Genomic DNA, 72,089 nt, shown 5'->3' with positions numbered 1-72,089 from the left:
TAATCATAGACATAGTCTGGCCTTCAGATATCTAAAGATATAAGCTCATTTTCCAGGTCTTTCAACCATTCTTTTTTTGAAAGCAAATTGGAGATGAGGAGACCTAGTTGCCCAATATTTGGAGGAACACATTACAGCCACATCTGTAAAATGTAAACAGAATATATTATTCTAAAATGTTGAATTGTAACTACTGGAGCTTTCTTCATATTTTAAGGCCATCTATTCTTATGGAAGGAACTGTGAAATCACAAATCAGACAAAGGGTGAGACTTAATCTGGAGAGATAAAATTTCCTGCTACGATAGCTTCTTACCACTTTGTTTCCACAACTGGCATGATTAACTAATCATGTTTTCCATGGCCTATGTGTCTGGTGACATGTTAGTTATTGTCGTTTCAAACAAAATGTTCTTTAAGAACTATTCCAATAACAATAACCATATAATGATACACAGGACAATTAGATAGATGATTTCAGGTTACACAGTGAAGGGCCTGTTGATGAGATTAATTATGTTGGATTAATGGGCTTTATATTCACATTACAGATCTTCATTACATAGAAAATTAATATAAAGTAACCCCCATCCCTGAATTAATGTTTATTAATTGAATAAGTGAGGAATTTTTAATAACATTGTTAGCAATTGTTTTTAGTGTTGATGAATTTTTGTGTTTTAGCAATATACTTCCTGCAAAAGGCTAGGGTGACAGTAAATGGCGAATTAACAGAAATAATTAATAAACAAAAAGGTACAAGACAAGGTTGCCCACTGTCACCTCTACTTTTCATTTTATCATTAGAGGTATTGAACAATCAAATAAGAGAAGATACAAGTAGAAAGGGAGCTGTGATAAAAAAAAAGAACAGTACAAACTTAGAGCATTTGCTGATGACCTAATTTTTATATTAGAACAACCAATGGACTCTATAGACTGTCTCATAAACAAGATTAAACAATTTGGTTGTTGGGCAGGATTAAAGATTAATTATTATAAAACAAAATTTCTGACCAAGAACATGACAGCAGAACAAATTCAGGCTTTTCAGCAAAAATCAGGATTTCTTCATGAAAAAAAAATCAAATATTTAAGTGTGGTGATTTCAAATAGATGTAGCAATCTAAAAGCAGACAACTATGATAAACTACATAAAGAAATTCAAAAGGACTTGGAAAAATGGCATGATCTGAACCTATCTTTAATGGGAAGAATAGCTTTGATAAAAATGAATGTTTTACCAAGACTACTATTTCTCTTTCAAACTATTCCAATATTCCTAAACAGTGGATTTTTTCAAGAGCTAAATAAAATGGTCGTTAAATATGTGTGGCAAGGCAAAAAACCCAGAATTAAATTAAAGACCTTGCAGGATTCCAAATTAAGAGCAGGTATGGGTCTCCCAGACTGGCAATTGTACTATAAAGCATCTGTACTGTTGTGGATAAGAGATTGGATGTTGTTGAAAGACAACATGTTGTTAGGACATGATTTGACTATGGGATGGCATGCTTATTTGTGGTATCAAAGACTTGAAGGCCACTCTTACTTCAAGAATCATTGGTTTCGGAAATCTTTATATCATACCTGGTCATGGTTAAAGCCTAAAATCTACTCAAAAGTTCCAAGATGGGTTTTGCCAGTAGAAGCATTTACTCTCCCAAATCTTTTAAAAGCAAACCAGAATTACAGGTATGAGGATTTGTTGGGAAAAGAAAATCAACTGTAAACTAAAGAAGAACTAGAAAATATGGATATTAAAATGAACTGGTGGATGAGAATGCAAGTTGAATCCAGATATATTAAAGACAAGGCGATAGACTTCACTAGTGAACAATACTTATTTTATAAAATTCTTTTGGGACCACAAGAAAAGTTAATTTCCAAACTGTATGCATATCTACTTCAAATGAAGACACAAGATGAAGTTGTAAAGGATTGTATGGTCCAATGGGCGAAAAATTTTGGTTATAACATTACACTAGAACAGTGGGAAAGATTGTGGAAAATCAATGTTAAACTAACTAGGTCAGTGACTTTCAAAGAAAATCTCTATAAAATGTTTTATAGATGGTACTTGACCCCACAGAAACTGTGCAAGATTTATACTAACATGTCTAATAAAAGTTGGAAATGCACCAAACAAATTGGTACTTTTTACCATATGTGGGGGACGTATGAGATGGCGAATGGCTACTGGAAAATGGTACATGAAATGTTACAGAAGATTATGAAAATCCAGATACATTTCAAACCAGGACTTTTTAAAACATATATATATATTTCCAGAGGATTATTCTAAAGAAATGAGACACATTTTGGCACACTTTAACACTGCAGCTAGAATCCTTTTGGCGCAGAGATGGAAATGTCAGGAAATTCCTTCAAAAATGGACTTGGTGGGGAAAGTTTTGGAGATTGCAGAGCTTGACTTTCTATCCCAACTGATAGCTGGGAAATCTAAAGAAGAAGCGAGAAAAAACTGGATGAAATTTTGTGTTTGGTTGGACACTCAAGACTTTTAAGATTCTCTGGTGTGATCTGATTTCTTTTTCTTTTCTCCTGTGTTTATGTTATAACATTTATCTTTAAGCGAACTTTTAAATTTATTTTGGAAAAAAACCTGGCAAACTACTAGAATATAACTAAAGATCTATATCATACAACTTTAAAATGGAATATATATATATATATATATATATATATATATATATATATATATATATATATATATATATATATATATATATATATATATATATATAAAATTTAGATTAAAATAACAATAAGAACATAAGAGAAGCCATGTTGGATCAGGCCAACGGCCCATCCAGTCCAACACTCTGTGTCACACAGTGGCAAAAAATTTTATATACACACATACACTGTGCCTAATAGGCACTGATGGACCTGTGCTCCATATTTTTATCTAAACCCTTCTTGAAGGTGGCTATACTTGTGGCCGCCACCACCTCCTGTGGCAGTGAATTCCACATGTTAATCACCCTTTGGGTGAAGAAGTACTTCCTTTTATCCGTTTTAACCTGTCTGCTTAGCAATTTCATCGAATGCCCGCGAGTTCTTGTATTGTGAGAAAGGGAGAAAAGTACTTCTTTCTCCACTTTCTCCATCCCATGCATTATCTTGTAAACCTCTATCATGTCACCCCGCAGTCGACGTTTCTCCAAGCTAAAGAGTCCCAAGCGTTTCAGCCTTTCTTCATAGGGAAAGTGCTCCAGCCCTTTAATCATTCTAGTTGCCCTTCTCTGGACTTTCTCCAATGCTATAATATCCTTTTTAAGGTGCGGCGACCAGAACTGCACACAGTACTCCAAATGAGACCGCACCATCGATTTATACAGGGGCATTATGATACTGGCTGATTTGTTTTCAATTCCCTTCCTAATAATTCCCAGCATGGCGTTGGCCTTTTTTGTTGCAAACGCATCTGCCACGTTTATGCCCACTCACCCAGCCTCAAGAGATCCCTTTCGAGTTCTTCACAATCCTCCCTGGTTCTCACCACCCTGAACAATTTAGTGTCATCCGCAAACTTGGCCACTTCACTGCTCACTCCCAACTCTACATCATTTATGAACAAGTTAAAGAGGATGGGACCCAGTACCGAGCCCTGCGGCACCCCACTGCTTACCGTCCTCCACTGCGAAGACTGCCCATTTATACTCACTCTCTGCTTCCTATTACTCAGCCAGTTTTTGATCCACAAGAGGACCTGTCCTTTAACTCCATGACTCTCAAGCTTTCTAAGGAGCCTTTGATGAGGAACTTTATCAAAAGCTTTCTGGAAGTCAAGGTAAACAACATCTATTGGGTCTCCTTTGTCCACATCTTTGTTCACCCCCTCAAAGAAATGTAACAGGTTAGTGAGGCAAGATCTTCCCTTGCAGAACCCATGCTGAGTCTTCCTCAATAACCCGTGTTCATCAATGTGCCTACTCATTCTGTCCTTGATAATGGTTTCTACCAACTTTCCCGGTATCGAAGTCAGACTGACTGGCCTGTAATTTCCCGGGTCTCCTCTGGAACCTTTTTTAAAGATGGGGGTGACATTTGCTACCTTCCAGTCCTCAGGAACGGAGGAAGATTTCAATGAAAGATTACAGATTTTTGTTAGAAGATCCACAAGTTCAACTTTGAGTTCTTTCAGAACTCTCGGATGTATGCCATCTGGATCCGGTGACTTATTAGTTTTTAATTCGTCTATCAGTTGTACGACCTCCTCTTTTGTCACCTCAATCTGACTCAGGTCTTTCAATACCCCTTCCAAAATTAGTGGTTCTGGGGCGGGCAAAAAGTTCTCATCTTCCACAGTGAAGACGGAGGCAAAAAATTCATTTAGCTTCTCAGCCATTTCCCTATCCTCCTTCAGTAATCCTTTTACCCCATGGTCATCCAAGGGCCCCACTGCCTCCCTGGCTGGTTTCCTACTTCTAATATATTTGAAGAAATTTTTATTGTTGGTCTTTATGTTTTTTGCAATATGCTCCTCATAGTCCCTTTTTGCCTGCCTGATCACAGTCTTGCATTTGATTTGCCACAGCCTGTGTTCCCTTTTACTAATCTCACTTGGACTGGTTTTCCACCGCTTAAAGGAGTCCTTCTTACCTTTTACAGCTTCCATTACTTTGTTTGTTAACCATGCAGGCCTTTTCTTATGCCTGTTTGTGCCTTTCCTAACTTGTGGTATGTATTTTATCTGAGCTTCTAGGATTATAGTTTTAAATAGCATCCAAGCTTCCCCAAGGGTTTTGACCGTATGCACCTTTCCTTTCAGTTTCCTCCTCACATGCCTCCTCATCTCAGTGAGGATATAAGTGAGGAAATAAGAGAGAATATTTGTTAAGAAAATATGGTAGAACTATCCTTTTGACTTTGAAAAGTATTTTATAAAAACAAGACCAGAATGCATTGTACTTTTACCTTTCCCTTTCTTTCTGTTCCCTATTTTCTAAACTTTTCTGAAACTAATAAAAACTTTTGAAAATTGGTAAAATGGAACCTATTTGCAGGTTTCTAAAGCTGCTGGATATATACAGGTAGGTGGTGACTGTGGGGGGCGGGGCTTCCCCCGCTGACCAGCTGGCTGGGGGTGGGAAGCCTGTAAAACCAGGGGATCCCCCACTGGGACCTGGGAATTGGGAAGCCTACTCCTTGAAGATGAGGCCATTTGAAGGTATAGTGAGTTTATCCTCACTCCTGCAAAGGCCTCAGATTGGAAGTGGAAGGGGCTGAGTCTTCACCCCAATCCAGCTTCTCTTATTAGAATTCTCTCTTCATTTTCCTGCCTTTCTTTCTGAGCTATCTGTGTGGGGAAAGAAGTAGTGGTAACCATGTCCTCCTTGGTTCTGGGCTAGAGGAGTTTTAATAGCTTCTTATAGTCCCTGCAAGTCTTTCCACCTTCCTCTGGTTCATGGGGAACCAACCAATCCTGAGACTTGACTTCTATCCCTGGGGGAAGTTTCAAAATAGTTAGTGCAGGTTGGACAAGCTTGATTTTGTCAAGTCTGCTTCAACTCTGGTCAAGCTTGTGTTCAAACTTTGGTTCAGGAGAAATGTATCCTGGATAAAGCCATACTGTATGCCAATGCTGCTAGCATGAATGCTCCTCACCCCCCCCCCCTCCTGTCCTTTGTTGTGTAGTGCTTTGAAATGGGAATTTGGGAAAGAGATTACGGTGCCTTCTTAGACAGAGTGTCGGGGGAGTTTTGGGAGACTGGACGGCACTCAAAGCCAGAAAGGCCTGGGAACGAAATAGTAACATCAATGTGTGAATGTGCCCCGCATAAAGTGCCCCTCCCTAAAGCATCCTTTTGATGTATACCTTATATGCTTGCTCCTATTGTATACTCGCCAGTCTTTCATTCTTACAGCAGTCGAGAATCATGATAACAATAAACTAGAAACTTTGTATCAACAACGTCTCGTTATTGAATCAGCCGACTTGACAGATTTAAAGAAACTCCTTTGCCTTTCATTATTTGTCCTTTCAAAAAAGTTGTACCCTTCAATCCTAATATTCCAGTTCTGTCATCCTACCAAGTTTCAGTAATGCCTATTAGATCATAATCCCTTTCCTGTATTAGGACTATAATTTTTTATTCTTGTTTTGATTAACTCCATGGGCTGCATGTCTAGGGGAAAGAAGCACACATATACACACAATTTAATATTTAAATCTACATATATATATTAGATGATATAAATGAATTGTGGCAGTGAAGGATTGGAATAGTGTTTATTTTGAGACTACATATGAAGATCAACTCTATGCAGGTTTTTTTTTTGCCTTTAGTTAATTTTAAATCTATAGGCCAATGAAATAACTAACAGAGAATCAAGCAGAACAGCTGTTAATCCAAATAAAGCCTCAAACCTGCTGCTGTGTGGATTATTTTTACATGGAGTAGGAAGAAGCAGAACAATCAGGCTTCAGATTCTGTGGGAGCTCACAGGAGTGCAGCTTCTGAACCTTTCTGAGAGTTCCACCTCCTCCTTCTGAGTGTTCCACCTTCTTGTCCATTGAATAGTATGTGCAGCTGCATAACAATCCCTGGATGAGCTCCACCACCTATTTTTCTGCAAAATGACCCCTGAGAACAATAAACCATCATCTGTTACTAAACAGAGGGGGGCAATTACAAGCAGTATACAGAAGCAAAAAGCTCACAGCACAATACTGCAGATGGTATAAATACATTGAAAAATGTACAATAAAATGCTTATAAAAAGTTCTTGTCACACAATCGTTTTATACTGTACATAGACAGTTAATTTCAATGCTGACTCAAAACTGACACACCTTAGTGCAAAATGCAATAGACCTAAATCAGAGTCCACATAGGAGCTGTTAAAAGTAATAAAGAGCCAAGGCTTTTTTTGAGCAGGAACGCACAGGAATGCAGTTTTGGCTGGCTTGGTGTCAAGGGGTGTGGCCTAATATGCAAATGAGTTCCTGCTGTGTTTTTTTTCCAATAAAAAGCCCTGTGTTAAACAATGGTGATGTCAGGGGTGTGTGGCCTATTATGCAAATGAGTTCCTGCTGGGCCATGTTGCTCATGTGGATTCAAAAAGAACTTGGTCCAGAAGTCCCAATAGAAAAGAAGCACACTACGGCAGACCAGTAATCAAAGCCATTTCTCAAAGCTTCGTCAGGCATTTGCTTGCAATCAGGACCAGTGATGCAATCTTAGATTCACTTTGAGTCATGCAGAAAATGCTGGCATCTGGGAATGCTGACACAGCGTTGTGTTTTTGGATGGCAGATCCATACCACCAAAACATAGCAATAGCACAAATCTTTCTAATGACTTTTGGAAGATGAAACTGTAACATGCTCAATAGATACTTCCTGTTGATTGAAACAGGGAAATTGGAATGCTTGGATTTAAACCTATTTAGACAGTATACCAATTTAAATCAATTTAGACAGAACTGTAAATGATTGGGGAAGGCAATGGCAATGGCAAATCACCCCGTAAAAAGTCTGCCATGAAAATGTTGTGAAAGCAACGTCACCCAAGAAAGGAGAAACTAAGGCAGGGGCATATTCTGGGAGACATGGAGGGTCAATTTGGGAGGGGAGGCGAAATAGGAGAATGGAAAAGCATACTCTGCTTGACTTGACAAGAAGTGAGCATGAAGGTTATTGTACTGGAAGAAGGTTCTGGAGTGGAACCAAACTATTAAATGCAGAGGATCTGTGATTTCTGCATTGGAAAAGGGTTTGGATGCACAACTTGCTACAAAACTATGGCTTGAGATGACCTTCTTATGTGATTGGATTTACCTGAGTGCAAATAGGGGAAGCATTGTTATTGTTTGAATTTGGTGCAAAATTAGCATCTGTGATCGCATTGGACCAAAGATGCAGGATCTAGCTGCCCACTGGTGGAATCTGGGCTGCATACTGATTTTTGCAACTTTAGGATCAGAGACCTCTTGAGAGGAACAGCTCTGAGAGAGTTATGACTGAACCAGGGTAATACCAGCAGGTGCATGTGAGATCCAGTTTGGTGTAGTGGTTAAGTGTGCAGACTTCAGTCTGGGTATAATATAGTGGGTTCAATGCATGGCAGAAGCAAGGTGGTAGTAAATCATCAGTTCTTTATTGATTACATTACAGCATCTTGAGGCATACACATAAGACTGGCTAACTGGGCCCACAGGGTCAACTATATACACACTCGTATTCCCACGTTTGATTGGTCCATTCAAACCAGCAGAGGACCCGTGATTGGAACTGGGCAGCAGGGTTTTGGATCCTGCTGCCCATTGTTCCCAAGTCCCCAAGCTCTGGCCATTTGGCTCCAATGAGCCTGGCAGGAGCATGCTTTCTGTCCTCACTTGAGTCTGCATACATTATATTCCTCCCCTCCTAGTTCATGAGCCCTGACATACATAGTCTTTGAGGTACGCTGGCTTGTGGCACTCCCTTGTTGACTACCTATGTTCCAGAGTGGGTGGCGGTGTGGTGACCACTTCTGGCACGGTAGACGGAGGAGCCGGGGTTGCGGAAGCTTCTGTTGGCGGCTCCTGGATGCATCCTGCTCCGGCGGAAGGTCAGGGGTCAGAACCACAGCCCCAGCCAGTCTGGGGTTTGTTAGAGCCGGAAGCACCGGCGGGTCCTGCACCCTGCTGTCTTCCTCGCCCGCTCCCCCGGGCACCTCCCGTGACCTCAATTGGTCTATGTGAGCTGCATTGTGAACCCCCCCTTGGTGGTGACCTTGTACATGACTGACCCCAACACCCTGGAGATTCTAGCTGGAAGCCATTCTGGGCCACCCCCAAAGTTCTTTGTGTACACTAAGTCTCCAGTATCAAAACCCCTGGGCGCTCTGACCGTGTCGGGCATCTCTTGCAGGTCTGGGACCCGATCGGGGTGCATGCGGTTTAGGAGCATTGACAGCCACCAGTCCATGAGGAGCTTGGCTGGGCAGTGGCTGGTGCAGGGAATGGCATGCTGAGCTAGCAGGAATTCCGTGAGGCGGGCCTCCCAGTCCCCCTGGATGATGTGGCGGAGGGACTCTTTTGTGGATCTCACCAGAAGGGGCTTATGATTAGTGAGTACGGTGAAGGGCCGACTGTACAGATAGTCATGGAATTTTTTCACCCCGGCTACAATAGCCAACCCTTCCTTATCTATTTGCATGTAGCTGCGCTCCAGTTTCTGCAGTGTCCTCGAATAGTAAGCCACCGGAAACTCTCGGCCATCCAGCAGCACATGTGCTAAGACCGCCCCCACCCTGTAAGGAGACGCGTCACGGGCTAAGACCACAGGCAGTCGCTTGTTGAAGTGCGCCAGCAGGCTGTTTGAGGTCAGCAAGTCCTTCATTGCTTGGAATGTGGTGGCCTGCTGGCGGCCCCACACCCATGGGGCCCTTTTGTCCAGCAAACGGTGGAGGGGTTCCGCTACCGCCGCCTTGTGGGGAAGGAAGGTGTTGTAAAAGTTGAGGAGGGCCAAGAAAGCTTGTAGTTCCACTTTATTAGTGGGTGTGGGGGCGTCACAAATGGCCTCCACCTTTTCCTTCGAGGGGTGGATCTTGTTCACATCGACTGAGTACCCCAGGAAGTCAATCTTGGGCACCCCCAGCATACATTTCTCCCTCTTCACTTTTAGGCCCACTGAGTTGAAACGGAGTACTGAGCGGAGGCAGGAGGCGAACTCATCCTCCATGGCTGCAGAGATTAACACATTGTCGAAAAATGGCTGGACCCCCAGAATACCTTTCAAAAGAGAGTCCATTAAGTTCTGGAAGATCCCCGGGCCCACACTGACCCCAAACTGGAGGCGCTTGACTTTGAACGCGCCTCTATGTGTTATTGTCGTTTGCGCCTCGGACGTTGTGGCATCCACCGGAAGCTGTTGATAGGCCTGGGCCAAGTCCAATTTCCCCAAAATTTTTGCCCCTGCTAGGGAGGCCAGCATGTGGCTCACTACTAGCACAGGGTAGGCGTGGCCTTGCAGCACTTTGTTTATGGTACACTCATAATCCACGCAGAGGTGGACGCGGCCATCAGGCTTCACTGGCGTGACAATGGGCATTTCCCAGCATGCGTTAGCGACTGGCTCTAGCACTCCCTGCCCTACCAGGAGGTCTAGCTCCTTCTCTATCTTATATTTGAGGGCAAAGGGAACTCGCCTGCCTTCAGCCTTACGGGCTGGATGTTCGGGTTCAGTTGTAGGGACACTGGGGGGCCTGTGTAAGTTCCCAGGATCCCATCGAAAACTGCTGGGAACTCCCCACAGAAGCTTTGGAAGTCTCTGGGATGTATGGGGACCTGATTTAATCCCGTTACTTGGATCCCTAAAGGTCCAAACCATGTTCAGCCCAGCAAGCTGCAGAAGTCCCCTTCCACGACTATGAGGGGCAACCGTCCTGATAAGTTGCCTTACTTCACTAGGGTGACCATAATGTCTGAAGGCCAGCCAGGGACACTGGGGGGGGGGGGGGGGGTGCGCGCGCGCGAAGTGCGCGCGCCGCCGGAAACAGGAAGTGACGTCACTTCCGGTGACGTCACTTCCGGTGATGTCATGCCACCACCGGAAACAGGAAGTGGCATCACTTCCTGTGACATCATTTCCCCCGCGTCACCTGCCGGAAACAGGAAGTGACTCACAGCACTTCCTGTGACGTCCCCAAAAATCCCCCAAATATCACCGCCGGAAACAATTTTGTTCTCAAATCCTGTATATACTTCATCAGTATATGGGATAAGGCACTTTCTCAACTGTGCTGCATAATGCAGCCTATTTATTTTGTCCTGTTGGCTCTGTTGGCTCTATCTGCGCCACCTTCATCACTTTCGGGGTGTGGATCCCCCAGTGGAGTGGTCTCCCGACTCCCTCCGACGACTGTTTCTGATAGCCCTGCGCCCCCTCTTTCATTTGATATGTGTCCCGTGCGGGTGCCACCCTCCCGCCGGGAGATGCCGCAAAATGAGCCCCCTTGAGGCTTATGGCGGCAGGGCTCGGGGGAAGCGAGCTAGACTGCTGTTCTTTTGAGGGGTTATAGAGTGTTTCGAGCCCGTCCCTGTGGCATCGGTCCCATCGTTGTGGGACCAAGGGGGCCGGCGCAGCGGCACGCCGAAGCAGCCTGTCACTAATAACACCGGTCAAGATGCAGGACAGGAACCTGGAAGTGACCGACAGGCTGCTTCAGCGTGCCGCTGCGCCGGCCCCCTGGGCCCCACAATGATGGGACCGATGCCACAGGGACGGGCTCGAAACACTCTATAACCCCTCAAAAGAACAGCAGTCTAGCTCGCTTCCCCCGAGCCCTGCCGCCATAAGCCTCAAGGGGGCTCATTTTGCGGCATCTCCCGGCGGGAGGGTGGCACCCGCACGGGACACATATCAAATGAAAGAGGGGGCGCAGGGCTATCAGAAACAGCCGGCGGAGGGAGTCGGGAGACCACTCCACTGGGGGATCCACACCCCGAAAGTGATGAAGGTGGCGCAGATAGAGCCAACAGAGCCAACAGGACAAAATAAATAGGCTGCATTATGCAGCACAGTTGAGAAAGTGCCTTATCCCATATACTGATGAAGTAAATACAGGATCTGAGAACAAAATTGCACTAGAAGACACAATCAGTGCTTGGGTCCACCAAAGTCAGTATTGTCACATAAGAGAAGCCCTGTTGGATCAGGCCAGTGGCCCCTCCAGTCCAACACTCTGCGTCACATAATAACATAAGAGAAGCCCTGTTGGATCAGGCCAGTGGCCCATCCAGTCCAACACTCTGCATCACATAACAACATAAGAGAAGCCCTGTTGGATCAGGCCAGTGGCCCATCCAGTCCAACACTCTGCATCACATAACAACATAAGAGAAGCCCTGTTGGATCAGGCCAGTGGCCCATCCAGTCCAACACTCTGCGTCACATAACAACATAAGAGAAGCCCTGTTGGATCAGGCCAGTGGCCCATCCAGTCCAACACTCTGCATCACATAACAACATAAGAGAAGCCCTGTTGGATCAGGCCAGTGGCCCATCCAGTCCAACACTCTGCGTCACATAAGAACATAAGAGAAGCCCTGTTGGATCAGGCCAGTGGCCCATCCAGTCCAACACTCTGCGTCACATAAGAACATAAGAGAAGCCCTGTTGGATCAGGCCAGTGGCCCATCCAGTCCAACACTCTGCATCACATAACAACATAAGGAGGGAGGGAGGGAAGGAAGGAAGGAAGGGAGAAAGGGAGGAAGGGAAGAAGGGAAGAAAGGAAGAAGGGAGGGAGGGAAGGAAGGAAGGAAGGGAGGGAAGGAAGGAAGGGAGGGAAGGAAGGAAGGAAGGAAGGAAGGAAGGAAGGAAGGAAGGAAGGAAGGAAGGAAGGAAGGAAGGAAGGAAGGAAGGAAGGAAGGAAGGAAGGAAGGAAGGGGGAGGGAGGGAGGGAAGGAAGGAAGGAAGGGGGAGGGAAGGAAGGAAGGAAGGAAGGGGGGAGGGAGGGAAGGAAGGAAGGAAGGCAAGGGAGGGAGGGAAGGAAGGAAGAAAGGGAGGGAGGGAGGAGGGAGGGAAGGAAGGAAGGGAAGGGAGTGAGGGAAGGAAGGAAGAAAGGAAGAAAGGGAGGAGGGAGGGAGGGAAGGAAGGAAGGAAGGGAAGGGAGTGAGGGAAGGAAGGAAGGAAGGAAGGAAGAAAGGAAGGAAGGAAGGGAGGAGGGAGGGAAGAAAGGAAGGCCGCCCCCCGCCCCCCCCGCTTTCGGCCCCCTTACCTTAATCCAGGGCGGCGGATCCAGCGGCGGCGGCGGCGGGGAGTCTGGAGGGCCTCCAGGAGAGACTCTGGAGGGCCTCCAGGGACCAGCGGAGGTCGCGGGGAAGCCTTCGCTGGCCGGCGCTGGTCCCCGAAGGCCTTCCAGAGCCTCTGGAAGGCCTTCCGGGACCAGCGCCGGGTGCCCCGCGGCTTCCCCGCGGCCTCCGCTGGTCCCTGGAGGCCCTCCAGAGACTCTGGAGGGCCTCCAGGGACCAGCGGAGGCCGCGGGGAAGCCTTCGCTGGCCGGCGCTGGTCCCGGAAGGCCTTCCAGAGCCTCTGGAAGGCCTTCCGGGACCAGCGCCCGGTGCCCCGCGGCTTCCCCGCGGCCTCCGCTGGTCCCTGGAGGCCCTCCAGAGACTCTGGAGGGCCTCCAGGGACCAGCGGAGGCCGCGGGGAAGCCTTCGCTGGCCGGCGCTGGTCCCGGAAGGCCTTCCAGAGGCTCTGGAAGGCCTTCCGGGACCAGCGCCGGGTGCCCCGCGGCTTCCCCGCGGCCTCCGCTGGTCCCTGGAGGCCCTCCAGAGACTCTGGAGGGCCTCCAGGGACCAGCGGAGGCCGCGGGGAAGCCTTCGCTGGCCGGCGCTGGTCCCCGAAGGCCTTCCAGAGCCTCTGGAAGGCCTTCCGGGACCAGCGCCGGGTGCCCCGCGGCCTCCCCGCGGCCTCCGCTGGTCCCTGGAGGCCCTCCAGAGACTCTGGAGGGCCTCCAGGGACCAGCGGAGGCCGCGGGGAAGCCTTCGCTGGCCGGCGCTGGTCCCGGAAGGCCTTCCAGAGCCTCTGGAAGGCCTTCCGGGACCAGCGCCGGGTGCCCCGCGGCTTCCCCGCGGCCTCCGCTGGTCCCTGGAGGGCCTCCAGGGACCAGCGGAGGCCGCGGGGAAGCCTTCGCTGGCCGGCGCTGGTCCCCGAAGGCCTTCCAGAGCCTCTGGAAGGCCTTCCGGGACCAGCGCCGGGTGCCCCGCGGCCTCCCCGCGGCCTCCGCTGGTCCCTGGAGGCCCTCCAGAGACTCTGGAGGGCCTCCAGGGACCAGCGGAGGCCGCGGGGAAGCCTTCGCTGGCCGGCACTGGTCCCGGAAGGCCTTCCAGAGCCTCTGGAAGGCCTTCCGGGACCAGCGCCGGGTGCCCCGCGGCTTCCCCGCGGCCTCCGCTGGTCCCTGGAGGCCCTCCAGAGACTCTGGAGGGCCTCCAGGGACCAGCGGAGGCCGCGGGGAAGCCTTCGCTGGCCGGTGCTGGTCCCCGAAGGCCTTCCAGAGGCTCTGGAAGGCCTTCCGGGACCAGCGCCGGGTGCCCCGCGGCTTCCCCGCGGCCTCCGCTGGTCCCTGGAGGCCCTCCAGAGACTCTGGAGGGCCTCCAGGGACCAGCGGAGGCCGCGGGGAAGCCTTCGCTGGCCGGCGCTGGTCCCCGAAGGCCTTCCAGAGGCTCTGGAAGGCCTTCCGGGACCAGCGCCGGGTGCCCCGCGGCCTCTCCGCGGCCTCCGCTGGTCGCTGGAGGCCCTCCAGAGTCTCTGGAGGGCTTCCAGCGACCAGCGGAGGCCACGGCGAGGCCTCCACCACTGCCGCCGGGCCCCGCGCGCGGGCGGGGAAGGCGGGGAGTGAGGGTGGGAGCGTCCCTGCGCGTGCGCAGGGGCCCTGCGCAGGCGCAGGGACGCTCCCTCCCTCAATCCCCGCCTTCCCCGCCCGCGGCCCACCGGCTCCTGGGCTGCCTAAACCGGGACCTTTAATGGTCCCGGTATAGGCAGCCCGGGATCCGGGATTGGGTGGCCAGATCCGGGAATGTCCCGGGAGACCGGGACGGTCTGGCCACCCTATACTTCACCCTCGGAAGGCCCACTCCTTTAACTGCAATCTCCCTTTTCAGATAGTCCTGAACTATAAATGGGGATGGCTGCAGTGTGGCTCCCCCCCCGGGGCATAACCTTCAGAAAGCCCTAATAATAACAATAATAATAATAAATTTTAATTTATATCCCGCCCTCCCCACTGAAGCAGGCTCAGGGCGGCTTACAAGACATAGTACATCGTACAATGATACAACAATAAAATTCAAAGCAATTAGCAATTAAAATATAGTTACATATAAAACAACAATTAAGTTAATAATATAAAACCACAATATAACATAATATGGTTCTACAGTCTTGATGTGTGTATAAACATAGTTTTTATGGTGACGATGCAATGGTTCCACCTTAAAAGGCCAGCTGACAGAGGACGGTTTTGCAAACCCATAGGAACTGATTATGGTCTCGTTGGGCCTTTAACTCCTCTGGTAGCTGGTTCCACCATTGGGGTGCTGTTATTGAGAAGGCTTGCTCCCTTGTCACTTTCAGTTTGGCCTCCTTTGGCCCAGGGATTTTCAGCAGATTTTGTGAGCTAGATCTCAGTACTCTTTGGGGAATATTGGGAGAGAGACAGTCCCTAAGGTAGGCAGGTCCTCGGCCATATAGAGCTTTAAAGGTGATAGCCAGCACCTTGTAACGAACTCGGTACACAATTGGCAGCCAGTACAGTCCTCGCAGCCTAGGCTGTATATGTTCCCACCTAGGGAGTCCCATTAACAGCCTGGCTGCTGCGTTCTGCATTAGCTGCAGTTTCCAGGTTCAGCACAGGGGCAGCCCCATGTAGAGGGCATTACAGTAGTCTAACCTCGAGGTGACCGTTGCATGGATCACTGTTGCCAGGTCGCCATGCTCCAGGAAGGGAGCCAACTGCCTCGCTCGCCTAAGATGAAAAAAGGCGGATTTAGCAGTGGCTGCTATCTGGGCTTCCATTGTCAGAGAAGACTCCAGTAGCACCCCCAGGCTCTTGACCCTGCGCACTGCTTCCAGTGGTGCACCATCAAAAGCCGGTAGGGGGATTTCCCTTCCCAGACAGCCGCGGTCCAGGCAAAGGACCTCTGTATTCGCTGGATTTAACTTTAACCCACTCAACCTAAGCCAACCTGCCACAGCTTGCAATGCCAAGTCCAGATTTTCAGGGACACTGTCAGTCCCGCCGTCCATCAGTAGATAGAGCTGGGTGTCATAATCATACTGGTGACAACCCAGCCCATATCTCCGGGCAATCTAAGCAAGGGGGCACATGTAGATGTTAAATAACATCGGGGAGAGAACCGCCGCCTGAGGCACCCCACAGTTGAGGTGTCTCTGGGATAGTTCTCCCCCAATTGCCACCCTTTGTCCCCGACCTTCGAGGAAAGAGGAAAGCCACTGCACAGCTTTCCTTTTTCCTTGAAGGTTGGGGAAATGATAGTCTGTCTGGCCCCCAAATCCACTTCCATTTTGCATGGTTTTGCCCTCGATGTTTACAGTCACTTGCAATTTCCCAGGGAAGGGCAGGGGGAGTTGGCATACCTGCTCTTCCGAAGTGGCAATGTAGTAGAGGTCTTCTGCCATGGCGGCGTCCTGGTTTCTGCCTGGGTCCCGCCAGCTGGCACTTTTCGGGGTGGAGCGCTTGAGCCGGGAACGACAGACCTTTGTGAGATGGCCCATTTTCCTGCATTGGTGGCAGACTGTGTCTCGGAATCGGCAGGAACATTGCTTGTGAGGGTCCTGGCAGCTGGCGCACTCTTGAGCAGGTGCTGTCTTGGATGAATGGCTTGGTGGTTTCTTCTGTGCCACATGCCGTAGCTTGTGTGCGTCGTCTTCCCCGGAGTCCTCTGACTCAAATGAGGAGGCAGCAGCTTGATGCGCAGGGGCAGAGGCTTGCTCCTTCCTCGATTTCTCGTACACCGTAGCCTCCTTGATGGCCTTGGCTAGGTTGGTGTCATCCTTTTCCACCAACTTTTGCTTCAGTTTCTTGTTCCACAGGCTGAAGATGAACTGGTCCCTTAACGCTTCATCGAGGACTGGGAATTCACAGTGGAGCGACAACTGGCGGAGGGCAGTGCTGAACTCAGCCACCGACTCGTTCGGTTGTTGGTGGCACTCCGAGACCTCACAGTGGCGGGCCAGGATGATTGGTTGTGGGGCAAAGTGCATTGTGAGGGTCATGATGATCTCATTGAAGGTGGCCGCCTTGAGGGTCACAGGTGCCATTAGCCTTTGTGCCAACTCCAGGATGTCTATGCCGCAGGAGCTGAGCAGCAGCAACTTCTTTTTGCGCTCCATGACCTCGTTGTAGTCGATGTGGTTCTCCAGTTGCTCTAACCAGGTCTCCCTTCTCTTCGGGTGGCCCACATCGAAGGTTTGAATCAGTCCTAGAGTAGTGGCCATCTCGTCAGCGGCAGTGGGCTGAGCACGATGCTGGATCCGAGCAGTGATGCACGATGCGATGCTAGCTGGGCTGCTCACCAGGATCCCACCTTCGTTGCCACTATAATATAGTGGGTTCAATGCATGGCAGAGGCGAGATGGTAGTAAATCACCAGCTCTTTATTGATTACAGCATCTTGAGGCATACACATAAGACTGGCTAACTGGGCCCACAGGGTCAACTATATACACACCCGTGTTCCCATGCAAGTGTTTGATTGGTCCATTCAAACCAGCAGGGGGCCCATGATTGAAGCTGGGCAGCAGGGTTTTGGATCCTGCTGCCCATTGTTCCCAAGTCCCCAAGCTCTGGCCGTTTGGCTCCAATGAGCCTGGCAGGAACATGCTTTCAGTTCTCACTTGAGTCCGCATACATTACACTGGGAAAACCAGTGATTCCCCATTCCTCCACATGCACCTGCAGGTAGGACCTTGGGTCTGTCATAACTCTCTCAGAGCTGTTCCTCGCAAGAGCGGTTCTAGGAGAGCTCTCTCAGTTCCACCTACCTCACAGTATGTCTGCTGTGGAGAAAGGAGGGGAAGGGAAAGGAGTTTGTAAGCCACTGTGAGACTCTGAGTGAAGGTATAAATCCAATCTCTTCCCCCTCTCCCTCCTCCCCCCCTCCTTCCTTCATGCGGGGCTCCAAATCTGACCTGTCATTGGGCAGTTCAAACAATCTATCATAAAATACCTGAAGGAAATGAGCCTGATTGCAGATGATTGATTTAGGGTGGATGGCAGGCATGACTCAGGCTTCTGACTTCTGAAGGCCAAAGCCTCTCAGTTTTCAGAAGTGTTGTGAACAAGGGGTTAATATCACTTGAATGAATGACCCAACACTGTTCATGAGTACTGAAGCCAGCAGAAGTGATGCATTGCTCCTGCTGCAAGAATGAGGTTCAGCTACCTGAGATTTAAAGTCCAGCAGTTAGGGAAATGAGGGGAAAGGACCAACGGCAGAGAGAAAGGGCAAGGAGGCTGACAGCCAGCTCTGTGCTAGGAGGTAGAAGGATATGTTAAGATGGCACAAGCATGAGCACAACAGCGTCTACAGGAAGCACAACAGCCCCAGAAGAAACAATATGGCAAGAGGGCACATGCTTGGAAAATGTCAGAAGAAACATAAATCTTGGTATGGGCCCATGCATTGAGGAAGAAGAGCAGGGACCTCTCCCCACCATTGAAAGGAAAGAAATGACTGTTTATGAGGTACAGGTAGGTTATATGTGACTTCAAAGAAAGTTGCTCCATGTAAACCTGCTGAAGGAATGGAATGATGAGAAAACACTATGTTAACTGTGATGAAGTACCAGATGAAGTGGCCACCCTCCACTGGGATACTGGGGAGACCGGACTACTGGAGATTCTATCTGACTCATTGTTGGTCATGCAACAAAAATGATTGCTAGCCATGGGGTGTGATTTTTTCCCTTCTGAGTAGAACCCAAATGTTTGGGCATGCAATCCAGACCAAGCCTGGAAAAATAGTGTGAGAACCACTGTGGCCTTTGCACCAGAAACCATGGGAGGCAGTACAGCAAAAGAAAACAGCAGAGTTAAAGCTGGGGGTCATAGAGCTGTCAGTCAGTCCATGGAGGAGTCCCCTGGTACTTGCCCCTAAGCCCAATCATTCTGTTCATATGTGCCTGGACTTTAGAGAAGTCGATAAGGTGTCCCGGTTTGACACTGATCCAGTGCCAAGGGTTCCCCAAATGTTGACATGGCTAAGTGAAGCCCAATATTTAACAATACTGGATATGATCAAAAGGTACTAGAAGGTCCCTTTAAGGGTGCAGGATAGGGAGAAAATGGCCTTTGCAACCCCTTGGGACTTATATCACTTGGTACCCATGCTCTTTGGGCTCCATAGAGCAGCAGCAGAACAGTTGGTTTTTATATTCTGCTTTTCTCTAAGGAGTCTCAAAGCAGCTTACAAATGCCTTCCTCCCTCTCCCCATAACAGTTACCTTGTGAGATAGGTGGGGCTGAGAGAGTTCTGCGAGAACTGTGACTGACCCAAGGTCACCCAGCAAGCTTCATGTAGAATCAAACTCAATTCTCTCAAGAGTCTGTTGCTCTTAACCCATGCTGGGTCTCAGTGGTTGTGACCTATTAATGATTGGTGGACCACCTTCTGGGACCTTGGCAAGAATGAAGGAGGGGGAGCAGAGCAGCAGCGGAAGCAGAGGAAGAACTGGAGAACTGACGCCCCCCCCCCCGAAGCCGACAAGCCTGTTTCAGCATGAGCCAGATATGAGGGTGGGGGCATCTTCCAATGTGGCTTTGGCCCCCAGGACTACTTTGGGAGGGGAGGCTAATCTTCCAGAATCAGCCCGTTAGATCTCCCTACAAAGTCACCATTGCAGCTATCACTGAGATGACAGTCGGGGGTGGGAAGAGGCAGCCCTGGAGAGGCAATCACTTTCCCCACCCCAACAGAGACCTGAGCCAATCATGGCCAGATGGGCACAGTCAAGGGAGAAAGGGAGGGGAAAGGGAAGGGGAAGTGCGGAGCTGTGGGATTGGCCAGTCCAGCGGCCTCGCCCACTGTCAAAGACTTGTGCCAGTGGAAAGCAGGTGAGAGAAATCATGAGCCCCCCCTCCCCCAGCCATACACAGACAGGGGAAACATTGGGCAGGAGTTTGTAATCAGGGAAACCAGGCAAAATGTGTGTCCAGGAAAGAGGAGACAAAGCTGCGGCATGTCTAAGTCCCACAGGACAGATCTGCCCAGCATGGACACAGAGTCTTACTGTCCCCCCCCCCCTTGCGGGGAACCCTGTCCCCGTTGGCAGCAGGACACAGAATACAAGGTGCTGGCCAAATGTCTAGGGCATACCCTTCCCCCACACTCCCTTCTGCTGTGCCATGGGATAAGGGGGGGGAAAGACCCTCGGACTCCCCTGTCCACTCTCTCGCAGAGGTGGCTCATAGACTCTGCCCCTCCCCACCCACTAACAGAAGGAAAATTTCACACAGCTCACTTGGAAGGGTGTGGGGCAGAGGGAATGTGCAGCAGACACCACATATGTGAGACAAAGAGCAGCAAATCGCAACACTTTATTGGTCAGGAACTGGGTGCAACAGTTTCCTAGGAATACCTCGGACAGTCTTGCCAGGCATGAGGGGTGCAAGGCTTCACTCTGAGAGGAGGGTGGGAACAGCTGATGGAGAAAGGGGGGAGGAAGCACCCCACACGGCAGTCTCTCTGTTGCATTCCCACCTGAAAAACAGAAACAGAGATCAAGAGCACCCGAAGGGGCGGCAGATGCAGCATGTACACGTGTTGTGTTGAGGGAATCTCTTAAAGGGACAGTCCCTGATCCACCTTCCCACAGGCATTGAAGGAGCTGCCAGACCACTCCCTCCCCTGCCAGGGGTGGGAATGAGGAAGAGGACAGACAGAGGGGGAGGGCTCCAGCAACATGCTGGGGCAGCGGCAAGAGCCCTTGCCTGGGCTTGCAGCCTGGGTCCAGTGCCAGAGACACTGTCACTGTGAATGGTGGGGGGAGGTGAGTTTGGACCATGAACTCACACTTACCCATCAGGGCGTGACCGGCTCTGCACACCAAGCTTCAGGCACCTGTTTGGACTTGAAAAAAAGAGGTTAGCCACAGAAGAGAGTCCTCGTTCCACTCCTCGCAAGCCAAAGTGCACACCCTATACTGTCTAAGCAAATTCGCTGTGCAAGTTCCATCACCAAAGTGCCCCGCTCGCTCTAAGTCCGCATGGTAGAGAGCTCCCTGGCATATCCCCCTGCTGCATGGCTGGCCCTACCTAAAGGATGTGTGGGGCAGGACCGGCAGTGTTTGTAGGAGAGGAGGGGATGTGATTGGGTGCTGGACAGGGGGCTCGCCCCATCCAGAGTGTACGGGGATTGGTGCACCGTTTAGTCAGCTCCCTAAACATTTCTGAGGCTGCGCCAGGAGCATCGGGAACCTTTGTTTTGGGGGCACATGGGTTTCTATGGGATCTGCCATGATTTACCTTGCTGTAACTTTACGCCTCTCGTAGAGGGTGTGCCTGGACTGAGAGGTCTTAGGAAGCTGCCTAATGCCAGCCACGCCCCTAGGCCGACTCCCTCACATGCCGGCATACCTTCCTACGCCCCAGTTGTGCTGCTGACTAGGCGGAGCTGGGACAGATGCATGCTGCGGCATGCGCAGACTGGAGTAAGCCCCATTTGTGCCAGCGGTGAAGGGGTTAGAGTGGCGTACCTCCCATTCCTGCTGGCGTAGCGGTAGGTCTGCCTCCAAAGCACTTTCAGCCCCCCCCTCAGGATTGCACTCTTATTGGAGGAACTCTGGAGCCTGCAACCATTAGTTGAAAGTTGGGACGGTTAGTCCAACTTTGAAACTGCACTCTGTACTTTACATATGCAGATTACATCTTACACTTTTACACCTTGCATGAAATTTTTACTGCCCTACTGACCAAATTCTCCTTATTAGATTTTATATCTCTATTAACTGGTGCTAATTTGATTAATTAATTCTGCTGTTAAATTAATTGGTGGGTTTTTAATTAATTGGATGTATTATTCAATTATTGGTTAAGGGTGGGGTTCTATTAGTTTAGTTAGAAGAATTGGATTATATATTTGAAGCCTAAATTATCTTGTAATTATTAATCAGGATCTTGTAATAGAAACTAATTGTATTGAAGGAATTTAATTGGAAGGGTGGAATAGGTTGGTGTGTGTGTGTGATTTTCTAAATTGTTTTATTATTAATTAATTAGTAGTAGGGACTAATTAGGTTTTATTAGATTAGACCAAAGCAAGATAGGTTAGGAGCAACTGTAGGAAGAGTATTAGTATAGGTAATACAAGATATATAGGTGTAAGAAGACATCATCACTCCGGGATTGGTCTGTGGCTGTGGCAAAAACCAACTGGTGAATGTCTGACCAGGGGATCCCAGTGCTTCTGAGGTGGGGAAAGTATAGTGGTGGGAATGGGCAGAAGTTAAAAGGAAGGAGACTGAGATATGGAAATGCTTGCTCTCCTTCCAGACTACGTCCCATCCTGAAGGTGGTAGGTAGTGGGGTCAAGGAAATCTACTCACCTCCATCCCTGGTGCTGTGCAACACCAGGTCTATTAACAACAAGACCACAGTCCTATGGGATTACCTGCACGAGCAGGTTGCAGACCTGGCTTGCATGACCAAGACCTGGGTGAGAGACGGTGAGACAGTCGCCCTCTCTCAGATGACTCCCCCGGGTACTTGGTCCTGCACCAGTCACGGACTAGTGGGCAGGGGGGAGGGGTGGCACTACTCATATGGAAGGCTTACTCCTTTCGGGTGCTCCCACCCCCAAAGATCACTGGCATAGAATGTGCTGGCTTGCTGTGGGATGTGGGGAAGAGGTTGGCTATCTGGCTGGTGTACTGACCACCTAACACACCAGCTAGTGCCTTACCATCCCTGATGGTAGCAGGCTGGGCATTGGAATGCCCATGACTTTTAGTCCTGGGTGATTTCAACGTCCATGCCAGTTATGCAGACTCCTCAAGTGCAACGGATCTAGTGTCATCCATGGTGATACTGAGGCTCTCCCAATATGTAACAACCACTACCCACCAGACCAGGCTATGCTGGATTTGATCTTTGCGGCGGAGGTTATGATGGACCGGATTACTGCTGAGGCAGTGTCATGGTCAAACCACTATGCCCTGAAGGCCAGTATGGTTGTCTCATCTCAACCTTGTTTAGGTGGCGAGTGTATTTTTGCTCGCCTGTGGAGCCAGATGGATCCTTTGCGGTTTCAGATGGCACTGCGAGATCCTTGGCCCCCTGGTGACTCATTAGATGACTTAGCAGAGTTGTGGCATCAACAATTCTCCGCTGCCATCGATCAGATCACTCCCCGGCACCCTCTTCGCAGCCGCTCACAGCTTGCGCTGTGGTATACCTTGGAATTGTGGCTGATGAAACAGCAGCTTAGACAGCTAGAGAGGCATTGGCAGTGTACTTGTGACGAGGCAACAAGAACAACTTATAGGCTGTTTATGAAGACCTATAAGATGGCAGTTATGACCTCAAAGAAGGCTTACTTTGCGACCCAAATTGCATCTGCAAATTTTTGCCTGGCCCAATTATTTAGTTCTATTTGGACTCTTACAAATTTGCCACAGAGCAAACCAAATGATAGGGAATTGGAGAGTGAGGACTGACTGTGAGGCCTTTGCAAATTTGCCACAGAGCAAACCAAATGATAGGGAATTGGAGAGTGAGGACTGACTGTGAGGCCTTTGCAAATTTTTTCGTTGATAAGGTCTTGTCACTCCACTGCGACCTCCCCACCAATTTTGATACTGTAAGTGAACTTGAGGCCCCGAGCACGTCTTCTATTGCAATTGTGGATCCTTTCACTCCACTCAGTCTGTGGGAAGTCAACAAGGTCTTCTGCTCTGTGCGCCCTATCACCTGAGACCTGGACCTGTGCCCATCTTGACTGATATGAGCTTGCTGGACAGAATTATGGGCCCCAAAGCAGGAGATCATCAACAGGTCCTTGATGGAAGGGACCTTTCCCATACCCCTTAAAGAGGCAGTGGTTCGCCCTCTCCTTAAAAGAAACATCTTTGGACCCTGCTGAATTGGCCAACTATTGGCCGATGTCGAACTTGCCCTTCTTGGGCAAAGTTATCGAGAGGACAGTAGCAGCACAATTACAGGGGTTCTTGGATGATGCTTCTATGTTAGACCCATTTCAATCTGGCTTCCACCCGGGCCACAGGATGGAGACAGTGCTCATCACTGTCATGGATGATCTCTTGAGACATCTGGATTGGGGCAGTTCGGCAGTGCTGTTGCTATTAGATCTGTAGGCTGTATTTAATACCGTCGACCACCAGCTACCGTCTTGCTGCTTCGCTGACACGGGGATTCAGGGGTCTGCCCTTCAATGGCTTACCTCTTTTCTCCAAGGCCAGGGACAAAGGAAGGCAATAGGAGAGCAATCATCCTGGAGGCACCCACTTATATGTGGTGTGCCTCAGGGGGCGGTTCTCTCCCCGATGTTATTTAACATCTATATCCACCCCCTTGCCCAGATTGTCTGGAGATATGGGCTGCAGTGTCATCAATATGCAGATGACACCCAGCTCTATCTATTGATGGGAGGCCAGTCTGGCTGCGCCCCGGAAAATCTGGACCTGGCGCTGCAAGCTGTGGTGAAATGGCTCAGGCAGAGTCAACTGAAACTGAATCCATCAAAGACGGAGGTCTTGTGCCTAGGTTGCAGTGGTTTAGGAAGAGAGATCCCTTTGCTGACCTTTGATGGGGCGCCTTTAGTGCCAGCTTCAAGGATTAAGAGCTTTAGGGGTGCTCCTGGAGCCTCAACTGACAATGGAGGCCCAGGTAGCAGCCACTGCCAAATCTGCATCTCAGGTGGATAAGGCAGTTGGTTCCATACCTGGAGCGCGGCAACCTGGCAACAGTGATCCATGCAACAGTCACCTCAAGATTAGACTACTGTAACACATAGGGCTGCCCCTGACACAAACCTGGAAGCTGAAACTGGCGCAAAAAGCAGCAGCCAGGTTGTTATTGGAGCTACCATTATGGGAGCACATTCAACCTGCGCTGGTGATGCTGCACCAGTTGCCTATAGCATTCTGGGTTCGCTTCAAGATGCTGGTTATGACCTTTAAAGCCCTATATGGTCAGGGACCTGCTTACTTCCGGGATGGCCTTTCCCCGTATGAGCCCCAGAGAGCACTAAGATCAAGTACTCAAAATCTTCTTGTGATCCCAGGGCCAAAAGATGCTCAGCTGGCTATCACCAGTACAAGAGCTTTTTTGGTAGCAGCCCCTGCCCTCTGTAACGCTCTCCCCGAAAATATCAGGGCCCTGTGGGACTTGCCACAATTCTGCAGGGCCTGCAAAACAGAATTGTTTAAATTAGCTTTTAACAACTAATGGGGAATGCGACCACTATACCACAGCATTGAACAACATTACCGTATGCAGCTTCAAATACGAATTAATAATACTGATGCCATCTTGATTTTTAGGACTGAAACTGTATTGTATTGTATGTATATAATGAATTTTAATGATTTTATTGTAATTTATTTTAATAGTATGTATCTTAATGTTGTGAGTCACCCTGAGCCCGACATGGGATTGCGGGATATAAATATAATAAAATAAATAAATAATAAATAAATGTGCTGTAGCCTATATTGATGACATGATCATATTCAGACACTCTCAGGCTGACCATCTCCAGCATTTTTAAGCAGTCCCCAAAGTCACAGAGAATGCAGGCCTGCATCTGAATGCCCAAAATGTGTAATGGCCAGACCACACATTCAATATCTAGGACAACAGGTTTTTTGGAGAGAGGTGAGCCCGGCCCCTGTATGGGGAAAAGTGGAGGCATTGGAATGGCTACTCATCCTGCAAACCAAGAAACAAGTCAAGCAGCTTTTGGGGTTGGATGGCTACTATAGCCAGTTCACCCTTCACTAACTGCTCTGTTGTTGGATCTCCTAATGAAAGGGGTCTAAGAAGACTAACAACACACTTGATGGGACCCCCAGTATTAAAGGGACCAGATTTCACAAGATCCTTCAAAGTCTACACCAATGCTTTGGGGGTGGGCTTTGAGGCTACATTGGCTCAAGAACAGGATAGACTGGAACATCCAGTCTTGTTCCTAAGTTAAAAGTTATTTCCATGAGAGCAGGCTTACTCAACACAGGAGAAAGAAACATTAGCAATCCAGTGAGTAGTGGCATCCCTCTGCTATTATTTACTATGCAACTCCTTCACATTAATAACAGAGCATGCAGCCCTTCATTGGATGAAGGATTGGGGACAAAATAACAAAAATGTCCAGCACTGAGTGCTGGCTTTGCAACCCTATGCCTTTACAGTACAACAGTGAGAAGAGCAACAACACTCCAACACAATCTTCTTCTCATAATGCCATCCTCAGGTGACAGGTGTAAGAGGAACTTTAAAGGAAGGGGTGTGGGGCAAGCCAGAAGAAGTGACACACCATTGCTGCTGTGAGAACAAGGCTCAGTCATCCAACAGCAGGATTTAAAGTCTGACAGTTGGGGAAATGAAGTGGGAAGAGCAGCAGCAGCAGCAGAGAGAAAGGCTGAGGAGGATGATAGCTACCATGGAGCCAGGGAGGCTCCAGAAGCTCCAATAGATATAGAGACAAAGAAAAGTCACAGAGCTCAGCCAAGGGAGGGGGCAGGAGGCTGTGAGAAACCAAAAATGCTGACAGAATCATTTTTAGTCCCCAAATCCCAAAAGCTGGGAAGAAGTTACCAGAAGAAGAGAGGGTAAGCCAATGCAATGCATTTGGGCAGCAATCAAACTCCACCCTTGAAGAAACCAGAAAAGAAACTCCACCCTTGAAGAAACCAGGAAATAAATGGCTAGGGGAACTTGACAACAGTGTGGAGGATGAATATGGAATGAGGGAAGGAACTTTTCACTTTGGGAAGGCACAGAGCTATAAGACGAGGCATAGGCCTAGTCTTTATGAACTATTTAGGTGCCTTTATATAATGCAATGGGCCAGGGAAGATTTTGGGAGGGCAGCCCTAATTATTAAGTGTAAAGAGGGCCCTGGTCTGTGGTCATGGCAAGGAGTGTCACAGCAGTTTAACATTTTTTTTAATTTGTTGTTGTTCAGTCACACAGTTGAATCCAACTCTTTGTGACCTCATGGACAAAGTCACGCCAGGCCCTCCTGTCCTCCACCATCCTCCGAAGTCTGCTCAAATTTGTGTCAGTTATATCAGTAACACTGTCCAGCCATCTCACGTTTTGCCATCCCCTTTTTCTTTTGCCTTCTGTCTTTCCCAGCATCAGGATCTTCTCAAGTGAGTGCTCCCTTTTCATTTGGTGGCCAAAGTATTTGAGCTTCGGCTTCAGCATCTGACTTTCCAGAGAACAGTCAGGGTTGATTTCCCTTAGGACTGACTGATTTGATCTTCTTGCAGTTCAAGGGACTCTCAAGATTCTTCTCCAGCACCCCAGCTCAAAAGCATCTATTCTTCTGCACTTGGCCTTCCTTATGGTCCAACTCTCACAGCCATACATTACTACTGGGAATACCATTGCTTTGACTATACAAACTTTTGTTGGCAGGGTGATATCTCTACTGTTTATTATACTGCCTAGGTTTGCCATAGCTGTTCTCCCAAGGAGCAAACGTCTTTTATTTTTATTTTTTTATTAAAGAAGTCTAAAAGCATCTCAGATGTTGGGACTTTCAAGTTTAGTCCTTGGGATGTCTAAAGGAATTCCTCACAGTCTTATTGATGATGTGCCAAAGCACAGGACATTTTATTACAGCAGGTTCTGCTTTGAGACAATCTGCCAAGCTAATAAATAATAAACCAGCTCTGGAAATAGGAACTCTTGCTGTGTTGTTTTTGACCTAACAAATGGGAGGAGAGGTGCAGGTAGGTTCTTTCTAGTTCCACCCTGTAAACCTCCTCCAAAACAAAACAAGTGAAGCAAATGCATTTATTTTTTTCACTTAGTTATCTATTTTTATTCTTGTATAATTTCAGCTATCTGTTCTGTTCATACTTCCTGTCCATAGCAGTGTATTGGCTTATGGAGAGTCAAAAAGCCTAAAAGATACTAACTCCATTGATTTGTGAATGGGCATCTATGAGTTGTGCTGAATGGGTTCCCTAGCACACTCACATGGCTCCTGGCAATGTTCTGTGTTGCTGCATAAGCAGGAGCAGTAACTGCAGCATTTAGGGCCAGGGCAGCATTTAGGGCTGGGGTGCCAAGCTGCAGAGGGCTCCAGGTTGAGTTGCAGGGGGTCATCTCAGAGGATGACTGTCAATTTACCATGGCTAAACAAGGAACAATTAATTTACACATCTTCCTAACCTGGCAGAATGGATGGAAAATCAGATCTCTTTTGACAGTATTTTCATCGGAATTTCTAGGGCTAGTATTGCTGCTTCCTTGAATAACATTTCATGGATTTTCTGGTCCCCCAAGAGCAACTGAGGCCAATGCCATGAATTATCCATTTACTATAAGATAATCAGAGTAAGAGACTGAAAATGAGGGAAGCCAACTAACGCTCTCATGACTGAAGCCAAGTTGCTTATCCTGCACTCCAAGCAGCTTATCTAGTAGTTCACTATTTCATCACCAAGAAAAGCCTATATTATTCTAGGATGAGCAATTCTTATACTCTTTCCTGCAGCACAGTCCACATGTGCAAGCACCCAAACTCTGTTGTGGCACATGTTGTGTATTTGGAACAAGGGCTATCATGCACTTGCCAGGAATGGCCATGTTTTCCTTGGCCCAGGTGCCTGCTCATGGCGAACAAATCAGTGTAATGGTTCTGCTATGAACTGAAGTGGAAGTTTTCTTTCTTACTGTAAATTTGATCAAGTGATGTGAGCACCAGCATGCAAAAGTTCAGCTTTTGCTTGCACTGAACAATCAGATGCCCTAAGCCAGAGGTGAAGGCCAGATCTGAGATAAATGAGACCTTGTCAGGCTGGGCCATTGTGCCATAAAATGTAATGCCAGATAGCAGATGTTGTGTCTTGCAATTTGGTCCCTAAATTCACAACACAGTGCACATGTGCGTGCACAGAGGTGACCAGTGGGAGACTGCAGGTCGCCGGACGTAAGGACGAAAATACACTCCGCCTATGAAGATCTGTGGCGAGAAGTTTAACTGGCCAGGATTGGACCTGGCCAGGTAAGAGGGTTGTTCCGGGAGATGTATATAATCGGGGACCTGGCCCCACCATGTTCTCTTTGTGATGTACTTGCCAATAAAGCATGTTGCCTTCTACAAGTCTAGTAACTCAGTACATTACACAGGCAACGAGGATGGGATTCTAGCCAGGTGGTTTCCCCCATCAGGAAATCGCTGACCTGGCCGGAGACAAAGAAGGCATGCAGCCCAGAGAGGCAGAAGAGCCCACCGCCACCATGGCAACCCTGAGTGGGATGACGGGCCACATCACAGAATTCAACCCCAACAAACCCGAAAGGTGGGAGACCTATGCAGAGCGTGTCGACTGCTACCTATGGACGAACGTGATTATGGATGACAGCCGGAAGAGAGACGTGCTCCTGAGTGTTTGTGGGGCTGCCACATTCGAGAACACCAAAGGTCTCTCTGCCCCTGTGAAGGTCACCGCGAAAATGTACGAGGAAGTAGTCAAACTCCAGACCGGGCATTTCTCGCCCCAGCCATCCATCATCACCTGCCGATTCCTGTTCCACAAGAGAGATCAAGGGGCAGGAGAGACAGCCACCATCTACCTGGCCGCTCTCCACAAAATCGCAGAAAACTGCAGCTTCAACAAGCTGGAGGAAGCCCTGAGGGATCAATTTGTTTGGGGCCTCCGGGACGAAAGGCTACAGCAAAAGCTTTTCCCAAAGGATGAGCTGACCCTCCAACTTGCCTTCAATGAAGCCACGGCATTCGAAAGAACTGCCAAGGCTCACTCCAGCCCTTGAGCGGAACCCGTCCACCATGAGGAGATGGTGTCGGGCGACCACGAGGAGGAAGAGGCACACCAGCTCTGCCGCCTACCAGGAAATGGGCCATAATCTTCCACTGGCCGGGAGATACAGAGAGGCCCACCAGCACAAAGTGCGCCAGCTGTGGAGACCCAAACAAGCAATGGGACTGCCCCATTGCAACGCTGATTGTAAGAACTGCGGAAAAGTGGGCCACATCGCTTGCGCTTGCAGGGCCAAGACCAACCACAGGCACCAGTCCACACACTACGACTCGACTGATGCTCACATGACCGCATCGACCAGCATCCAGGTAATGAATTTGCCCCTAGACACCCCGATAAGGTCGAGGTGTCAGTCCAAATCGAGGGTGCTCCCTGCATAATGGAGCTGGACTCGGGATCCTCCATCTCCATAATCTCAGAGGAGTCCCTAAGAAAACTCTGCCCCCACAGCCGGCCCTGGTTGCGGCCTGCTGATTTCATACTGCAAGACTTCCAGAAAAACCCCGTACGGATTATGGGATGGGCTACTGTGAGGGTAGAGTTCAAGAACTTTAAGGGTGCACTGGACATACTTGTGGTGAAGCGCCAGCTCACCACATTACTGGGACTGACCTGGTTTAGACCTCTGGGCATAGAAATAGTCAGGGTGCAGCAGATACAAATGCACAGTTTTGAACATGAGTGCCAGGAATTCCCAGAGGTATTTGTTGGGTCCCTGGGGTGCTACAAGGGGCTTCCCATCACCTTACAGCTTGACCCCCAAGTGAGAACTATAAGGCTGAAGGCCAGGCGAGTTCCATTCGCTCTAAAACCAAAAATCGAAGCAGAGCTGGACCACCTCATGGCCCAGGGAGTGCTAGAGCCAGTATCCTACGCGGCATGGGAGACCCCCATAGTCACTCCCGTGAAGCCAAATGGGGACGTGCGCATATGCGCAGACAATAAATGCACAATAAATAAAGCACTCCAGGACAACCCATACCCCATCCCAGTGGTCAGCCATGTTCTTGTATCCTTAGCCGGCTCTAAGGGTTTTGGAAATCTGGACCTGGCCCAAGCATACCAGCAGCTCCCAGTGGATGCCGAGACAGCTGAGGCTCAAACAATACTGATGCATAGGGGAGCTTTCAGGGTGCGGATATTGCAATTTGGGGTTAGTGTGGCTCCGGGACTCTTTCAGAGCATAATGGACTCCCACCTTAAAGGGATTCCCGGAGTACAACCTTTTTTTGATGACGTTTTGATCGCTGCCCCAGATGCCAAGGAGTTCAGCTGCCATCGGCGAGAGGTACTCCGCCGCTTTCAGATGGCGGGACTTAAAGTGAAGCAGGAGAAGTGCTCTCTCGGAGTGCCAAGGGTGGAGTTTTTGGGGTTCGCAGTGGATGCCGCAGGAATACACCCGACGGCAGACAAGACCAGGGCAATAGTCCACGCCCCAGCCCCCATGTGTAAGGTGGAGCTGCAAAGTTTCATGGGACTTGTGGAGAAACGCCATCTTAGGTAATGTTGGTGCTTGGTTGGAGGGGAACATGAAACTACTAAAGCAGGCTTTGTGGCCTAGCCTTCCCTTCATCCCCCCCCTCCCTTCCAGAGTTAAACCAGCACCTTTAGGGGGAAAGCCTCCTAGAGGGGCAGGAAGTTCTTTAGCCTTCCCCTCATTCCCTCCTCCCTTCTGGAGTTAAACCAGCAACTCTAGGGGGGAAAGCCTCCTAGAGGGGCAGGAAGTTCTTTTGTTTTTTTAATTTGAGTTAGGCGGGAAAAGGCCAGTCCTCAGCTGGCGCTCAAGGAGAGAGGTTGCCAGTCTGTGGGCTCCTGCCTGGGGGAGAGGCGGGGTGGACCCCAGGTAGTCATTCACAAGGTAGGACAAGTTTACACCAGGGACGAGAGGATGCGTTTATGTCTACCTTTATTTGTCCCTCTGGTTGCTGTTCAGGTGCTGTGCTAAACTTTTACATGTAACTGTTTTTGTTTTTATTTTTTTTTCTTTCTCTTCTTATTAAACATTTTTACTGTTTTGAATGTTGGCAGTCAAACTCTGTACCCCATAGATCCCCAACTGCTTTAGACCACGCTGCTTTATGAAGGGGGCCCCGGGGAAGGGGGAAGGCATGCAGTTGGATAAGGTGCCAATCCTCCAGGGGTTCCCCGAAGAAGTGCTGTGGTCTCTGTGATACCCAAGTACAGGGTGGCAGAGGACCTTGAGGCCTGGCCTCATAGCTGGAGAGGGGGATTGGGAGTCCTGTTCCTCTCAATCTGAACCCCTAGGCTGAGCAGGTGGTGGCAGCGAGCTCAAGTGGCCGGAGGAGAAATAGCTCCCTCCAGGAGTTGGCGACTGAATAGGGAGTTGACGGGACCGGGTCTGAAGGCAGAATTGGGCCAGTTCCGTCACAGGACTCTTGAACTTTTATCATTCCTTCTTGCCCTACAAAGCTGCCCTCGCAGAACCCCTACATAGGCTCCTCAATAAACACGCCCCGTGGGCCTGGGGGAAAAAGCAGGCCACCGCTTTTCAGGCGGTCAAGGACATCCTGGTTTCCAATGCGGTGCTCCACCATTTTTATGAGTCCCTTCCAGTGATTCTAGCCTGCAACACTTCCCCGTATGGGGTGGGTGCTGTCCTGGGGCGCCAACTTCCAGACAGGAGAGAAGTCCCCGTGGCCTATTACTCTTGGACTCTGACCCCCGCAGAGCAAAACTATGCCCAAATAGACAGGCGTTGGCAATCGTGGCGGGCGTGTACAAATTCAATGACTACATCTACGGCAAGCATTTCATGATTGCCATAGACCACAAGCCGCTGCTGGGCCTCCTCGCCCCGGACCGCCAGACACCGCAAATCCTGTCACAGCGCATCCTTAGGTGGAACCAGTTCCTCAACTTGTACACATATAAGCTAGTCCACCACCCCAGTAAAGCAATGGGACATGCAGACGCCCTCAGCCACCTTCCGCAGCCCTCGATAGACCCCAACTCAGCCCCTGCCCATTATGAGATGCTACTGGAGACTCTAGCAGAGAGGCCTCTCCATGCCGCTGAGGTAGCTCGGGCCACGGGCAGAGACCACATCCTTGCATGCGTTTTCAACTGGGTGGGAAGGGGGTGAACCACAGGCAAACTGGATGCTGATTTCAGGCCATTTGCATCCCACCGGGAAGAACTGTCCATACATAAAGGGTGCATTCTCTGCGGTAGCAGGGTGGTGGTTCCCCCCCACTTTGGAAGCAGTGCTCGAAGCCTTGCACGAGACACACCTGGGGATAGTGCGTATGAAGGCCCTGGCATGTAGTTATGTATGGTGGCCGGGGATGGACAAAGAGATAGAGCGGTGGGTTAGAAGGTGCCTACCCTGCCAAGAGTCCTGGCCAGATCCGCTCAGAGCCCCCGTCCACCGCTGGGAGCCCAATCATGTGCCGTGGTCCCAGCTACACCTAGACTTCGTGGGGTCATACTAGGGCCAAATATTCCTTATCCTGCTGGACGCCTACACAAAGTGGTTGGAGGTGATTCCCGTAGCTTCAACCTCCACCACAGCTGCAGTCAGAGCCCTACGAAGGATCTTTTGCACCCACGGGATCCCCGAGACCTTAGTCACGGACAACGGGACCGCTTTTACCTCCCGGGACTCCCAGGAGTTCCTGAATAGGTACCTCATCCAGCACATACGGTCCGCTCCCTTCCATCCAGCCACCAACGGCCAAGCAGAGCACATGGTGCGCACCACCAAGGAGCCCCTGGGTCGCATGGTACAGGGGGATTGGGACCACTGCCTGGCAGCCTTCCTATTTGGGAACTGAATCACCCCCAACCTGGTCACCGGTATAAGCCCTGAAGAGCTGCTTATGGGGAGGAAGTTGACCACTAGGCTAGATAGGTTGCATCCAGACTGGGCCTCAGACCTCCGCAGCTCCCCTGAGACAAGGGAAGCCGCTAGGGGGTTCTTTCCAGGGGATCCGGTCTGCGCAAAGAACTTTGCAAGTGGGCAGGAGTGGTTACCAGCCCAGGTGTTGCGTGTCACCGGGTCCTGCTCTTACAAAGAATCGTTAGAGGGGGGCCAGATCCTTAGGAGGCACATTGATCAGCTGTGCTGCCGCACCTTGCTGGAAGAGCAAGCAGAGACCAGGGGAGCAGGTAGTGCGGTAATAGTGGCAGTGCCACCAGAAGCCACCCAGCCAGTACTGGCCATGCTGGCTCTGCGGGCAGAGGAGTCTAGCAGCGACTGGAGCAACCCCTCCCCCCATAGGGGTGCAAGGAGAGGCCCTGGAGCAGCTGCAGGCACCGGACAGCACTCTTTTGGCTTCACCCCACAATGAGGAACCAGCAGCTCCCACAGCCACGGCAGCTGCTCCAGTTCCCCAGATAAAGCCTAGGAGGTCGAGTAGGGAACGAAGGGTACCAACTTACTTGAAAGTCTATGTTTCTTGAACTAGGGGGGAGGAGTGTTGTGTCTTGCAATTCAGTCCCTGAATTCACAACACTGCGTGTGTGCATGCATGCAGAGGTGACCAGTGGGAGTCCGCTGGTCACTGGATGTAAGGACGTAAATACTGGATGTAAGGACGTAAATAAGGCCTTTGAAGATCTGTGGCAGGAAGTTTAAATGGCCAGGATTGGACCTGGCCAGTTAAGAGGGTTGTTCCTGGAGATGTATATAAACGGGGACCTGGCCTCGCTGTGTTCTCTTTGTTATGTACTCGCCAATAAAGCATGTTGCCTTCTACAAGTCTAGTAACTCAGTACATTACAAAAACAAAACTAAACATTACAATTTTTAAAGTGTTGGATCCCCAGGACCAAAAATGGAAGAGCCTAAATGAGTTCAAAATGGTGCCACGGGATGGGGGGGACCCCCACCATTTTCCTCACATGAAAACTACACTGGGGATGCGTTATTTACTCAGACCATTTTTGCACTAACCTTGCTCCAACATTGCTCCACACCAGGATTCTGTTTCTCTTCAGAGCAAGCTAGCAATTTTGCATCAGCTGCTCTGCACCTCCATTTAGTGCTGAGGGAACCTGTGATTTGCCATGTGGCAACGTAAACCTGTTTTTTCAGGTTTACGCCGCTGCGCGGCAAATTACAAGTTGCCCAAGTGCAAAAAGACCACGTCGAGCAACTGGTGCAAAATCACTAGCTTGTTCCAGAGAGAAACAGAAGCCTGGCGTGGAGTAATGTTGGAGCAAGGTTAGTGCAAAAACAGTCCCAGTTTTGCTACCCAGCACAGAGTATCTGTGCACATGGAGCAACAAAACTGGGTAAAAACGTCCCCCAACGTAGCACCATTCCAAGCTCATTTGGGCTCTCTCTCTTTTAAAGAAGCTGTTCCATGTATCTGTTGTGGAGCTGTGGAGAACAAGAGCTGGGTCTAGGACACTGGACCTAACTCCTTAACAACTGCAACATTTAGTTTGCCATGGAAACAGAAGAATCTTGCTCATCATGATTGCCATTGCTCCAGTGATGAAGTGGATTTACAGGAATATCTTCTATTGAATCATCTAAAGTTGCTCTAATATCCCTCTTTTCAATGCATAACACTTTCTATATGTCCTTGATGAATTTTATTTTGTTATGGTTCCACAGTTCAGATGTCTGAGATTTTACTGTGTGTGCTCAAATCTGATTTTCTAAAATTTTTGCAACCCTTTGCAGTCTGATGCAAATTTTAAACTATTTCCTTTCCCTGGTCATTAATGCATGCTAAAGCAGGATATTTTTCCTTTCCTTTCCTTAAAGCACATGACCATGGCCTTCTATATTATTCTTTCTGGCTCTAACAAAAGGAGATAGAATAAACTGAATCTGTTTATTGTGGGGGAGGAATCAGTTGGACAAACACTAAAAGCTGAGGTTTCCATTGTGAGACCATTTGTTACTTTTTAGAGATTTATTTGGGGTTGTGTTTTTTATTTTCTTCTGCATTGTCCCAGATTATGTAGTACTTGCATTGTGTGTTTCCTGCAAATCATTGTGTTACTTTACTTCCTCAGCCATTTGATGCTCAGCGAACAACCACCTTTCATTCAGTTCTTTGGGTTGTTTCCAAACCTTTGCAACGTGCCAGGAACTTCAACTGTGCTTGTATGAAATTGCAAAACAGTCTTTAGTATGGAGCAAAGAGGAAATACACAGAAAAATCCCATCCCTAACTGTGTTGCTAGAGTGTGTCAGAATAGCTCGATTTGCATAGCTATGGTGAGCTCAGCCCTCACATTACTGTGTTTGATAATTTACTGGGACTATTACCTAGGAAGGAGGCGTGCTCAAATACCTTGGGACCTCAAATTTCACATTTGGTCAGCCTGCCTTCTTCTGAGGGAGCACATTCCCATGCCTCTGCTCTCAGTGAAGAACCCAGGGTGCTGATCAGAAAAGTGACAGGGCAGTCATGAATGCTCTTATGGCTGTTACTTTTTCCCTTTTGGTTGCTCTGGAACCTGTGAACTGCCAGACAGGTAACACATTTTATTTGACTACTTTGTGAGCTTGATACTGATTAGCAGTAGATTTTCTATCTGGATTTAGTAAATGGCACTTTTTTCTTTTACATTCTATATCTAGACACTTTCCTAGGTTATGTTCAGGGTTTTTTTTTAATTTTAATTTTTAATGCTAAAATTAACACTATATAGAACTAACACTGATATGATGTTGCTTAATGCTAGAAGTGATTATTTACAAATATGTTTCATAACTCCTTTTAATGGCCTCAGGCCTGCCTGTTCCTTCCTTTGTTGAGCAGATATCTACATTTTTAAAAGTCTGATGGCATATTTCCATCTAATCACAGGTGTTCATTAATATTTGGCTCTTTATTTGTCTGAATTTATACATACTTGTGTAGTTTATGTGTACACACACACACATATATGGCTTCCCTGCTTTTGGAAAATATGCAGATCTTCTTCCTTCAACACTGAACTTCCTCCAGCCATCTTCCAGACCTAAAATATTATATCCAGGTGTTCTGGAGTGCAAACCAACACTATGTCCTTTCATGGGGTTCAATTATTCCAAAACCATTGCCATTGAACTCACTTACTTTGATGAAGTGACCACAGGATTGTACCCCTAATGTGTATTTTAATTTTACTAATTAGCAATCAGTGATTGTTTATGGCAGGACGAAATGAGACTATGGCAACAAGTTCCACTTACAAATCTGGGACAATTGGACGATTTCATTCTATTCTCTTTAACTGTAGCAATGTAAGAAATAGTCTGAAGCTGATTATAAGCACAATCCTATTTCTGGTGAGTGGTGCAAAGTCCATCAGAAACATTAATTGAAAAAAATATATTGTGCAAGATTATGAAGTTTCATTAACTCAGATAAATACCAGGAAATTTTTATTATTTAATATGGCCTTAAGTGTTACAACATTTTGGATAGGGCAAAGCCCCCTTAAAGAGTAACCATGAAATTCCCAAGCAACTCAACACAGAGAAAGATGTGATGGTGTAATGCAGAGGTGTCAAACTCATTTGTTATGAGGGCCGAATCTGGCATAAAAGAAACCTTGTCGGGCCGGGCCACGGTAGGCTGGGCCATGTGTGCGCATATTTAAGATTAGGTAGCAGAGATATAAACTTTTTAAAGGACACAGAAAAACACAGTTAAAGATTAAAAAAATAGAATAAAACATGTTTAAAACATTAGCACTCGTTGGTCTTAAAGGTGCTTTTTTTTGTTTTTTCCCCATAAGATCCAGGGAACTGGGCAAAGGAAGCTCTGGGTCTTTCCTTCCTTCCCCAGGGGACCAGGAGGGGGAGGAGCCTCAGTCAACAGAAGGAAGAGAGGCTTGGCTCAGTAGCTCTGCTGTGCGATTGAGAGAACTTGGCAAAGCAAGTTCTGCCTCACCCCCCTTCTTCCCCCAGGGAGGAGCCTCAGCCTATGGAGAAGATAGAAGTTTTGCTCTGTAGCTCCTGAGTGATTGAGAAAGCCTTGCACAGCAAGCTGTGATGCAGAAGGAAGCAAGAGAGAGGGAGAAGGAAACAGATGACAGCAAGTTGTTTGGGGGCAGGGCTGTAGCCAGGATTTCATGTTTGATGGGGCCCACAACAGGAATTGTTGTTTGGGGGGGGCGAGGGGCCACCTGGCATGGTGGCCCTGGGCTCTCGGCACTGTAAGCTGCCTTGAGTTTCACATGCTAACTCTCTTTCACCAGGGCAGTCACTGTAGCTCCACTCCCCCACCTCTTTCTTATGTGCCCCTCTCTCAGAGAGACAAAGACCTCTTGACTCTCCCCATCCCCTTTGCTCTGCATGCTGTGTTAGGGAAGGGGAGAAAAAAAAAGCAAAAAGACCAACAGCAATGGTACTACTTGTTCAGAGTGGCGGTGGGCAAAGGGAGCCCTGCAATGGAGGGGCCATACAATTGAATGGGTTTTTTTAAAAAAAGGATGGGCCTGCCCCCCCCCCAGCCCCACTGTAGCTATGGGCCTTCTTGGGGGCCTGATAGGAGTCTTCCGGGGGCCCGATTCAGCCCTGAGCTGCATGTTTGACACCCCTGGTTGAAATTCTTTTTCTGTAGCTAAATCTTTGAGGATTAATTATGCAACTTCTCTCTTACATCTGTGCCACAATGTTATTCTTCTCATTGAACATGCTGGGCTTTGGAGGATAGAGTCAATTGCAAAAGTCATTTCCTTGGTGTCCCAACATACCCATTTTTACCTATTGCATAGTCCTTCCCATGTTCAGCTTAGTCACATGCAGATGGAACCAAGGGACTGACCTGCCAGGCCTTCTCTTTTAAACTTACCTCTGAAAAAGAGGAGACAAGGCTGGATGTATGGAACCAACAAGCATTAATAGCAAAGGCTTGGCACATGCATGGCTCTTTTAGGCATGGTTTGCACCCAATATTGCTTTTCTCATTCATCTCACACTGGCATATGCATCCAATATTGTTTAGTCACCCCAAAACTCTTAAAACACTTTGTTGTTGCATTCATGTGAAGGAGTTTGTCTATTGGTGAAGTTCATACAATTTTAGTGATTTTGAACATGGAGTCCAAAGCATTGAAAATAACCTGATTGCTTTATTCAGTTACCAGGCCTTTGCAAAATAATGTGGCTAGTTGTTTTTTTTTAATCATCACCATTTTATCATCAGCCATTGAAAGTGGGTTCAGTGATTGTTTATGGCAGGGTGGAATGAAACAACAAGCTCCACTTACACAAATTCTTTGGAATGAGTACATAGAGCCCATATGTCTACACGTGTATATATATGCTCTTTTAATCAAGAGAAGTGGGCTATATATGCATACATGTGTAATTATCATCTCTTTGGATGAAGGCAGTGAACAGTGCAGCAATCACGTTGCGAGAACACAAATAATAGTTCAATTAGTAAAATTAAAATTATTAAAATATACAGATTACAAATTAAAAAACATTCAGGTTTAAAATGCAATATTTTTTTTAGAAAAACCCACAGGATCAGCACATTCCCAGTCAAATTTGTTGGAACAGTCAAACAAAAGCTCTCTGGAATAAGATTGCTTTTTTTGCCTTTCTCAGTGTAGTGAGTAAAGGTACCCTCCTCACCTACTTTAGATTCTTCACAGTTACCTTAAAAAGAACTCTTCTCCAATCCATGTGCACTGCTCCGTGATTGGATTTCCAGTTATACCAATGTTTCTGATGAGCAAGAAAGAAACAATGAAGCAAAAAGTTGCCAGTAAACATTTCAGCCAAAGATTTTCCCAGACTGCTGGTTGCCACAGTGCTTGCTTTGTGATTTAGCACTGAACTGGAAATGCAGGAAGTAGTATGACAGAGAAGAGTTACAAGACAGCACATGTTTTTTAATTCACAGTACTCCTATAGCCTATCATTGGACAGGACTTTGCAACTCATGGTGACCCTGGCAGCTCCCCAGCAGGGGCCAACAGAGTCTGTCTGCCTTTCAAGTGTACAAAAATTAGTTAAGGGTAGATGTGTTGATCTGCAGTAGAACAGTTAGATTCGAGTCCAGCAGCACCTTAGAGAACAATAAGAGTTTTAGGGTGTCAGCTTCCGAGAGTCTGAAAAAGGGGGGGGTTGGCTCTCAAAGGCTTACAGCCTGAAACTCTTTTTGTTCTGTAAGGTACTACTGAACTAGGATTTAAGTTTACTAAAAAGCATGACTCATTGCACTCCTTTGCCTCTAGTCTCCCCAGCTAATGCTGGTTTAGCTAATGAACAGGACTGCCACTCATACCTTAAAGTACTCTGTTGTGTCTTGCTATGCAATCCGGAAGTACTGCACAGCGAATGCTACAGAGGTGACCAGAGGAAGTCCATGGTCACTGAATGTAGCGCGCGAAACTACTCTGCCAATTAAGATCTGTGGCGGGAATTTTAACTGGCCAGGATTGGACCTGGCCAGTCCGAGGGTTGTTCCGGGTTTTGTATATAAAGCGAGACCCGGCCCACGTTTTGCCCTCTTGTGATGTACCAGCTAATAAAGTATGTTGCCTTCAACACGTCTCGTCACTGAGTACATTACACTGGCGACGAGGATGGGATCTAGCTAGGTAACTCCCCAAGCGGGAAGTCGATGACCTGGCTGGAGACGACGAAGGCACGAAGCCGCAAGAGACAGAAGCGCCCGCTGCCACCATGGTGAACCCGAGTGTAACAACGGACCACCTTGCTGAGTTCGACCCAACCAACCCCGAGAGGTGGGAGACCTACATGGAGTGGGTCGAATGCTACCTACGTGCAAACCTGATTACAGATGACAGCCGCATGAGAGACGTACTCCTGAGCATCTGCGGGAAGGCCACCTTCGAGATCGTCAAAGGTCTCTCGGCCCCTGCGAAGCTCACCGAGAGAACGTTTGGGGAGATCATCAGACTCCTCACCGGGCATTTCTTGCCCCAGCCTTCCATCATCGCCCGCCGATTTCTCTTCCACAAGAGAGATCAAGGGCCAGGAGAAATGGCTGCCATAAACCTGGCTGCTCTCCGCCAGATTGCAGGGAACTGTGGTTTTGACAAGCAGGAGGAAGCCTTGAGAGACCGATTCGTCTGGGGCCTCCGAGACGAAAGGCTGCAGCAAAAGCTCTTCACAAAGGAGGAGCTCACCCTTCAACAAGCTTTCAACGAAGCAACCGCGTTCGAGAGAGCCACCAAAGCGTACAACTACCCGAGAGGAGAAGCAGTCCACCAGGAAGAGATGGCACCTGGCGACCCAGAGGATGAAGAGGCATTCCAGCTCCACCGCCAACAAGGAATGGGCCCGAGAGCCCCCACGCGGCAACGAGCAACAGGGGGACTGGCAAATAGCAAGTGTGCCAGCTGTGGCGACCCCCACGAGAGACGGGACTGCCCCTATCGCAACATGGACTGCAGGAACTGCGGGAAGGTGGGCCACATAGCGCAGGCTTGCTGGGCTAAGGCCAATTGCAGACAACAGACCGCTCACCATGATTCGACCGATGCTCATAAGACAGCATCGACCAGCCTGCAGGTAATGAACTTGCCCCTCACCGCCCCCGACAAGGTCAGACTGTCGGTCATAATCGAGGGCGCTCCATGCCAAATGGAGGTGGACTCGGGCTCCTCCATCTCCATAATTTCGGAGGAGACCCTAAGAAAACTGCCCCCGTCGCCGGCTCCAATTGAGACCAGCTGATTTTATACTGCGGGACTTTCAGAAAAACCCCGTACACATCTTGGGTTGGGCCAAGGTATGGGTAGAGAGACAGAGCTTCAGGGGACCACTGGACATTCTAGTGGTAAAGCGCCAGCTCACCACATTACTGGGACTGGCTTGGTTTCAACCGCTAGGTATTCAATTAGTGGGGGTGCAGCAGATACAAACGACCAACTTCGAGAACGTGTGCCGGGAATTCCCCGAAGTTTTTGATGGGTCCCTGGGGAGTTACAAGGGGCCGCCCATCACCTTACCCCTCGATCCCCTCGTTAGACCAATCAGACTGAAGGCCAGGTGAGTTCCATTCGCTCTAAAATCTAAAATAGAAGTGGAGCTGGACCGACTCACGGCCTAGGGGGTTCTAGAACCAGTGTCCTATGCGGCCTGGGAAACACCCATAGTCACACCAGTGAAGCTGAACGAGGATGTGCGAATATGCGCTGACTACAAGTGCACTATAAATAAGGCGCTCTAGGACAATCCCTACCCCATTTCGGTGGTCAGCCACATCCTGGCAGCCTTAGCAGACTCTAAGATTTTTGGGAAACTGGACCTGGCCCAAGCATACCAGCAACTTCTGGTAGAAGCCAAGACAGCAGAAGCTCAGACCATTGTGACCCACAGGGGAGCTTTTAGGGTACAGCGGCTGCAATTTGGGGTTAGTGTAGCTCCGAGGATCTTTCAGAGCATAATGGACTCTCTCTTCAAAGGAATCCCTGGAGTGCAACCGTTTTTCGATGATGTTCTGGTCACAGCCCCGGACGCGGAGGAGTTCAGCAGCTGCCTGAGAGAGAGGCTTCCAGGCGGCGGGTCTAAAAGTAAAGAAGGAAAAATGTTCACTAGGGGTGCCGAGGGTGGAGTTCTTGGGTTTTGCAGTAGATGCCATGGGAATTCACCCAACGGAGGACAAGACCAGGGCGATAGTCCACGCCCCGCCTCCCATGTGCAAGGCGAAGCTACAAAGTTTCTTGGGGTTATTAAATTTTTATCATTCGTTCTTGCCCCACAAAGCGGCCATCGCGGAAACCCTCCACAGGCTGCTCGATAAACAAGCCCCGTGGGTTTGGGGAAAGCAGCAGGCCGCCGCCTTTCAGGCAGTCAAAGACCTCCTTGTTTCCTATGTGGTGCTCCACCATTTCGACGAGGCCCTGCCACTGATTTTGGCTTGTGATGCTTCCCCGTACAGAGTGGGTGCTGTTCTGGGGCACCAACTCCCGGACAGGAGGGAGGTTCCTGTGGCCTACTGTTCGAGAACCCTGACCCCCGCAGAGCTCAACTACGCTCAGATCGACAAGGAGGCTTTGGCAATCGTGGCGGGCGTTCACAAATTCAATGACTATCTATATGGTAGGCGTTTCACGATTGCCACGGACCATAAGGCGCTCCTGGGCCTCCTCGCCCCAGACCGTCAGACCCTGCAAATTTTGTCACAGCATGTCCTGAGGTGGAACCAGTTTCTGAACTCGTACACATACACCCTGATGCACCATCCGGGCAAAGCCATGGGGCACGCTGATGCCCTTAGCCACCTGCCGCTTCCCTCGACAGACCCATATCCCGCTCCTGCCCACCATGTGATACTTCTGGAGTCTTTGCCCGAGTGTCCCCTCCATGCCGCTGAGGTGGCTTGGGCCACAGGCAAGGACTGTATACTCGCACGAGTTTTGGACTGGGTGGGAAGGGGGTGGCCCACGGGCAAAATGGACATGGAATTCAGGGCATTCACATCGCGCAGAGACGAGTTGTCCACATACAAGGGGTGCATACTCTGGGGTAGCAGAGTGGTGGTCCCTCCCTCCCCAATGCGGAAGCAAGTGTTAGAAGCTTTACATGAAACACACCCGGGGATAGTGAGGATGAAAGCCCTGGCACGCAGTTACGAATGGTGGCCGGGTATGGACGACGAGATAGAGGGGTGAGTGAGAAGGTGCCAACCCTGCCAGGAATCCTGGCCCGATCCGCCGAGCACCCCCATCCACCACTGGAAGTCCAACCGTAGGCCGTGGTCCCGGCTCCTCTTAGCTTTTGCAGGGCCATACCAGGGCCAAATATTATTTATCCTGGTCGATGCATATACTAAGTGGTTAGAGGTGATCCCCGTAGCTTCCACCTCCACAGCAGCAGCAGTCAGAGCCCTGCGAAGGGCCTTTTGCACACACGAAATCCCCAATACCCTGGTCACAGACAATGGGACCGCTTTCACCTCCCGGGAATTCCGGGAGTTTGTTAATAGGTACCTCATCCAGCACATTCAATCTGCCCCCCTCCATCCGGCCACCAACGGCAAGGCAGAGCGCATGGTGTGCACCACCAAAGAGGCCCTGGGTCGCATTGTACAGGGGGACTGGGACCACCGCCTGGCAGCCTTCTTATTTCATAACAGAATTACCGTCAACCCCATCACCGGGTCAAGCCCCGCCGAACTACTAATGGGGAGGAAATTGATCACCAAGTTAGACAGGCTACATCCAGACAGGGCCACCGACGTCCGCAGTTCCCCCGAAGTCAGGGAAGCGGCGCGGGGATTCTTTCGGGGGGACCCGGTCTACGCAAAGAATTTCGCAAGCGGCCCGGAGTGGGTTGCCGGCCAGGTGCTTCGGGTGATGGGGTCCCGCTCCTATGAGGTCTCGTCCAAAGGAGGTTAGATCCTAAGGAAGCACATAGACCAGCTGCTCCGCCGCACCTTGCCGGAAGAACCAACAGCGAGTGGGGAAGCGGCGAGCGGGGGAGAGCTAACAACAAAACCCCCGGAAACAGCCCCGCAGGCGCCGATCCTACTGACGATGTGAGCGGAAGAGCAAACCAGTGGGGGGCACGACCCACCCAGACTGGCGGTTCCGGAACCGTGACTAGAGTCGGACAGCCATCCGCTGGTGTCAAGTCCCTGAGAAGAAACCCCCTCACGGCGGCCGCTCCAACGCCCCAAATAACCCAGGGCACAGGCCTACTTGAAGGACTATGTGTCTTGAACTAGGGGGGGAGGAGTGTTGTGTCTTGCTATGCAATCCGGAAGTACTGCACAGTGAACGCTACAGAGGTGACCAGAGGAAGTTCCTGGTCACTGGATGTAGTGCGCGAAACTACTCCGCCAGTTAAGATCTGTGGTGGGATTGGACCTGGCCAGTCCGAGGGTTGTTCCGGGTTTTGTATATAAAGCGGGACCTGACCTGCGTTTCGCCCTCTTGTGATGTACCAGCTAATAAAGTATGTTGCCTTCAACACGTCTTATCACTGAGTACATTACAACTCAAATTGAATGGAACATGAGAGAGTCTCAGCTACTCTCCCTCCATCCTTTCGTTTCCATTCTCCTTGACAGGCAGCATGGTGCAGTGCTTAAGAGTGGTTTACTAGTCTGGAGTATTGGATTTGCATGAAGCCTGCTGGTTGATGCTGGGCCAGTCACAGTTCTCTCAGAATTCTCTCTGCCCCACCTACCTCACAAGGTGCCTGTTGTGGGGAGAGAAAGGGAAGGCAATTGTAAGCTGCTTTGAGATTCCCTAAGGTGAAGAAAAGTGGGATATAAAAACCTGCTCTTCTTCACCTACAGTAGGAATGTATAAACACAAGACTAGGGCAAACTATTTCATACAGAGGAAAAGAGTAGGCAAAAGGAATAGGGGAGTTGGGAGGGAGGTCCCCTGACAACCTGCTTTTCAGCTTGATCTTGGCCAGGACTTCAAAAGGTAAATTCTTGTTCTCTGGTTTGTAAACTGTTAAGTCTTTGAAGGGGTAGCCATCTCCCCTGCCAGGACTGTGCTGAATTTTAATGAGGTTTAATTTTCAATGTGTGAAAGCCAGGAAACTTTGCGGGTGGAGCCAGGAGCCAGGGTGTGACAAGCACAATTGAACTCTGAAGTGAGTTCTGGCAATCACATTTAAAGGGACTGCACACCTTTTAAATGCCTTCCCTGCGTTTCGAAATAATGAAGGATAGGGGCACTTTCTTTTTGAGGTTCATAGAATTGGATGCCCTGGATGTTTTGAGGAGAGACACAAGATGCTATGCTGAAAAACTGGTGCCTTTACCCCAAAAAACAGGGGCCCCCCATAGCCCCAGTTACCCATGGATCAATTCTCCATTATATCCTATTGGAATCAGTCTTTATAGGGTATAATGGAGTGCCCAGGAGACATTTCTCTCCAGCCCCTCGCTTTCTGATGGCCCTGAAGCAGGGGGAGGGCTTCCAAATTGGGGGATCCCCTGCCCTCAACTGGGGATGATGACCCTAAATTTGACTCAACTCAGCACTAATTTTCACCCCTTTCTGTTATGCCATATTTTACATCATGTTTTTAAATGCTGACTCATACAGCAATATCAAAGGAAGAGGAAGTGGACTTTATTTTCCTTAGGTAGAGGACCAAAGTTAGAATGGAACACCTTCAGGGCACTATTCTAATTTCTAGGGTTTCTGAAATTGATTTTTTTATTAGAGCAATATTTCTGTCTTGCATTGCTGCTTATTAACGTACAGTGGTTCTACTGTTGTAAGGCCATACATTCTGGCATCTCTCAGTTGTTCTCTGGTGTACTTCTGGCAACAAACAGCGCAACACAAATAATACCAGATTCCATAATGGATTATCCATGAATGTTAATTAAATTGAATTTTGTGGAAATGATTTCTGAGCCAATGTGCATAGGATTGGACTGCAAGGTCCCATATGGGTCCAGGCAAATGGTGTTCTTGCCAAGTAACTTTCTCATGATGAAATGATTACCTAAAGGTGAAATATACTTAAAATACACTAATGGTAAGCATTAGATTAATATGAAAGTCTTCCATCATATGACTCTCTAAGGAACAGTTCTAACAAATAGTAATGAAATTGATTGATCATTTTATTGCCCATATCCAGCCTGTAGTTTTAATTTTGCAACTGTGGTTACAAAATTTTAATTTGAATTCCAATGAATGTTTGTCATTCTGGCATTGGCAGACTTTCCTCAGAAAGGAATGCAGTTCTTAGAAGGCTTTTAATGCTTTTCAAAGAAACTGATGCAGCAGCAGTTCTTTTGAACAGAACAGCTTATCTTTTCATCACTCATGGCATCTCAACATTCCTGACAAGCAGGGGTCATTTTGTAGAAAAATAGGTGGTGGAGCTCATCCAGGGATTGTTATGCATCTGCACCTACTATTAAATGGACAAGGTGGGAAGGAGGAGGTGGAACTCTCAGAAAGGTTCAGGAGCTGTGCTCCTGTGAGCTCCCACTGAATTCGAGGCCTGCTGACAGGGAGATCCAATATGGCAGAAGTGTCTCTTGCTCCATATTTAACTGTCATACATCAGTCAAGAGCACAGGAGTATTTCCAGACAGTTAACAATGCTTCTATATGGCACAATTAGGGTTCTCAAGACATGACCAACTAGGTTTCTGCTGGGCTTTTTCTAAAATAAATAAATAAATAAAGCCCTGCATCATGCAGTGCTGCTTCCCTCCTGGGCTTGCCCCTAAGTTGGCCTAAACTGATTCAAGGACTCTGGTTTAAGTAGTTCACAGACATACTATCCGTTAGCTGGGAAGCTGGTTCGATTACATTGGGGGGGGGGAGGTGTTAGTCTTTTGTGCCCCCCCCCCAGTTCTATAGAATTGCTTTCCCCCCCAAACTGGGCTTGCTATTCCTGCAAACCAAGTGAGGATTCCCACACTGTTTTCAAATGTGTGTGTGAGGAGGGGCAGAAGTTAGCCTTGCTTAGAGTCCAGATAGTTTAGGGCAAGGGTGTCAAACATACAACTCAGGGGCTGAATTGGCCCCCCGAAGGGCTCCTTTCAGGCTCCCGAGAAGGCTCATAGCTACAGTGGGGCTTGGGGGGCAGCCCCAACCTTTAAAAAAAACATTCAATTGTATGGCCCCTCCATTGCAGGGCCCCCAATCTGTTCCCTTTCTCACCACCACTCTGAACAAGTAGTACCATTGCTGTTGGTCTTTTTGCTTTTCTCTCTCCCCTTCCCTAACACAGCATGCAGAGCAAAGGGGGTGGGGAGAGTTAAGAGGTCTTTGTCCCTCTGAGAGAGGGGCACATAAGAAAGAGGTAGGGGAGTGGAGCTGCAGTGACTGCCCTGGTGAAGGAGGGTTAGCTTATGAAACTCAAGGCAGCTTGCAGTGCTGAGAGCCCATGGCCACCATGCCAGGTGGCCTCTCGCCCCCCCCCCCAACCAACAATTCCTGCCGTGGGCCCCATCAAACATGAAATCCTGGCTACAGCCCTGCCCCCCGGGGCAACTTGCTGTCATCTGTTTCCTTCTCTCTCTCTCTTGCTTCCCTTTGCAGCTTGTTTTGCAAGGCTTTCTCAATCACTCAGGAGCTACAGAGCAAAACCTCTGTTTTCTCCATTGACTGAGACTCCTCTCTTGAGGAAGAAGGGGGGTGAGGCAGAGCTTGCTTTGCCAAGTTCTCTCAATGGCACAGCAGAGCTACTAAGCCAAGCCCCTCTTCCTTCTATTGACTGAGGCTCCTCCTGCTCCTGGTCCCCTGGAGAAAGAAGGAAAGAACCAGAGCTTCCTTTGCCCAGTTCTCTGGATCCCATGGAAAAAATACAAAGAAAGCACCTTTAAGACCACTGAGTGGTAATGTTTAAGCATATTTTATTTAATTTTTTAAAATCTTTAATTGTGTTTTTCTGTGTCCTTTATAAAGTTTACATCTCTGCTACCTAATCTTCAATATGCACACACATGGCCCAGCCTGATGTGGTCCAGCCCAACAAGGTTTCATTTATGCCAGATTCAACCCTCATAAGAAATGATTTCAACACCCCTGGTTTAGGGCCAGCCTGTGTGTCAGCTAACCAAGTGGACAAGTGGGAAGAGGGATGTAGGTCTCCTACTTCCATGATTTTCAGGTCTACTACTTGCATTAATTTGATTAGCACCAAAAGAAAAATACATTTCTTGTACTTGGTAAATATACTTGCCCCCATCTTGTTAAAGCTTATGTAGCTGTCTGCCCCGAAAGGCGGCAGGGGGGGGGAGCTAAATAAAAATTCTGCATCTTAACAGCAGGTGATTCACTATTGATACTAGGTAGAGAGCTGATTTAATTTCAGGGTAATTAAAATAATTTGCATAATTTAAAATAATTAAACATTCTGGGAATATTGCATTATCTCTATAAACAAAATCCAGATATTAAAAATGGGGTTTTCACCTACTGAGATAAACTTCCAAGTTTTGGGAAGGGGAATTTCTATTGGGGAAAATGGTGCGTTTGGAAGGGGTTAACATCCTTTTTGGGTTCCATGGTCTAATCCAAACTGGGTCCTACCTTTGGCTACTTTTTATTGTTATGGTACATGCTTCGAGAAAACTAATCACAAGTCCCCAGTTTAACATGTAGTTTGGCCCTCAGATGCCACTTCTGAGAATATTATTTAGCAGATACAACATTCTGCCTTTACATTTTAAAAATCATGGGCTTATTTTAGAGTTCTTTTTCAGGAATGACGCCATGATAAGGAAATTCAGCAGGTGATGCTTTTTCTGTCCCTTTAGCTCTATGTTGGCAAACACTTCCTTCACTAGTTTTGTTTTATCAAAACATAATGCTTTGTCATACAAACAACTTGCTATGCATACCTTTCATTCTCTTCTTTTTGTTTGTTGCCTATGGTTATCTCTGACTGTCAGTTCCCAGGGTGATTCTGCACAGTCACTTCCCCTGGAGCATGCTGACAAAGTAATTCGGAGTTTGGAAAAAGTTCCCCACATGCTGATCCAGAACAGGGTTTTGATCTGGGTTCTGCAAAGCTTCTTGCAGGTTTTCTAAACTCCTCTTTTTGCAGGTGTTTCTGTTTTGATCCGGCTGTCAAATCCTTTTTTTTTTTAATTAAAAAAAATCCCTCATTTGTGTAACAATTTTGCTCAATGCAACTGCAAAAAACTGCTGTGCCGTGGCTATAACCAACACTCAGATATGCACAAGCACACACACAACACACACTGTTTCATTTTTTTAAAAAGTAGGTGATTTGTGTTGGGATGCAATTTTTAGCACTGCTGCACTTCCAACTCTTCTTCCCGGCTCCCAGGCTGCCTTCCCTGCAGAGGGAGCACACTGTCTTTTCCCTCCACCCGAGTCTTGGGAGGGGAAAGGGGCACAGGGCTCTTCTGCCTGGCTCCCAGGCTGTGATGCTTTTTTCCTCTGCCTGAGTGTCGGGCGGGGAAAGGGGCAGCTGGGCTGCTCTACCTCGCTCCAAGGTTGTCTTCCCTGAAAGAGGAGGCAGCCTTGGAGCAAGGCAGTTCTCCTCCAAGCCCAGCTAGGAAGGAGAGCTCACATTGGTGTGCCATCCTGCTGCTCTTAACTTCCTGCATCTGCGACCCAGAAAGCTAAGAGCAGCAGGGCAGGTGGAGGGAGTGCCCAGCAGTGCCCTGTAGGCATCAGGAGGGGGGTGGAAAGAGACGGGAGGCTTGTGGTGTTAGACAGTAACACAGGCAAGAAGGGGAGACGGTCCCAACTCTCTTACCCCCATCTCTCTGCTCTTCCTCCTTCCCGCACTCTCTGCAAGAGAAACCTTCTCTCCCCACTCTTTTTAGCATAACATTTAATGGAGAGCAGCATTCCCCACGGACTTTATTATCTTCTATTTCTTCAGTTTTCAAAAGTTTTATTAGTTTCAGAAAAAAATGGGGAATAGGCATAAAGGAAAAAGAAAGGTAAAAGCACAATACATTCTGAACTTATCTTGCATAAAATACTTTCAAAAAACACAAGTATGATTCTACAGTATTTTCTTTACAGAAATTGTCCCATATAATTTTGTCTAAATTGTATATAATCCATTATAAAATTTTATAGTATAAGTCTTTTGTTATTATCTAATAATTTTGACAATTCTAGTAAAGGTAAATTTTATAATATAAAATACAGGAAAAAAGCAAAAAGAAATCAGTTCACACCAGAGAATCTTAAGAGTCTTGAGTATCCAACCAAGCATACAATTTCATCCAATATATTCTTGCTTCTTCTTTAGATTTCCCAGCCATCAGCTGGGATAGAAATTCCAGCTCTGCTGTCTCTAGATCTTTTCCCATTAAGTCCATTTTTGTGGGAATTTCCTGCGATTTCCATCTCTGTGCCAGAAGGATCCTAGCTGCTGTGATAAAGTTTGATAAAGTGTGCCAACAAATGTCTCATCTCCTTAGAGTAATCCTCAGGAAATATGTTCAATAAAAACAGTTCTGGTTTGAAATGGATCTGAGTCTTCATGATCTTCTGTAACATTTCATGCACCATTTTCTTTCACCATCTCACACATCCACCACATATGGTAAAAGGTGCCAATCTGTTTAGTACTTTTCCAACATTTGTTAGACTCATTGGTATAGATCTTACACAATTTCTGTGGGGTCAAGTGCCATCTATAAAACATCTTGTAAAGATTTTCTTTGAAAGCTACTGACCTAGTTAATTTAACATTAAGCTTCCACAATTTCTCCCATTCTTCTAATGTAATATTATAACCAAAAATTTTTGCCCATTGAACCATACAGTCCTTTGCAACTTCATCTTGTGTCTTCATTTGAAGTAAGTATGCATATAGTTTGGAGATTAACTTTTCTTGTGGACCCAAAAGAATTTTGTCAAATAAGTATTGTTCTGTATTAAAGCCTGTCGCCTTGTCTTTAGCATATCTAGATTCAACTTGCATTCTCAGCCACCAATTCATTTTAATGTCCATATTTTCCAATTCTTCTTTAGTTTTCAATTGATTATCTTTTCCCAGCAAATCATCATACCTATAGTTGTGGTTTGATTTTAAAAGATTTGGATATGTAAATGCTTCTACTGGTGAAACCCATCTTGGAATTTTTTGGTAAATTCTAGTCTTTAACCATGATCATGTCAGATACAAGGATTTTCGAAACCAGTGATTCTTAAAATAGGAGTGGCCTTCAAGTCTTTGATACCACAAATATGCATGCCATTCCATAGCCAAATCATGTCCTTCTAACAACAATTGTCTCCTGTCATTCAACAATATCCAATTGCTTATCCAAAGAAGTGCAGATGCTTTATAGTATAATTGCCAATCTGGAAGGCCCATACTTGCTCTTAATTTAGAGTCCTGCAATGTCTTTAGTTTAATTCTAGGTTTTTTGCCTTGCCACACATATTTAGCAACCATCTTGTTTATTTCTTGAAAAAATCCACTATTTAAAAATATTGGGATAGTTTGAAACAAAAATAATAACCTTGGTAAAATATTCATCTTTATTAAGGCTATTCTTCCCATTAAAGATAAATTCAAATCATGCCATTTTTCCAAGTCTTTTTTAATTTCTTTAAGTAGTTTGGCATAATTATCTGTTTTTAAGTTGCTGCACCTGTTTGAAATAACAACACCTAGATATTTAATCCTTTTTTCATACAAAAATCCTGATTTTTGCCGGAAGGATTGAATTTGTTCCATCGTCATATTCTTTGTCAAAAATTTTGTTTTGTGATAATTAATCTAGTATAAAAACTAAGTAGTCAGCAAAGGCTCTGAGTTTATATCGTTCATCTTTTATCACAGCTCCCTTTATACTTGCATCTTCCCTTATTTGATTGTTCAATACCTCTAAAGATAAAATAAAAAGTAGAGGGGACAGTGGACAGCCTTGTCTTGTACCTTTTTGAATTCTAATTACATATGTTAGTTCTCATTCACTGTCACCCTTGCCTTTTGTGAGGAGTATATTGCTTCTACTACTCTCAAACAATTTCCACCACATTCCATGCCTTTCAGTTGCTGTAACATAAAATGCCAACGAACATTGTCAAAAGCCTTCTCAGCATCTAAACAAATTAAAGCCAATTGCTTCTCTGGATGATTCTCATAATATTTCAAAATATTACAAACTCTTCTGACATTGTCTTTCAAATATTGTTTAGGAAGGAATCCTGCTTGATCATAGTGTATTATAGATTGCAAAACTTTCTTCAAATGTTGTGCAAATATTGCTGCAAAAATTTTATAATCCACATTTAAAAGAGAAATTGGACGATAGTTTTTAATATCTTTCAAATCATTATTTTCTTTCGGAATCAAAGATATTGTAGTTTCTTGCCATGAAACTGGAATTTGGCCCTCCTCTTGAATCTTTTCAATAAGGCGTTTGAATGGTAAAAGTAGAGACTCTTCGTAAGCTTTGTAAAATTCTGCAGGTAATCCGTCTGGACCTGGAGCTTTACCATTCTTTTGGGATGTCATTGGCCGTTTTCCCACTGAGCTTACCTCGGAGTGACGTCCCTCTTCACCGCGCAGCGTCTGCGCGGATTTTCCACCAAGTGCTCTGAGGCTGCTCCGAGTAACCAAGTAGAGTCGTGGCTTTTGCGTCACTAACCTAAACTGGTTTTTAGCGGTTTCCATTTGCGACGCAAAAGGTCGGGAACTTCCTGGTTCCTCGGAGCTGTTGGTGGGAAATCCGCGCAGACGCTGCGCGGTGAAGAGGGATGTCGCTCCAAGGTAAGCTCAGTGGGAAAACAGCCATTGCCTCTCCAAGTTCCCTTATTGTTATTGGCTCATTCAAAAGTTTTTGTTGAAGTTGCTTTCTTTCTACCTGTCCCTCCCTCCCTACTCCATTTATTTTCCTTCCTTCCTTCCTTCCTTCCTTCCTTCCTTCCTTCCTTCCTTCCTTCCTTCCTTCCTTCCTTCCTTCCTTCCTTCCTTCCTTCCTTCCTTCCTTCCTTCCTATCTTGTGGCTCTCATACGTTCATGTCTTGCAGCTCTCAAACATCTGACATTTATTCTGTGTGGCTCATGTTAACCAAATCTGGCCTCCCCTGCTCTATATAGATGTCAAGATGCCAAGGAGAACAGAACTCCTATGCCTTTAATAGTTATACAACAAGTATTTGGAAGGGGTAACAGTACAGGTTGTCTTTCAGGGGTGAGAAAAGCCTTTACTTACAGAGAATCTCTCTTCCAGAGCTTTTTTTTTTTTTGTAGAAAAAGCTCAGCAGGAACTCATATGCATATTTGGCAACACCCCTGACATCACCATTGTTTCACACAGGGCTTTTTTTGCAGAAAAAGCCCAGCAGGAACTTATTTGCATATTTGCAAAGTCAGCTGGAACTGTGTTCCTGTGAGTTCCTGCTCAAATAAAAGCCCAGCTATGCTATATTATGGATACAAGAGTCTGGTCTTTAGTTGCATCTGGTCACACATATGCTACAGTTTTTAGAATCATAGAGTTGGATGAGAACCTATTGGATGGGGTTTTGGACTAGGCAAATACTGTGCTAAGCCATTCCCTTTCTGTACAGTGTGTTCGTGTCAAAGACAGTATGCTCTCACTCCTAAGGACAGGCAAGATGCAAAATGGCATGTGAAAACTTTGGACAGGTTTGCTTCTGTTAGCTTAGTCCAGCATTAACCAAGGCTGAACAATTGTTGTCCTGCTGCCCTTTTAGAAGTCTGACCCTTTTCTGTTGGAATTCTGCAAATGTAGCAAGAAATACTTGAAGCACAAGGGAGAGTTCATATGCCAGTTTCTGCCTTTCTCTTATCTGGCATCATAATACCATGGGCCCATGGCTGGTTGTTCACTGCTAACATGCTGCAACCACAGACCCTAAGTCCTGCTGTGTGTGTGCAGAAGCAGACAGATGCACATGAACTCCTGGTTGTGTTCTATGGGGGGCTGAAGTGCATGTCCGAGTGGGGTTGAAAGGGGAAAAAAGGATGTGCCAGAAACGGAGTGGAACAATCATACCACTCATGTGTTTTCATGGTGTGCCAGGCAATCAAACACCCGGAAACCCATCATGGAAGCACTTCACCACTGTAATTTGCTGGTGGCTATTTAAGCCATGTGGAAGTCATTTTAGTGTGAGGTAGGGATGAGTGGGGCATGGGACCCAGATGTTCACATTTGATCTGGAGAGGTGATGGCTATATTGAGCCAAATTGTTTGTGTGATCATACCCTAAGATAGGGCAATTAAAAGATAAATTTAAAATAATATCACTATTGCAAAATAATGAAAATGGATGCAAATGCCCTAACTGTAGATATTTAACACTTGAGACTGAGACTGAAGTCACATGTGCATTTATTTAGTTAGTGTGTTTTTATCCTGCCTCTGAGGAGCTCAGGGAAGGATAGAATTTTCTTCTCCACCATTTTATCCTTACAACAACCCCACAACGTTGGTTAGGCTGAGAGAGAGAGAGAGAGAGTAGCCCAAAGCCCTGCTGTTAGTTTCATGGCAAACAGGAATTTGAATCCAAACCTGCCTGCTCCTCATCCTAGTCCAGCACCCAACTGGCTGTCTTTGCAAAGCACAAGAAGGTTGACTGGATTATATATCAGTCCTAGGGTAAAGTTGGAAGACACATGAAGCTAACAAAGGTCTGGGTCTGGTCACTGCCTGGGAACACTATGTATGCCCCCTTGAATTCTGTGTCATAATAAATGCTAGAGATAAACAAAATAGTATCTCAGTGTGTGGGTATAAACACATTTCAACCACCTTTCTGTTTTTCATATATGCCCACCAAAAATGTGAGAGGTGTTAAAAAGCACCTAGTGGCACCCTGACCTGAATAGCCTGATCTTGTCAGATCTCATAAGCTAAGCAGGGTCAACTCTGGCTAGTACTTGGATGGGAGTCCTGTCAGCTTAGAAAACTAGGGCATCTATGCATACTTATCACATTTTCTAGAACAAGGATGGTATCAGGATTAAAATCACAGAAAGACTGGATGCCTCGCTTGGAATTTACAGAAGCAACTGTTTCATGTTGCACAATAGACTCAGATGGGTAGCCATGTTGGTCTGAGGCAACAGAAAAAAAATTGAGTCCAGTGGCACCTTTAAGACCAACAAAGTTTAATTCTACGTATAAGCTTTTGTGTACACATACACACATTCAGATACATACCTCATTGTTACATAATAGTAAGGCTAGCTGTGATTAGCAACTTCTCTTCAGTGGGTGGGTGGTTCCTACATGACCTTATGAGTAACTGCCCCAAACCAACCACATTATGGGCACTCTTGGTGCCTCTTTCCTAGAACAGAAAATGACGAACCTTTGTCTCATCCTGAAAAGAAAAGAAAACTATATTTATGAAGCTGTAATCTGTTGCTAATTATGATGGTGTTGTGAAGAGGATTATGGAAATCATGAGCACAAATAGGCCTGTCAAAAGGGCTAATGTACTCAACCCTGAGTACACTACTGAAACAGAAATGAGCAGTACTGGGGGGGGGGGGGGGACCTTGACTTTCCTGAATTTTAATTTCAGATTTTGAATATTCAGTCAATTTAAAGCTCTGGTTGCCCAGGATTAGACTAAATTGACACATGCCACTAGGTGATTTTTTAAAATATATTTTATATGTGTTTCTGTCTGTCTGCACCTGGAAATCATGGTGACTTTGACTCCCATCCAAGTACTAGCCAGAGTTGACCCTGCTTAGCTTATGAGATCTGACAAGATCAGGCTATCCAGGTCAGCTGTACTGTTTCTTTCTATTTAACATTCCTTAAGTACTAGCAGTAAGCTCAGCACTGAACACAAGTAGGGATCCCCTCTCTCCAAAGATTTTACTCTCTTGGGGTTTAGTACATTGGAAGGTAGAAGTAGATTAGCTTCTTTATCTATTTCTTTTTTATTTTTGACAGTTCGGGGAACACTTCAACCATGGTTGCAGGGTCTCATTGCACTGATGGTGTTCTTGGCATTGACAGGGATTGCCTTTATTGTCCATAAATTCTGGTGCCAGGATAAAGAGTAAGTATTGTCTTTCCTTTTCTCCAGTCTTACAAAGAATGTTGATGCAACTGTTCTGCTCCTCCTTCCCCATCAATAATTTGCTGGTGGTCTAGGATTTGGCATAGAAGCAATGACCAAAAATACACATGGCCTGTTCTTTTCTCAATCATGTTGTATGGGACCTATTGACTTGGGAAAATGATATTGTTTTGCTATGTGTTCTGAGTTGAGGCAACAGTCCTAAGCCAAAATATTGACTAAAAACATTCCGATCTCAGTTTCTGAGACAGTAATGATGACAGAGTTGTGAAACAAAATCTGAATGGAAATGGAAGTCTGTTAGTATTTTAATGGCACAAGTGGAATATCAGGCCATAATACACAAATTTTATGTATTATGAAACCAATGGGTTAGATCTAACTAGATTTTCTGCTGTCAAAAAAGGAGAGGTGTCCTTTGACCACTATGCCAGGGATCATGGACCTGCATGGACAAAAGCTAAATAGGACAGGAATTGTTGTAAGGATGAATATTTGGCATGATTGAACAAAAAAACCTGACTGGATCCAACCCATAATGAAATTATTTTCCTTTTTGACAAAAATAGAATGCCACCACAAATTTTGCATCAAATAATTTTGCTGACACACACATGAACAATCTGTCATTAAACAGATACTAATATTTCTATCCAGATTTATACCTTTTAAGGTCATTGAAGTCAATTGGCTTAATAGGATGTTACTCTGCTTAACAGTGTACTGTAAAAAAATGACATTTAACACTTTTTCTGAAACAGCAATTCTTCAGCCAGTTTACACTTCTTGCAATCTATCATAAGGGTCAAGTGGATACAAATGAGAGGTCATAAATGTGAATTTTGTTGGGCTTCATTCAGATGGTAACTATGGTTGAACCAGAATTGTGTGAGTCCTATAATTCTTTGGGGTCTTTTTTCTGCTAGATCAGTGTCTAACGAAAATGACAAGAAACTGCAACAAGATTTTATGTAGTGGTCAAATGAGACATGAATGGTATCTTCCATATATTTGCATCACACACAAAATCCATCTTCTTGAGGTTTTCTAATTTTTTTTCTAATGTATTACTTTTCATAGGACAGATCCAGAGGTCTTCAAGAGGGGAAACAAGGGAGACATGGCCATTCCCAATGGTACAGAAGGAAATTATTCTACAACTGCTGCAAATTTCAGGTCAGGATCCTTTCCTAACACAGTAAAAACATTAACATAAAGCAAATTATACATCATAGGGCACTTTCTGAGAAAGACTATTTCAGACTAACCTTTGAGAGCCTTCATTTGTTTCGTCTTATTTACTTTGACTGATTTTCTGCCTGTTTCCAGTGCCTTGTAACCTGACTTGACTGTGTAGAAAACGTGTATGTATGTTTAGGGAATGTTATGTTCTCCTCGGGAACATGCCTGAGGTTCCTTTTACACAACAATGTAATAAAACGTAACTTGGCTGTCTGATCAGTCTTGCAGAACCCAGGTGGTGTCAGGGCATACCAAATAGCCTGGCTGGGAAGAAAGATGGCTGGGCCAAGAGGCATGCAAGGATGCCATTTAGAGAGCTGGGCCTGCGCTGATGGTGCACAACATTTAAAGATGGCTCAGAGAAGGCTATGGCAGGAGAGCAAGGAGGCTGGCCATCTCTGAGGCAGGAAAGCCTTGAGAGGAGATGGAGGCAGAGGGGGAGGAAGAAAAGGAGGGGACAAGGTCATGAAGGCACAGGGTAGGCATGGAGACATGAGAGGAACACTGAGGAAAAGGCAGTGAAGGGAGTGGTGCACCAATGGGAAGGCCAAGGAAAACCCCAATGGACTGACCCTACTTAAAAAGACCAGAACCTGGTCTGAGGCCATTGGCACAGGTCACAGCAAGATTAAAAGTTATAAATTAAAATCCTGCATTAAAAACAACAACAACCAGAGAATTAAAAAAAAATAATGAGCCAGCTTAAAATGAATTTAACCATTTTGGAGCTAACTATTTTTAAAAGACCAACCCCTTGATTAAAAGCTTGGGTAAACAACCTACAGCAGTATGTAGATTGGGAACTACCAGAAGTTCAAGCTGGGTTTTGGAGAGGTAGAGGAACTAGAGACCAAATTGCAAACATTTGCTGGATTATGGAGAAAGCATGGGAGTATCAGAAAAATGTCTATTTCTGCTTCATTGACTATGCTAAAGCCTTTGATTGTGTGGATCACAACAAACTGTGGCAAGTCCTTAAAGAGATGGGAGTACCAGACCACCTCACATGTCTCATGAGAAACCTGTATAAGGCTCAAGAAGCAACTGTCAGAACGGGATATGGAGCAACTGATTGGTTTAGAATACGAAAGGGGGTTTGACAAGGATGTATATTGTCACCCAGTTTATTTAATTTATATGCAGAATGCTGGCCTGGATGAAGCACAAACTGGAATTAAGATCACTGATGAACTGAGTTCATTAATGCGCAAAATAGCTTGAGGAGAATTATAGAGGGCTCCTATTGTATGGCTAAACTTTGGGCCAAAGTTCATTTCACACAAGAGGGATTGCATATATAAAGGTTCAACCATTTCAAAGGCCTTTTCTAGATCTAACACTAACAAGCAAGTATCAGAAACATTATGAATATGGCAAAAGGAGATTACATTGATTAATTTTTGAATATTATCTGTGATGTCCCTATTCGGGATAAAATCTGTTTGCTCAATGGATATATATACACTTATGATCTTATTCAGTCATTGAATCAGAACAGAGGTGAATAATTTATAATTGCAATTCAGGATCCCTATCAGGTTTAGGAAAAACCACAACTTTAGCAGTCAACCAAGAGGGTGGAGGGGAACCCGAGTCTAATATGTAATTGAAGAGGACTAACAAACAGGGAGAAAGTACATTACGCAGAGCTTTATAATATTCAGGAGTGAAGCCATCAAGGCCTGGAGCCTTATTAAGTTTCAGGAATTTAATAACAAGTTCTAGTTCCTGTTCAACATTGGGACAGTCAAGAAGGCTTGTTCCTGTAGTCTTAATTCCCAGGCAGGAACATATGGGAGAAGATGGTCCTTCAGGTACTCTGGTCCCAAGCCATATAGGGCTTTAAAGGATAAAATCAACATCTTGAGTTGGGCTTGGGAGTAGATTGGTAGCCAGTGATTGCTGTAGTAATGGGATCATATGCTCCCAGTTGCTGGCCCTGATCAGCATTCTGCATTTCCTGCAGGTTCTGAACACTCTTCAAGGGTAGCCCCAGGTACAGCACATTGCAGTAGTCCAGACTAGATGTAACTAAGGCACGAGTTGCTGTGGTGAGATCTGACTGAGCTTGGAACACGCACAGCTAATGCAACAGTGAAAGCTGGGCAAAAGATTCCAAGCCACTGCAGGCTTATGATTTTCTGAGGTGACTGCTGTGTCAAGCAGTACTCCCATACTGAGAACCTGGCTTTTCAAGGAGAGTATAACCCCATTCAAGACAGGAGAGATCTTGCATCCCAGGTCTTCCTTTCTACTAGCCCAGAGAATTTCTGTCTTGTCAGGATCAAGTTTCACTTTGTTCACCCTCATCCAGCCCATTTTGACTCCAAACACCAATTCAGAACATCATCAGCATTCACAGATTTTTTAATTAGGTGGAAAAGGAATGTGGAGTTGGGTATAATCTTCATATTGGTGACTCTGCAGCCCATACCTCCTATTGCAAACAAGACATTTTCTTGTCACAAATTATGCTTCTCATATAACCAATTCACTTGTAAAGTAGTTGAAGCTAACATACGAATCTACCGTTGTTTCAGACATCAAACTCCAGTGGACTGGAGGGTCAAATCCCTGACTTATTTTTTCACCTAAAACCACTACTGGTTTTGAATGCAGTAGGAACTAGTGGTAACACCAATGGTTAGCTTCTAAAGATATTCTTCATGATCTCACCCTAATGTACTGTACATTCATATCTGATGCCAAAAACCTATAACAAGCACCACTCTCATGCAACTGACATCATCCTGTATCTTCAACTTGCAGGTTCCCATCATTTGAGCTTGTCAAGGGACCCCAATCCAAGATCCCTTGGATGGGGGCTAGTCAAGCAAGGCAAAACCCCCCACAAAAGGCTGAAGTGTGAGTTCTCATACCCCAATGTGGTACTGTCACAGTCCCTTTCAACTATCCAGATAGCCAAAGACCAAGGGAGAATGTCTCAAGCTCTCCTGGAGCTAAGATCAAGAAAGTCACCCTTGCATGGTAGGACACTTACAAGGCAAGTTTCACAAAACAATTGATTAGGTACCTGAAGCAAATGAGGGCAAAAGTTTGAAGCCTACTGGATTCAGAAACACTAAAAAAAATAAGTAAAGTGATTTAATTTAAAATTGTGCAGAAATAATCAATGAAATAGTAGTGAACAGTGAGGATAAAAATAACAAAGCTAAAAGACTAGCTAAACACATTTACATGCATTGGTTCAAGATCCAGATGTTACCAAAAAGAAGACTGAGTCCAAACCCACACAAAAAGAAATGTCCTTAAGTCAGATGTAATCTACATAAAAGGCAAAACTAGAATGAAAAATCTTTCTTTTATGCCCAAAGACTTGCATAGGTCTGATACTAATTAACCAATCAAATATATTGCATGTGATGTAACTTGACCATCAGTTCTGTTGCTAAGTCAGTGATCTGACCAACCAGATAGGTTTGCCAATTAAACCAAATGCCCTTCTTTGAGTTCAACTGAACAAACACTTTCTCCCACCCATGATCTAAGACACTAACAAGATGGCATGCACCCTCCTAGATTCCTGTGTCCTTGAATATGTGACCAGCACCTTGATTACCTCTCATCTCCCTTATCTGAGTCTTTGAAGTTACAAGTAGTTTGAGCTATGTTTCAGAGAAAGGAACTTCCATCTTTTCTAGGCCTCAGCCTGAACCATTGTTTTGAATTTGAAGAGATCAATTTCTTGACAGAGCCACCTTCTTATCTATTTACCTTCCAATCTCTGCTTGTCTACTAAAACTCTGAACTTTTTCCCACACAGCTTACCGCGGAGCGAAGTGCCTTCTCACCATGCAGCGTCTGCTCGGATTTCCCACCAACTGCTCCGCAGAAGCAGGAAGATCCGCGGCTTTTGCGTCGCTAACGTAAATGTAGCGATTTACATTTGCGACACTTCCTGCTTCCGCGGAGCAGTTGGTGGGAAATCCGAGCAGACGCTGCGCGGTGAGGAGGGACTTTGCTCCGCGGTAAGCTGTGTGGGAAAAAGCTCTGTGTCTGTCAGGTGAAACATCCTGTTATGTAAAGGTGGGATTTTAGCAGGAGCTCCTTTGCATATTAGGCCACACATCCCTGATGTAGCCAATCCTCCAAGAGTTTACAAAAAAGAGTCTTGTAAGCTCTTGAAGGATTGGCTACATCTGGGGTGTGTGGCCTAATATGCAAAGGAGCCCCTGCTAGAATTCCACCCCTGTACTAGAGAAAGGTACTGTGCATTTCACACATGGTATCACATTACCTGCAAATCCTGGCAGTTTCATCACTCTATCTATAGTTCCTGACACCTTTATAGTTAATAGAATGGGATTGCTACAGTTTTGTTCCTCTTCAAACTCTGAAGATCCAGTGTACATAATCCCTTATCTAGATCTTCAGATCCCCCACAGCCAGGTTAAAATGGTGCAAGTGCACACTTCTGGGTGCAGCCAGCACTCATCCTTACCTTGTCCTCCAGGGCCTCTAAGCCTCTCCAAAAAACGCCAGTTACTAACTAGTGGCAAATATCTGAGGCGCTTCCCTGTTGTCTTTCCTGGTCATCTATGTATTTTATTGTATTTTATCGTATAATGTATTTATTGTAATCCTGGCACTTTCCATGTCTGTAAGCTGCCCTGAGCCTGCCTCCGCGGGGAGGGCGGGATATAAATAAATTATTATTATTATTATTATTATTATTATTATTATTATTATTATTATTATTATTATTATTATTATTATTATTATTATTATTATTATCTGAACAGCCAGGGAGCAGCAGAGAAGTGCCTCCCAAGCACATAAGTGGTGTGACCGCTCCTCCAGAGCGCACATAGTCTATCCCTCTTCTGGCAGGGGAACACACACTGTCTGACCACTCTAAGCTGTCCATCAGGGCCGGCACGTGGGAGTCGGTGAACTAGGTGACAGCATCTCCCTCCCTCTGACAGGATCGACTGTGCCCCTTGGCCCCTCCCCCGCCACCGCCCTCCTTCCCCCCTCCCTTTGCGGTGCTGGAAGCTAGCATCATGCTCCACTTCATCCAGTTCCAGGAAGGAGGGGGAGTGAACTCTCCTCCTGCGCGCCCTTCAAAGGCTAAGAAGCCTTCCACAGCCACATTAAAGCTGGTAAGGACCAGCCTCAGTGGCGGCAACTGGGGGGAAGAAGTGCGACCTGCTTGCAGCACCGCGACAGAGGGAGTAAGGATCAGCCTGGGGGGGGCGACGGAGTTTTTGCAAACCTTGGCAAGATGGGGTGGGTGGGGAGCAAGTGTGCTCAGAGCCAGTGGCTCTGAGCACGCCCGCTGCCTTCCCGCTCTTGCCAAGGCTTTGCAAGCCTCAGCAAGGTGTGTGTGTGGGGGTGCCCGGCTCTCTCCTGCTTTAAAGCGGGAGAGGGCTGAGAATAGGGGGGCCCACATGCGCCCTGCACAGCCTGATGATGTCATCATGATGTTGTCAGGCCGCAAGCGCAAGTTTATGAAAAACAGAAAAAGAAGGGGGCAGGGGGCAAATTTCAGCCTGGGGCGCTGGAAACCCCAGTGCCAGGCCTGCTGTCCATGTGTACCCAGCCATTGCGTTCTCCCTCTGATAGTGCCATTGCTTCCAGGCAAACTGATCTCTGCTATCTGGAGACCAACTGTAATTCCAGGAAAACTCCAGACCCCAGCTGAAGCTACAAAATATCAGGGAACAAGGCAAATAGCACAGCCTAAAGCAGGCCCTATCTGAAGGTTGGCAAACCTCAATGGAGAATAGCTGAGATGCTGCAGACCACATAGTGAACACCAGAAAGCCTTGTAAGAGCTTTGACCCTCCTTTATGACAGTTTTCCATTAGCATGACTGCTTACAGTGAAGGGCAGCAGTGTACATAATTCATATATTTGCATCAAATTCCACTTTACAGTCCCTTCAGATCACATAAAAACTGACCTTATTGTTCCTGATATTTCAGATGTGAAGAAGGCCGCCATGTCTATAAAAACACTATTGAAAATGACTGTGGCAACACTATTGAAGTTCTTTCTACTGAAATGTAGCATCACCCCTGGGCATCACTCCTTGATTTTGAAAAAAAGAAGATATCCTCCATGCTACAAACTCCATAGTCCATACATGATGATGCCAACACTTACCATAAATAATTGTGCGTGGATTTAATCATTCTACTAAGATTGATGACTCCATGAAATCAAATATCTTTCTTTCTGTTTAAATCTGTATTGTGGATTCTTTTGTTGTTGTTGTTGTTGTTATAGGCTAAATTCTAAGGAATAAACATTTATTATGTGGGTTCTAGATTTTTCACATAAGGAGCCAACTGTTGGAATCTTGCATTTTTAAGAACCTTCATTCCTTAGCCTTCTATTATTCCTACTTAGTATATTTTGCAGAATTGCTGTAGCCAGCCTATGAATCCATTGTCAGTCTTCTATAAACCACTGGGATGTTCTAATTCACTACATGGGAATTTCTTCCCTAGAAATAGTTGTTTCTTCCTGGCAGTAGTTCTTTGTATGTTGACCAGGCAATTTATAAAGAAGGAAGCAGTTACAGCAGAACTATAAGTGGGTGGTATTTATGGTGGGGGGTGTATGGTAGTCTTCCACAAGGCTGTTACCATTTTATTTCTGCTCTGCTATGGAATTGCTACAGAGACAACCTGTTACATGAGTTTGGAGAAGCACAATATGAAGTAGTATGGCCTATCTGTTTTCTTCCCATACTTGCACCAAATGATCTGAAGGATGTTACATTCTACTGCATCTTGTCTTCTATTTATTGGATAAAGGTTTTTAAATGACACTTTTTCTCCAACATAGAAACAAATCCTGGTTATAATTTGCCAGTATTAAAATGAATTACCTTGCAATTAATATTTTAAAATTTGTCATCAATAAATTATATTTTTATGTATAGTGTGGATGTTCAGAGCAACTTTTCAAGGTTCAGTGGCCAGATGTTGTCAAAATTCCTAAGGGTATGAAGGTCGTAACAAAGCCTTTACATTGTAGAGGGTCACAGGGCAGCCTACTCCTTGTCCAGTGATTCCAGCCCATCACCTAAATGCCTCAACTGTTTCTTGGTAACACTTCTTCCCCACCCTCAATTCTCCCTACACCTCGAAGCCCAGAAGAGTATGCTGCTCCCGATCTTTTTGTTATGGACTGAGAGCCAATTTAGTGCAGTGGTTAAGTGTGCGGACTCTTATCTGGGAGAACTGGGTTTGATTCCCCACTCCTCCACTTGCATCTGCTGGAATGGCCTTGGGTTAGCCATAGCTCTCGCAGAGGTTGTCCTTGAAGGGGCAGCTGCTGTGAGAGCCCTCTCAGCCCCACCCACCTCACAGGGTATCTGTTGTGGGGGGAGAAGATATAGGAGATTGTAAGCCGCTCTGAGTCTCTGATTCAGAGAGAAGGGTGGGGTATAAATCTGCAGCTCTTCTTTCTATCATGTGTATGGTTGGAAGAGTGGGTGTGGAACATAGCTCTAACATGAACCAGCTGCACATGTGTGCTAAGGGCATTTTCAAATATACAGTGAGAATCTGTCTCATATTATTTTTGTTCACATGGGATTATGCCAAGTACAATTTCCCTGGGTCCAGTACAAACTTTTTGCTGAAGTTTCATGTAGCAATCCTATCCCATACATGTAATGCTTTTACTTCATTTCTGACATGACATAATAGGTGTGTAGTATAAACTTCCTCTGTACCATGCTGTCCTGTTCTCCCCTCTTCTGATTCTTGGAGACCCCACCTGTGAGTATAATTTATTCAAGTCAGGAACTTGAGGAAAATTCTTTAAAAATGAAAAATACACTGATCAATATAAACTTGTGGTTGAATGAAATACAATAAATATAGTTAATATAGTGTAGTGAGCCAAAATTGTGTCTTACAATTATTTTTCTCTATTGCCTTAGCTGTCCTTAGACTAGGGTTATCAGGTCCCACTGGTCACCAATGGATAGGTGGGTAAGGTGGTGAGATCCAGGTTAGGAAACTGTTGGAGATTTGGGAATAGAGCCTGGGGAGGACAGGGACCTCAGTAGGGTACAATGCCATAGTGACCACTCTCCAAATAATTTTCTCCAGATGAACTAAACTTTGTAGTCTGGAGATGAGCTGTAATTCTGGGTGATTCCAGGGTTCCAGCTGGAAGCTGGCATCGCTAACTGAGACCCTCATTTGACCTACATGTAAACTGAATCCACACTGTGAGTGTGGTAGTTGCTCTGGTTCTACATTCTTTCCCAAATATGCCTTATTTACTGAGAATGTTTCAACAAAATCCTCATTGCACTTTCTGTAACAAAGCAGTCCTGCAGGTACACAGATGTGTTCCACCAGTGTCTCCATGGTATCCCACTGGGTTGGATCCCACAATCCAGCAACTTGATGATAACTTTTCCCCACATTCCCTTCTCCACCAAAGCCCTTTCAAGTCCCAAGGAACTCCCCCCACCCCGAGTCATGAGAGCTGAGCAAATAGCAGGCTCTTTGATAGTACTTGCTAAAGATTTTGAAAACTAGACAAGATATAGTTATAGTAGATGGTCTTATTTGGGCTGTTTATTAAACAGTCTTCATCTTCCTGTTAAGTGAGAAGTCTAAGTTTGAATTGTGCTTTGTTCAGTTTAGCCAATAACTTATTTGACAACATTAACTGAAGAGCAAAGGCAGTGAAAGCAACCTTGTCCAGCCAGGAGTTAAAGAATTCTCCAGATTTTGTTCCTCCCCACCCTGAACTTTTGTTCTACCTTGAATTTTATCTTGTGTGCATTCCAATTGAACAAGAAGAATTTTTAAAATTAATGGTAGAATTGAAGTATGGAAAGATTGCCACAATTTGAATTTCATTTGCATCTTAATCCACTATACATGCACAGAACTTGCCTGTCAGAAAATATGTCTCTTTCACACAGTCTTAGTCACATGCTGAATACTGGAGATTTGATCAAAGTTCTGCACTTTGCATGAAGTTGGAGTGTGGTCTTTATTCTGCCTCAATTATTAAGTCCTGAATCTTACCATTAGCCCTCTGAAAATTGAGAAAGAGCTAAATCCCCAATGCCACAAAATTTCTTTAATTACAAATTAAAACATGCAAACAACATCTGCAATAACAAAAACTTATTTCTTACCTTTCTTTCATCATAGAATCCACAGAAGCATGCATGATACCATCTAGGCACTTTACAGATCTGTAGTAACATTAGCACTATATCAATATCCTAGGAATCATTTTCTGGGATCTAGCAAGATAAATTGGAAATAAAGACTAACATTTGTCATTAAAAATGTGGTAAATTTCCCTATAAATACATTAGTTCATTTTACATATGCACGACAAAGGTAGAATTTGAACTTTTCTTTGATAATTTCAGATATTTTGGCATGTAGAAAGACCCAGGATCAGGTCCTGATATCTCTAGGGTCTGCTAAAGGATTTGTTTACTGACCTCCTGCTCCATAAGAAGCTGACACCCACCTTTCCTCTGCACTATCAGAAAAATGCTGCCTACCCTCCTCCTCTGCATGCACTGTGGGGAATCCATGCCCATTTATGCAACCTTCTCTGGGACGTGGCATGCCAGTGTTATTCCAGAAGTGACATCATTAGACGCTCGATAATTCACAAAAATATAGAGCACCATAGTACTTTTGGTTTATACTGTGACATCAATGTGCTGGTATGATGCCAGAGTGTGCTCCATTCCCCACCTCATTTACTCCCTCTGGTGCCTGAGGTGCTGGTGGGCAAAGGAGCAGAATGCTGGGAGGTCACTTATTATAGCAGAAGGCCTGGCATTTTTAGCTGTGGCTGTGGCTTCCCAAGTGCTATATTTCCTAACAGAGTGGCTTGAGAAGCAAAAATTACATTGGAAAAAGACCCTGCCCCTTAGCCTGCCTACAGCCCCACCCCCAGTGAAGGGAAAGAAGAGGGTAGTGGGACCACCCCTTTTCCTAACATAAGGAGGGAGGGACTAGCAGGCTTCCTGTGGGACACCTACTGGGGATGCAGGAATGTTGCCTGGGGCTGCTGCTTGATGTGGTAAACCTCAGAGCTGTAGGTGGGTGGGGTGTGGACAGAGCTTGCTTTAATGCCCCCCCATCCTTTGATGACCTTGACGATCACCTAGTTGTGTTTAATGGATGGGCTGTCCTGGGTACCTCCAGTTTAAGGATTGTAGTTAGCAGCTGTGGGAAAAGTCCTTCTTTGTCTGAGACCCTGGAGAGCCACTGCTAGCCAGAGCAGACAAGACTGAAGCACATGAGCCAATGGCCTGACTCTGTATTTAATTCAATTCTTACTATGAATCAATAGAATACTTCAGAATAGGCAGCACTAGACACTAATGACCCTTACCAGGCTTACTCCAGGTATATAGTGACTTGGCTCCCCATCTTGGAAAAAATTGATAGCGATCCATTTTATATTAATTCCTATAACAAGAGCAAATTGTATAAAGACTTTTTGTGGTTATAACCTTATTTTAGTGCATTTAACTATGTAATCTATGTATTAATTTGTTCCATTTATCCTTTTTAGTCTTGTCATGTATTTTTTTTAGGATATGAAATATTATTTATATTGTTTGAAGAGTATTTGTTATTTTGTTATAATTAATGCTTGTCATTGTATTGGCTGTCTTTATCAGCTCACATGTAACCTTTGCATTTACTTATGTTATGTTTATCATGAACTTGCTTTAATAAAACCATTTAAACTTTAACAGTTACCTGTTAGTCCCAAACATTCCATAATGGAAGTTCAGAGATGACAGATAAGCCAGCATGGCCTATTTGCTTCACAGTTCTTTGAACTAATGGTTGAACATTGTTTAAATTAGATTATATATTTAGCTTTTCCACTAAGCATTTTTTCCACATTAACATTAGAACCCTGTTTATGTTATAAAGCTACAAGTGTTAGCTGTGTGTCAAAATAAACTTTGCCATGCTGGAGACATGATTCAAATGTGAGCAAGATGAGTACATTAGTTACTCATTGAATTTAGGGTGAATGTTACCTTTGACAGGCAGCCCACAGCTGATGTGGTTCAGCCAAAAAGCTTCTCTTACTAGTGTGACTTTTAATATAGACAACAGGTAAAAGATAATCAGTTTTCATACACCAGCACGTATTCTAACTACAGCATCAAGGATTTTTTAAAAAGTGGAAGTGCTATGTCTTCCAGAGGCTAGATGTATGACCAAAATGACAATCACTTTGGTGAATAACATAACAGAAAAAAGCTGCAGAATGGACTGTGCAGTCCTAAGCAGAGTTTCCTCCCTCTTAAATCCACTGAAATCATTTACTGTTTTCGCACACAGCTTACCACGCAGTCACGTCCCTGTTCTCTCCTCAGCGTCCATTGGTTTTCCCACCATCTGCGCCAAAGTTACAGGAAGTGCCGCAGCTTTTGAGCAGCAAACATAAACCGCTAAAACCCAGTTTACATTTGTTACGCAAAAGCCGCAGCACTTCCTATAACTCTGGCGCAGATGGTGGGAAATCCAACAGACGCTGCGGAGAGAACAGGGACGTGACCACTGTGTGCGAAAATGGTAATTGACTTAGAAGGGAGTAACTTTGTTGAGGGTTGCATTGAAAATCTGAGAACAGATAAACTGAATGGATTGATTCTCTATAAAGTCAGTAAGTGGACAATGCAGGCTGTGAACTCAGAAGCCAAGTTTGTCTCTGTCACTTTGCAACCATCTTCTGCAACATTCCTTTGGATAACTGAGAGTTGTGGAGATTCCATTCCACCAGAAATCCAGTTGCTGGACTTTCCAGACAATGGCACCTGTGTGTATGTCTGTCTGTTTGTGCAGTGGCAGACTGGGTCTAAAAAATGTTGATTGCCAGGAGGCAAAGGGGCCCCACCCACAATGATAAGGCTATCATTTATTTTTATAATAAATAAATAAAATTTTCAAAAAATACATAAGGGGGGAGTGGCTTTGACCAATATCCGGTCAGGAGCCTTTGCCTAACGCTCTCCCTCCTGCCTCCAAAGTTATATCTTTTTTTACCACTTTAAATTATATTTTTGAACTTTTGAAAGATGCCTCCGAAAGGGGTGAAAAAGACCAAGCAGAAGGAAAAAAGCTTTCAGCCTTTAACTAATTTCTTGGAACTGCCTTCCACCTCCCACGCAAGCTTGGAGAGATGTGAGGAACCACCTGCAGAAAGTCCTCTCACGGTGAATTTATTGTTTCAGGCAATGTCTAAACTAAGAGAAGAAATATGAGAGGACATAACTTCTATGCTTCAACCAATGTGTCAGCGTCTGGATGAATGAGAGAATTCTTATAAGCAAGCAACCCAAACGGCGCAAGAAGCGTTAAAAAAAGCTCAAGAGATAACAGCAGATGTATGGACGAGGGAACGGGTTTTAACAGTGGATTTTCGTAGCCGGGAGCTGTGCCTAAAATTTAGAGGCTTTAAATCGGATGTGGAAGCAGAAATGGACATATATATTTTCATGGCAAATTGGCTTGCTGAAGTAATCCACCTGGAGGTCGAGGTTCTTCCACTCATCCAAAAAGCATATCGTGTAGGCAAGGTATGTGAAGACAATTTGTCTTATACCAGAGATATTGTGGTGCAGTTTAAGGATTATCGAATGAGGCAAAGAGTGTTTGCAGAGGCTAGGGAGAGAGGAGGCCTGGACTACCAGGGGTTAAAGATTCAGGTGTTTCCGGATCTCCCTCCTGAATTTTTAAGAATCAGAAGAGACCTTAAGGACACAACTGCCAAATTGCGGGACTTAAAAATTAAATATAAATGGCTACAATCAGGCAAACTATGTGTCCCAAAAGGCTCCACTTCGTTTATAGCATATGACGCAGCCTCTGGTGAGATACTAATATCCAAGTTAACTCCCTCCTCTCCTATACCAAGAGTTAATAAGAGAAAGGAATGCTCTCCTCTCATCCCTCCAAGGACAACCCGTGAATGTATTGAGGAAGTCTATGTTAATTTGGAAGAAAATATGGACTCTATTTAAAAGAAATTGAAGCAACAAGAAAAGGGAAAAGCTGAAGAAACTTATAATTTATAAGTATTGACTTTTCTTTCAGAACTAAGAGTTGGGTGGGGACAGATGGTGAGAGCACCTGGGTAATTTCCCTCCTTGTTTAATTCAGTCCAGGTGAAGAAGAAGAAGAAAGGCCTGAGGCCTGAGGCCTGAGAGGAACAGAACAGAGCAGAGCAGCTCTGATAAGCTGAGACAGCTGGAGAAGTTGCTAAGAATTTCTGCGTTTTGAAAGACTTCATTCTGAGGCTTGGGTGACTGCTGAAAAGGCTGAGTTGTGATAGCTGGGGAACTGCTGTACGTTTGGGTGAGTGGGCTAAAGGTGAAAGTGATTGATTGATTGATTGATTGAGAGTAATTGTTGATGATTGCTTAGGAGTGGTCTGCTCCACCCTCTTTGCATTTTAAGCTGCGCCTTGCCAAAGGCTGAGCACATCTCAGAGAGGCCTGAGAGGAACAGAACAGAGCAGAGCAGCTCTGATAAGCTGAGACAGCTGGAGAAGTTGCTAAGAATTTCTGCGTTTTGAAAGACTTCATTCTGAGGCTTGGGTGACTGCTGAAAAGGCTGAGTTGTGATAGCTGGGGAACTGCTATACGTTTGGGTGAGTGGGCTAAAGGTGAAAGTGATTGATTGATTGATTGAGAGTAATTGTTGATGATTGCTTAGGAGTGGTCTGCTCCACCCTCTTTGCATTTTAAGCTGCGTCTTGCCAAAGGCTGAGCACATCTCAGAGAGGCCTGAGAGGAACAGAACAGAGCAGAGCAGCTCTGATAAGCTGAGACAGCTGGAGAAGTTGCTAAGAATTTCTGCGTTTTGAAAGACTTCATTCTGAGGCTTGGGTGACTGCTGAAAAGGCTGAGTTGTGATAGCTGGGGAACTGCTGTACGTTTGGGTGAGTGGGCTAAAGGTGAAAGTGATTGATTGATTGATTGAGAGTAATTGTTGATGATTGCTTAGGAGTGGTCTGCTCCACCCTCTTTGCATTTTAAGCTGCGCCTTGCCAAAGGCTGAGCACATCTCAGAGAGGCCTGAGAGGAACAGAACAGAGCAGAGCAGCTCTGATAAGCTGAGACAGCTGGAGAAGTTGCTAAGAATTTCTGCGTTTTGAAAGACTTCATTCTGAGGCTTGGGTGACTGCTGAAAAGGCTGAGTTGTGATAGCTGGGGAACTGCTGTACGTTTGGGTGAGTGGGCTAAAGGTGAAAGTGATTGATTGATTGATTGAGAGTAATTGTTGATGATTGCTTAGGAGTGGTCTGCTCCACCCTCTTTGCATTTTAAGCTGCGCCTTGCCAAAGGCTGAGCACATCTCAGAGAGGCCTGAGAGGAACAGAACAGAGCAGAGCAGCTCTGATAAGCTGAGACAGCTGGAGAAGTTGCTAAGAATTTCTGCGTTTTGAAAGACTTCATTCTGAGGCTTGGGTGACTGCTGAAAAGGCTGAGTTGTGATAGCTGGGGAACTGCTGTACGTTTGGGTGAGTGGGCTAAAGGTGAAAGTGATTGATTGAGAGTAATTGTTGATGATTGCTTAGGAGTGGTCTGCTCCACCCTCTTTGCATTTTAAGCTGCGCCTTGCCAAAGGCTGAGCACATCTCAGAGAGGCCTGAGAGGAACAGAACAGAGCAGAGCAGCTCTGATAAGCTGAGACAGCTGGAGAAGTTGCTAAGAATTTCTGCGTTTTGAAAGACTTCATTCTGAGGCTTGGGTGACTGCTGAAAAGGCTGAGTTGTGATAGCTGGGGAACTGCTGTACGTTTGGGTGAGTGGGCTAAAGGTGAAAGTGATTGATTGATTGATTGAGAGTAATTGTTGATGATTGCTTAGGAGTGGTCTGCTCCACCCTCTTTGCATTTTAAGCTGCGCCTTGCCAAAGGCTGAG

General features: G+C 46.3%; 1 protein-coding gene across 1 annotated transcript; it reads left to right on the top strand.

Annotated features, from left to right (window-relative positions):
* Positions 1-35,747: 35,747 nt before the first annotated feature.
* PDZK1IP1 (PDZK1 interacting protein 1) lies at positions 35,748-63,292 on the top strand. The gene is made up of 4 exons (XM_060233309.1): positions 35,748-35,971; positions 55,792-55,900; positions 57,002-57,097; positions 63,112-63,292. Exons 1-4 carry the CDS (start codon positions 35,905-35,907, stop codon positions 63,194-63,196), a joined length of 357 nt encoding a protein of 118 aa, XP_060089292.1. The 5' UTR covers positions 35,748-35,904; the 3' UTR covers positions 63,197-63,292.
* The last annotated feature ends 8,797 nt before the right edge of the window (positions 63,293-72,089 follow it).

This window comes from Heteronotia binoei, chromosome 2 (genome assembly GCF_032191835.1).
Source record: "Heteronotia binoei isolate CCM8104 ecotype False Entrance Well chromosome 2, APGP_CSIRO_Hbin_v1, whole genome shotgun sequence".
NCBI lineage: Eukaryota > Metazoa > Chordata > Lepidosauria > Squamata > Gekkonidae > Heteronotia > Heteronotia binoei.
This window is presented reverse-complemented; position numbering and strand designations above follow the sequence as displayed.

Bases quoted from the DNA above. Each gene is read 5' to 3' on its own strand.
- PDZK1IP1 (XM_060233309.1), top strand. From the start codon at position 35,905: ATGAATGCTCTTATGGCTGTTACTTTTTCCCTTTTGGTTGCTCTGGAA. The intron at 55,901-57,001 runs GTAAGTATTGTC...TACTTTTCATAG, and splicing joins TTCTGGTGCCAGGATAAAGA to GACAGATCCAGAGGTCTTCA. The intron at 57,098-63,111 runs GTCAGGATCCTT...CTGATATTTCAG, and splicing joins ACAACTGCTGCAAATTTCAG to ATGTGAAGAAGGCCGCCATG.